At 55.5% G+C, this 57901-nt stretch overlaps 2 protein-coding genes across 6 annotated transcripts; one reads left to right on the top strand and one right to left on the bottom strand.

Annotated features, from left to right (window-relative positions):
• Positions 1–4098: 4098 nt before the first annotated feature.
• NCOA5 (nuclear receptor coactivator 5) lies at positions 4099–22909 on the bottom strand. 4 transcript variants are annotated; one of them, XM_051632913.1, is made up of 10 exons: positions 22841–22909; positions 19620–19806; positions 19015–19122; positions 15083–15149; positions 11506–11865; positions 11123–11238; positions 10850–10976; positions 8757–8956; positions 6486–6809; positions 4099–6087 (listed from the first exon to the last, which is right to left on the bottom strand). In XM_051632913.1, the coding sequence occupies exons 2-10, from the start codon at positions 19780–19782 to the stop codon at positions 5438–5440; spliced, it is 2115 nt and encodes a 704-aa protein (XP_051488873.1). In that variant the 5' UTR covers positions 19783–19806; positions 22841–22909; the 3' UTR covers positions 4099–5437. The 4 variants fall into 4 exon arrangements, with proteins under 4 accessions (XP_051488873.1, XP_051488870.1, XP_051488871.1 ...); XM_051632910.1 differs by lacking the exon at positions 22841–22909 and adding an exon at positions 21319–22307 and having other exon boundaries at positions 19620–20543; XM_051632911.1 differs by lacking the exons at positions 19015–19122; positions 19620–19806 and having other exon boundaries at positions 22841–22875.
• Positions 22910–23223: 314 nt separating this feature from the next.
• CD40 (CD40 molecule) lies at positions 23224–28897 on the top strand. 2 transcript variants are annotated; one of them, XM_051633356.1, is made up of 10 exons: positions 23224–23312; positions 23688–23856; positions 25257–25338; positions 25718–25843; positions 25937–26080; positions 26266–26365; positions 27296–27357; positions 27579–27677; positions 27944–27969; positions 28220–28897. In XM_051633356.1, exons 2-10 carry the CDS (start codon positions 23806–23808, stop codon positions 28361–28363), a joined length of 834 nt encoding a protein of 277 aa, XP_051489316.1. In that variant the 5' UTR covers positions 23224–23312; positions 23688–23805; the 3' UTR covers positions 28364–28897. The 2 variants fall into 2 exon arrangements, with proteins under 2 accessions (XP_051489316.1, XP_051489317.1); XM_051633357.1 differs by lacking the exons at positions 23224–23312; positions 23688–23856 and adding an exon at positions 23881–24285.
• The last annotated feature ends 29004 nt before the right edge of the window (positions 28898–57901 follow it).

Below are 57901 nucleotides of genomic sequence, written 5' to 3' on the forward strand. Positions count from 1 at the left end.
CTGGGTCCTCCCCACCTGCTGTGCTTCCTGCTGCTCCCCAGGACTTCACCAATAACCTGGACCCAGCCCTGTGCACATACGCTGCTGAGGGACTGTGGGAAGGGCTGGAACTGGGTGTAGTTTTAACATATGCAAGGTCTGTTTGCCTGGCCTGACAGGGCCAGACCCCTCAGTGAGGGTTCACTGTGGGGGTCTTGCCAGCATCATGGAACTCCCTCACCCAGGGGTCCCAGGCACTGTCCCCGAGCAGGCAGCCCCTGCACGGGCAGCAGGGCCCACCCAGGCAGCTCAAACACCTCTTACCTTTGGTTGCAGCTGCAGGTTTGCACCCCCCACCTGCCCCCAGTCCCCTCCCCACCCCAAGCATCTCTCATGCCAGAGAAATTGAGGAGCTTTTAACAAATGTGAATGGTTCCAGGAACCACACAGGAAGTGGTGCCGAGGGCAGCCAGGGCACCCAGCGGCGCCCGCCCCGGCCCCATGTACATAGTGTACATAATACAGTACGTGTATTTTTAAAGTGATCATATTTATGTTAATAGAACCAGATGAAGTCTATATATAGAGATCTATATCTATTCTGAGAGATGCAGGGCTCTGCTAGCACCAGGCTGCAGGGACGGAGAGCCGAGACAGGCTGCTCCTGCCCAAAAGGGGCCCACCCGTCGCACTGAATGCTCGGAACGGTGGTGAGGGTGACAGCCTTCCCGGCCACCGGCAGCCCCTGGGAAAGGGCCAGGTCGCAGGTTCATTCTCTTCTCAATTTAGCTTCTTAAGAGTTTTCAGGGAAAAGAAGTCACAGACTTTTCTGAACTTGTTTCACAGCAGATCTGAGCTTCCACTTGAAGTGCAGCCTGCCAAGAGTCACCCTCTCCCAGCAGCGCTGCTGGCTCTGAACCAGCCTGGCCCCAAGTGGCCATGCGTTGTCCCCTGGCCCGAGCTGAACCCCCTGTGCTGGAGCACTGGCCTCCTCACCCCTCCCCCCCCAACTGCTCCTCACACTGCCCCACACCCCGGCAGTCCCCAGCCAGTGCAGGAGGAGCAGCTGGCCCAGCAGCGGCTGCCTCCTGCCCCTCATGGCTAGTCCCAGTGTCCTGCTCCTGCCTTGCTGGCAGCAGGAAGCTCCCTCTGCACAGGACAACTCCAGTCCCTGCTCCCTCTGCAGAGCTCCTCTGCTTCTCCAGGTCCAGGCCAAAGCTATTTGGGGCTGCTTGCATAAAAAGCAGTGAGTTTTTTGATGTTGTAGGGTTTTTTTTCTTTGGTTTTTTTTGCGCTTTATTTTTCCTTTAAGGTACTACTTAGACAAACTCCCAGACCAAAAGCCAAGCCCCAGGTGCACATCTGTGCCTGCTCATACCTTGCTCCCACATTTCCATCACTCCCAAAGTGCCTCCCTTCTCTCCAGCAGCTGCCCCAGCCACAGCCAGAATCTTCCACAGCAGCTCAGCTATCTGCACAGCAGCAGTGGTCTGTGTTGGAGGCTCTGGTGTGGAAGCAAGTCCCAAGGGCATGGGGAGCTCCGTGTTTACAGGAGGTGACCGTCAGGGGAAGCTGAGACCCGTTTTCAGTGCAGGAGCTCCAGGCTGAGAAACTGTGCAGCACGCTCTGTTCCTGCTGCTGCCTCAGCTGCTCGGGAGCTGTTGAAAGAGCAGGCAGGCATCTGCAAGGGAAAAGTTCCCTTAGATTTGAGAAGGGCAGCCCACAGGAACTTTTGCTGGTGTCTAGCTGCTCTGCCCTTTGGAGCTGGCCCTGCACCACCACACACATACTCGTGCTGTTTCTACCCTCCCAGAATCACCTGAGACACCTCTGCAGCAATGGAGGAGGAATGCATAGCCACCTGCCCACTCCTCCTGAGTGCTAGCACCATGTTTGTTGGGCCTAGAGTGCTTTCCAGCTACTCTGCCTCAGCAGATGCCACCCCCTCCCTGCTGTCACCCTCCAATTGCAGTGTGGCTGTCCCCCTGCCAGGCCGCAGCAGCCAGCCTGGTGCCCCGGGGCAGGGCAGCACAGCAGCTGCTGCCCGTGGCAGCGTCAGGGCAAAGGGCTCCTCTGCGGCCGCAGGGCGGCTGGGAATGACACCCATTCCCTGCGGAGCAGTGGGCCAGAGCACACATCTCCATGGAGGGGTTTGCTCCATCACCTCCCCAGCTTCTCCAGTGGATCACCACCCCCCCTCCCCAGCACCGCTTCACTCCCCATGGCAGAGCTGCAGTCCCAGCTTCCATGGGGAGCAGGAAGGCGAGCTCATCTCATCGCCATCACTGAAATCAGGCATTCCCCCTTCCTCATCCTCCAGCAAGAGCAGGGGCACAACTCCAGACAGAGCCAGGGCTGGCCCAAAACCAGGCAAAATTTGGCTCTAGCAAGAAAGGTGCTGGTTTCGGCAGCAAGTTCTCACTGGCCATTGGCTGGAGGGGGCCAGTTTTGGCAGACAGCACTGCATGTTAGTTTACACACCCAGCCCTGCACGTTTGGCCTCTGTGAGTGTTCAGTTTCCCCATGGAGCACCCTTCTGCTGTTCCATCTTGGTGAAGACAAGTGTCCTCCTCTGGTAGACATGCAAGTTCCTCCTTGGCACATGTGCAGACACGTTTTGGTTTTTGTTCCAGACAGGAAGGTCTTGACCCCCCAGTTTGGTCCCCAGGCAGGCTGCCGTGGGAGCAGCAGGACAGCGGCAGCCGCGGGACAGTGGTGGCGGGTGCTGGTCCTGCCACCGGCGCCGCCGTGTCCCTGCAGGCCCCACAGCAAGAGCCAGCAGCTCGCATGGCCACAGCCATCCCAGGGACAGGCAAGAGGCCACCAGGTGGCACTTGTAGGGGGCAGGGGCAGCGCCCAGCCTGGGCTGGCATTGGCCGTGGCTGGACGAGAGAAGGACTAGGTACTGCACAAGGGTAAGAGTTGTACTAGAAGAGTCAAGACCCTCCTCTGTGTAGCAGGACTAAAAACTATCAGAACGACCACCAGGTCTGAGATTTGCTGGTTACAACACTTTCTGTGCTACATGTGCAATATATTTGTTCTGAATGTTACCACGAAGTCAGTTCATTCAATAATCTTTTACTCACTGTAGCTAGATGTTCTACGTCCATTCAAGTGACTTTTATTCGAGTGCAATATTTCAATAGACATGTAGTGACCTAGTATGCTTTGTGTTCTAAACAATCTGTGTGCAGAGCAATGCAATTAAGTTTAAAACCTTGTAAATAAAACAGGTTGCAAACCAAAAAAAAGGAAAAAAAAAAAAAGAAAAAAAAGTGCTAGGCTTGCATTTAATTTGTGTTTCAGTATCGTGCATTAGGCCGCCTCAGTACAGACCCAGTGTTCTCTGTGCAGGTACTAATGGAGGAGTGGCTCCTCAGCTGTTGAATGCTCCGTTAATGCTTTACTGCTTTACCTGTATTCATTTTTCTAGACTCCTGTCTGCACAAAATGCAATAAACGATTTTATTACACCCTTCACTGCTTGCACGGAGAGTTTTCACTTGCTTCCATCAGATCATCAGATACTTTACACTTGACTGCTGCCACTTCTGTAACTCTGAACAAGCCCCAACAGGGAGCAGCAAGACATCAGGAGAGGAACAGGCCCTCCCCAGTGCACAGCTCCCCTGTTGGAGTTCTGCAAATTTCTGATCACCCCAGCAGAGATGCTTTACCTGCTTGTGGGGCTGTAGAGATGTAGAATAGGGTATCACAAAGGGAGGCTGGAGGAGGAAGGATGGAAAGCAGACATGCTTCCATCCCATTTCAGGTCACACAGTACCAGCAGCACATGCAGCCCCAGCTCCCCACAGCAGTTGCCACAAGACCCTCAACTAGGGAGCTGCTCCCTGCTGGCCGGGTGCACCCTCCCTTCTCAGCCCCCCCACACTGGCCCTGCCACATGCTGCTTCAGCACGTGGGCTGCTCTGCCCCAGATCCACATCCACTGCATGAGAATCAGTGTCTGTGAAGTCCTTCCAAGAGTTCTACACAGAGACTACTCACAGCATCCTCCCAGCTGACAGAAAGGTTCAACCCAGCACTGGGCAAGACACAGCTCACCTGGAAGGAGAAAGGAATGGCACAGTGTATTCCAGTAACAGTCCAGCTGCCAAGTGTCAAAAAATGCAACAAAACATTTTTTCTGCCTTTTTATTAAAAAGTAATGTCCTCTTGTTAACAGCACAGAAAGAAAAAAAATGCTACAACACAAATCACCTGGGACAAAGACAATCCTCTGCTCCAAGAACACTGCTTTCTCAGCTGCTTTCGGCTCTCTGCAGGAAGCCTACAGACTCCAAGGCCATGATGGGGAGGACCACACAGTTAGGAAAGGTTCTGTGTTCTGGTATCAAAGTATGTTACTGGTTAAAAACATGGTGAAGAATCACTGCCTGATTTTCCACTCAACAGTTCACTGTAGTCAAAGTGTGGAAAAATTGTATAAAATTATGGTATTGCATTTTGGCACTGTCTCTCCACCTTAGATGGACAGAACACCATCAACAACAATATGAAGCTTCAGAGCACATTCATGTTCACCACCTGGTACCTGGCTGCAGGTGTTCCCAAAGGAGGGCCAGCAGCTCACCAGCACAGCAACCAACCCTCCCAATGCAAGATTGTAAGAGAAGGAAATTTATACATCCAATTTAACAGATTGATCTTAACACTGACTGCTTGGTGTAGGAAAACTGACAGACTGAAATCTGTGCCTTAGCTGGAAGCTCTTGTGTTTCAGACCTGCCACACTATCTGCACCAAAGCTGCTGGTTTCCACAGCTGGGCGAGGTGAGGAGTGTTCCTGTGCCTCCCTCTGCCAGGACACCACATTCGAGCTGCAGAAGGACCCATCAGCACGGTCCTGGGTTGCAGAGCAGCGGTCAGGAATGTGCTTTAAGTTTGGCTGCTAGTGCTACCACTGCACTTTCCAACTGGCTTATAAACCATTAAAAAAAACCCAAACCAACCAACCAAAGAAAAAACAAAACAAAGAAGAACAGCTCCCGTTCCACAAAGGTGGGTCTCGAGGGCCCCGTCAGGGTCCTGCTTTGCCTCAGTTCATTTCCTCACCACTGACACAAACCGTACTAAGAGCATTCAGTGAGACCAGACTGTGCCACAGTGAGAAGATGCACCAGGCACCAGGGTGAGGAGAAGGCCTGGGGACTGTCACTGCAGCAGCTTCTGGGACTAGACAAAACAACCGATGACCCAAAGCGGCTCCTGGCACGTCCTGCCGCGGAGCGCGCGTCTCCAAACACCACGGACCAGAGCGGGGCCAGGAAGGGCAGCGCGAGCAGCAGCCGGCAGCGAGGCCACTGGGGGACGCTCCTGCCAAAGTGGAGAGGACATGCAGGTCCAGGGACCCTTCTCCTGTGAGGACAGGAGACTTTCAACAGCTGTAAGTACGGAATGGCAATGGGAGGGGAAAGGGCCTGACAGCTCCGTTCTAATAGTGTCGCTGGTAGGAACCCATGGGTTGCTGGGCTGAGGACCCTGGTCTCCCCTGGGCCACTGTTTGGCTCACTAGGTGGGACAGTGCAGGACCACTCTGGATAAGGGTGTCCAAGGCTTTCTGTACACTAGGGTTGTCAAAGTTGATACCAGAAGATACTGGCCTTTGAGCAGGTACACTGCCAGGTGCAGGGAGGCGATTTTGATGCTGACCATAGAGTGACTGAGCTTGTGGAGGAGCTCCAGGTCTTGGACCTGCATTTCTTGAAGGGCCTTGGAGAGCAGGAAGCTGTGTGCTTGGAGCCTGCAATCTCTGCGGAGCCTGGTTTAAATTTCCAGCACCCATCTGTGCTGCTCGGGCCTGACCACCAGCCATGTTAGCAAAGTTCTGGGTGGGAGTGCTGCCTGAAGTGCCTGCAGAGGGTGCAGAGCTGCTGTTTGCTGCAGCAGCTGCTGCTGCCCCACTGTTGAAGAGACTGAGGATTTTTGCTTGAAGCTCCTGCTGAGGATTAGAAGAGGACACTGGAACAGAAGGTGCAGAGACCAGAGGCTGTGAACCCTGATGAGCCTGAGAGTTTGGAAGGCTGGCCTGACTACCAAGAGATGATCCTGAAGGTGCCCCCAAAGACTGCCTTGACATGGGTGCTGGGAAAGAAAGGAAAGAGGATTAAAGCTTTGCAAATGCCCTTAAAGGGGTACCTAAAGAAAACTAGTGAAACAGCTACCAAAGACACAACCCTCTGAATAGGAGGGCTGCCAAGCTCTGGAGAACCCAAGGCAGTCAGGAGAACTGCTGCCCTCCCTGTAGTTACCAAACGAGTGGAGGCAGTCCTGTCCTTCCCTGGCAGAGTCCAGTATAAAAGTCCTGTCACATGAAATATCTGAATTGTGTCAGGACACCCAAGGACACATCCATCTCAGTGAATGGAGGTGCTGTGTGAGGAGGTGACAGCCCGAGGACTCCCCTGCAATTCCAGGACTGTTTTTGGGTCCCAGCCCACAAACCCTGTGATTAACAGCATTGCTGGGGCCAAGAAACTCACCCTGCAGAGCATCAGCGCTGCCCCTCAGCAACCGCTCCTTCCGGTCCCTCAGGTAATTAATTACTTTATCGATCTCCTCTGCACTTAGATAGCGATTGTCTGCCAGCAGGTTCAAGAGAGTCTGGATGCCTGGAGGGTGCCCTCCCCTGACACTCTCCTCCACAGGGGGTGGGCGCTCCCGCTCCTGCAGAACGGCTTCATCTGCCATCTTGGCAGCCTGCCGGGCGATCTCCTCCCGCTCCTTCTCCCGTGACTCCGTTTTGTAGCGCTCATAATTCCTTGCCACCAGCACCATGGCATCATCTTGGGGCATGTTGCGGTGCTCTGCACAAGGAAAAGAAACGCTTTAAGTGCCATTAAGAGGGCGTGCCCTGCCTCACACACACCAGCAGATCTCATTCAGCAGGCAGGCACTGCTGAGGGGCTGCAAGCGTAGGCTTGGGATGCTCCCGAGGCACACAGTGACAGTCCCCTTTCCCGAGCCAGCAGAAGGCTCCAGGCTATCATGCAGCAAGGCTTTTCATCCACAGGTGAGGGCTTGGAGAAGAGTGTGTATCAGCCCAAGAAATGTTCGTCTTGCCTCTCAACCATTCAAAGAGAAAGCAGCTCCCTCTATCTCTCACAGAAATCCTCCGAGGCTGTTCCAGCAGTTCTACTGCTAAAGCCTTGAACATTCCCAAACCCTGCTCTCTGACAGCTGCTAAAGCTCCCCAGAGTAGGGCAGCCATGGAATACATTTGGTTCTGCACTGTCAATGCCTTAACACCCTGAGTGCACATGAAGGAGATGGGGAGGACATCAGCACTGGCTCAATGTCACATTACTGCTTATGTTTACTGCTTTAGGCAAGTAAGTTCTCTATAATACAAGGACTGATGGTCAATTGCAACCTTTTGGGGGTTTTTTTTGCAGTTGCCTTTTAAAGTTTCTGAGGTGGTTACTTCCACCTCCCAAAGCAAACACAAAATAGCTCCCTTGAACACAGGTTTAAGCAGGGAGATCAACGAGATCTCTACCTTCCTGAAGTGCCCTAAGCCCTGGGCACTTTGCACACCTGCATCCATCCAACCCTGCCACCCCTTCCAAGTGACAGGAAACCGGGGCTCATTTTAACATTACCCTTTGCACGAGTTGTGGGAGTTCCCTGAAACCAAGGTGAAGAGAAAGGTGACTGCGTGTGGTTCACGTGAGAGCACTTAACCTCCAGGCAGAGCCATGGATGAGCTCACAACTGCGGTTCCTGTGGGATCTGATACACCATTAGATCCCATAAAGAACAGAAGCTCTGGCAGGAGGATGGGTGTTAAAGCAAAGGAGTGAATAGTTAAAACCCAGGGCAGAGGAAAGCCCAGTGAATGTGTGTGTGAGCTACATTTCTGCAGGCAATGAGAACTCTCCTCTCACAGCTGCACTGAAAAAAAAACCTGGGCTTCTGCAGCCAGTACGTACAGGAAAACCAGGGACTGGGTATCCAGAAGTTTGCTCCCCTAGATGAACCTTACAAAACATTACTTGAGGACACAATATGGGAGAAATGAGCTTTGAGAGCTCAACCACGATTAAACAAGCCAGCTGTGCAAACAGAGTGTGGGAAGAGGCCTATGATCAGAGCAAAGACTGAGAGACCACGTTCTGACAAGACCTTTGTTTAATATGTGCACCCACCCTCATGCTCACAACCAACTCACATCCTGAGATGGAAAGTGATGTGACAAGTGTAAATACTGCTAAAAAGGTGGAGCACATCTATTCAGTCACTTTGCAGTCCTATCTTGTTATAATTCTTCCCAGTTCCATGAACAGATCTTTGCCTTGACACTACCCTTGCTCCATTCCCCTTAAAACACATTTGGGTTTACAATCTGTCTTGTAATTTGTCACATTCCAAACATTTTCTCTTTGAGTGCAATAAGTGATAAACTGAGGCTGGACTGGTGCTCCTCAGAAATCTGCCAAGGCAAGGCAGTCATTTCTAGAGCTGGGGTTCATGACTTGCCCTACAGAAGGCTGGTTGTATCAGGTGCTAAAAACACAGCTGAGATTCCCTCTTGGCAGAAATTAGACAGTCCTTTTGACAAGGGGCTAATAAAGTACTACAGAAGCCTGAAAATAATTATATTCACATTTATGACATGATGTTAAGTCATTAATAACTACTTATGGCAAAGCAAGAATGAACTCTGTCCTGATTGGTGGTTCTGCTTGAAAGAGCATTCTAAAGGAGTGCTTGGAGCAGGTCAGTGGCCGCCCAGCCTGCCAAGACCTCAGTACCTTGTGGGGTGCCAAACATGATGTTAACAGTGCAAGAGCGGTGAACTTGATGCTGCTGGGTGATGACAATGGCAAAAGGAGACCCTCCTCTGCTCACATCGTCCAGGGCTTGTGTCAGGGACATCTCAGTGTTGAGGAAGATCAGGTCCACTACCATGCCCAGATCCCGCACCTTCCGCCCCACCGACTCGGCATACTCCCTACCACAAAGCAGAGACAGCAGAGTTGGACAAGTCAGTCACGTACAGAAACCGAAACCCAGGACATTCACCCTTCCCGTTGCTCAGACTCGCCGTTCTGACAGCTTGCCCAACTTCCTCATGTTTAACAGGACAGTAGTATCTCATTACAATCACATAAAAGCCCTTATTTTTATCTGAATCAGACATTTCAGTTTAACTGAAATAAACTACAAAGGAAGCCTTAGCTTAGCTGAGGAACAGTGTTTACAAGGAGATTTACACAACTATATATTTACAGACAAATGTGTTTAAACTGAAGTAATTAAGTGAAGTAATTTATGCATGCAGGGATCTAAGTGTTACCCAGCAGAGCAGCCAACCTACAGAAGTCAGCTCCTTGTACTATGTTCAGTACCTGAACTGCCCAAATGTGCCTCATTTCTCACTGTCTGGCTCTTTCCTTCCAGCAGCTGCTTTCTGCCCTGACCCAGTGTCAGCACAGCACCTGTGTCTCTGCTGTCCTGCAGCCTTCCCGCCAGAAGCACAAGCCATGGCTCACATGGCTGTGCTGGAATTCCCAAGGCTCTCTGCAAGCTCCATGCCAGAGCCACAGCCATGACTGCTGCACCTTCCCAGAGGGATCCTGTTCGTCATTGCCAGGTGTTAACGTTGCAGTGGTGACTGGACCTTGTCCCCCTGCCAACTGCCTTTCCAGGGATTTCTAACTTTCTCCGACGGTGTATCTAAGTCATCCAGGAGTCATCTTTCAACAGGTCTACACTAGGTGACACCAGCACTTCAACACCCAGGATTGATTAACATGCTCCAGCTCTTAAGGCTTGTAGCTGCTACAGACCCAAACAATCCTTAGGATATTAAATGGATCCTCTTGCACAAAAATATGCTCCCTGTATCAAGTACAATAATTCATGGTCTATAAGACTGTCTTCCAAAGACTTTGAGTCACCAAGGGATAAAGACTCTAAAATTTCCTTTCAAGATTTGTTCCAACAGGGAACCAACTCCATTAAAAGCAAACCACAGAAGCTCATTTCTCGTTTCACTACTTTCCCTTGATCAAACTTCCTGTCCTGTACCCCAGACCAGGCAAGCACCAGTTCTCTCTCTCTGCCTCACAGACAGAGAAACATTAAATAAAAGAAACTCCTGACCTTTTTTCCAATGGGCTAAGGAGACAGCTTCAAATTTCTCCTCGACATTTTCTTCAACCTCCAAGCCAGATCTTTAGATAGCTTTTTTTAGATACTTACTGTTCCTCAAGATGTTTATTTATGAAGATCTAGACAACAGCCTGGAGCCATCACTACAGCCCTTCTCCCACTGTCCCAGGCAGAGGTGTGCCCCTTGCCTCGGTCAGTGTCGAGGCTGCCGCAGGAGATCACCCTGGCTCCTCCTCACACTGGCTTCTAGTATCACTCATGATTCCCTTCAGCAGCAATTCGCACTCCTCGGACATCAGATTAAGGGCAATGGCTGCGCCTGGCCCAATGACTGATCTGACAAGAGCTCTGAAACCCCTGCTCCTCCTTGACCATGGCTCTGGCACATACTAGTTAAGTTCTGCATTATTCAACCCACGAATAAAAAGTACCAGCCACTATAACCTGTCGTGATAGAAGGCTTATAAGAAGACTAGGTATAAAAGCATCAGGAGAAGGTATAGTTGTAGGTGACAGAAAGGAAAAAAAACAGTAAAGCACAAGATACAACATTTCCCCATCTTGTCAAGATATATTCCCAAAACAGCAACAAAAGCTTTAGATTTCTGAGGGTCTAAAGCCAAGCTGCTCAAAAGCAACCTGTGAGGCAAACAGCCTCAAGGCAGGACTAAGTTTAATTCCATTTTCTTCTACTGTGCAATAATAAAATTTGTCATAACTATTTTCTTACTTGGTCTGTTTATTCACCACTATCACAGAACAATCCACAGGTCTTTCTGCATCAAAACGCCTCTTGATTTCCTCATAGTACTGCCGGTACAACTCCTCCCGGCGCCGCTCCTCGCGCTTCAGACGGTCTGAAAGCAGTGACAGAACCAATAACGGACCCTTTGGACCTGCCTGGGCTGGCACAGGATGCAATGCACTTCGCACTACAGGCATCTCACACACCCCTCCAGATGGAGAATGTGACTTGGCCCATTAAAACATTCCAGGTACCCACCTTCTGAACTCCCTGGTGCTCTATCAAAATGCTCTTTGTAACGGTCATAGTAGGAGTCGTCCTTCCGCCGGTAGTAGTCGTCAAAGCGGAGGTAACGGTCATACGCGTCATCTCGTCTGCAACATGAACAAAAGAAGCAAGCATTTCCAGGCTCCTGCACAATCTCAGGCAGAAACGTTGCTCAACGCATCAAACACAGACCTTCCTCATGCTAAATTTCTGAAGTACACACCCACACCCCAGGAGACACAAATCAGGTACCCAAGTGTCTCAGCCAGAGCAAATTCCTTATCTCCAATGCTTGACACTGCTCCAACAAGTGCAGGCATTGAAGCAGGAATGCCAGAAAAACATGTTGGCAAATACGACCCCAGGGAGATTACCTGTACAAAGGGTCCCGAGGGTCTCTCATATCCCGTGGATCCCTCACATCTCTTTGATTTCTCATATCCCGTGGATCCCTGTATCGATCATACAGCGGCTCCCGTGGGTCACGAAGATCTCTAACATCACGAAGGTCTCGCAGGTCTCTTGGATCCCTGATATCCCGTGGGTCTCGCAGGTCCCGTGGGTCCCTGTGGTCTCTGGTGTCACGCATGTCTCTGGCTCGAATGTCTCGAGCGTCTCTGGAATCTCGCCCGTTTCTCCCATCCCTGCCATCTCTGGGGTCTCTCCGTGGGCTCCCCCGAAGAGGGGAGCGGTCGCGCCTGGTGTCTCGGCCATCCCCGTAGGTGTACGGCTCCCTGGGGAAAGTATCAGGGCAATGCTGTTAGACTGCTAAGGACATGGGTGCTGTCACCCTGAGGTCTCTTACCTGAGGCATCAAAGTGACCCTTCTCTCAGCAGCTGAATCCTCCCTCCTATCCCACCACAGAAAGAACTACCCAAAAAGCACATTTGTTGAAGCAGCCTAGGGAAGCTTCTGAATTCTAACGCTTATCATAGCCCAGGAAGACCCAGAAAACTCCTTAATGGAGCATGACTGAAGGTGTAGGGCACCTGTGGAAGGAGTGAACAGGCACCTCAGAAACCACCTTTCCAAGGCCCCCAACCTCCAACATCAGCCATAAATCATCCATCAAATATGGTTCTGCAAATACTTTGAGAGAATTCAAGGTGCTGTAGCCTAATACCCACAAATAAGCAAAGGCCAGGAGCATTCAAGGATGTATTATATTCACCAGTCAATGACAGCAGAATACCTGGAACAATTTGTTATTGGCTTATGATTAGAAAAAGGAGCTTGTTGTGACCAAAGAGACTGTAGGTTCCACGTTGTGGTTGGGTTTGTGCTGCTGGCAGAAAGCAACAATAGCTCCCACCGTGTCCCAGATGTGAAAGGATGGTTTCCATGGAAAGCCAGTCTGTTTGCGACGCCCCACATTGAGAGGGTACTAAACCCAACCAGCACAGCCTCCTGGGCAGCAACAGGCTTCTGTCACCTCTGAATGATCCATCTCATTCAGACCTTGTACTGCACTGGCTTTGGAAGCAAGGAAGAATAACATTCCAGTCTTCATCTTTTCCCAAAACCGGAGATTCTTTTCCAGGTCATATTCCGCTTTCCAGTTAAAAAAAACAACATAATTTCATTATACTCTAAGGCAAACACAAAAAATCTTGCAGATAAATTACTGAGCTTCATGTGTTTGGAATGTTCCTTCCCCAGGATACTGACAACCACTGGAAAAGAAACAGCTTTTTTGAATCTTTTTATTTCCAAAACTTGACAGGCTTTCAGAGTCCTCTGCCAGCCTAATCTAGTTAGAGAGATAAGCAGAACCTCAGTCTGTTTCCAGGACAGGGCATTCCCAGAGCAGTCACCCAGAGAGCAAGTGAAAGCAACAGGTCAGACATGCCCAAGTTCAGGGAAAGGCAGAAGGGACAGTAACAAGAGGATGCGTCAAGCCTGCCTGGGATGCTGGTGGTCGGACACCAACCGGCCACACTAGGGGACGCAGGGGGGGCACTGCCATTCCCTGCTTTTATGTCAAATACAAAGCAGATCTTGGGGCAAACTACTGAGTTGTTACCAAGAGCACACAGAGCCTCCTCCTGTAAAAGAAACACTGAATTTGCACACAAATAAGTGTAAACTCCCTCATCCTCTTAGGTGTACAAATCCCTGTTTGTGATCTGCATTGAAACCACCTCCCACGGACACACCTCATCATCCCTGTCCCCTAGGCCTACAACAGATGACGGCAGAGGCTCAGGGGACACTTCTGAGTTGCCCCAGTGGATATCAAGTAACTGCTCTGTCTGTAGCTGTAAGACTACATAGCAAAACAGCCAGATGCAGTGGAATTGTTTGGAACAGGACATTTATTCCATCTCGAGTGGGGATGTCCAGAACAGGCTACACTCATCTGCAGGGACAAAAGGATCTGGAATGAGCAATGCACAACTACAGTAGCAGTGGCGTGGGTCCTTCTGTCCTGCTCTTCCCAGTGTGGAACCACAAGGCAGTGCCCGCATCACGCTCTGGCTCCCACAGCGCCAGGACCGCTGCCCATCCTGCAGTGCACTCTGCAGCCCATCACATGTTGTGGGTTGCCCCCAGCCATGCCCAGGACTCAGTGTCCACTGTGCTGCTTGGGATCTGGTGCCAGGGACACGGGATGGCCACAGTTTCTGTCCCAGAGGTCCTGAAGCCTTCAGCAGCCATGGCAGTCGTCAGTCTGCAGCCCCGTGCTCACAGCTCGCACCTCAGTATTCCTCAGGGCCTGTGACAGGGGCACCTGCTCTTGCACACGTGCAGGATAACGCAGGTCCCAGTACCGGTGGCATCAGCACCTGCTGCATGTCCCTCCAGTGTGGCCATGGCATGGGCACCTGCCCACAGTGCCGCCCGAAGCCCTCAGCGCTGCGCACCTGCTATGCCACTGCAACTACAGACATGGCACCAGTACCTGCTTCTCACGTCCTTGTGGTGTTCTGGGGTCCTCATGGCAGCACTGGACACAGTCGACACTGCCCAGGACCACCACATCTGCAACAGGACCCCCCCAGCTGTGTGCCCAAAGCAGCTCTTGGGCGATGCCCATGCACTCGGCTCTGCAAGGGCATTTGCCCCTCACAGGGTAAGTGCAGCACCTACCAAAGACCTAGATGATGTCAAGAGTTGCAGCTACTCACTATCTGGATTTTTGGTGGTACATGTCTTGCTAGTTGCACTTTTTCCTCATTTTTGGTAATTTAACAGGTCAAGTTAGTAAAGCACACCAGACACAAGAGCTTGATTACCTTCAAGTCCAACAAGCAACACTCCTCCATGCAGGGAGCTTTTCCAGCACAGGCAGAGGAGTTGCACACCTTACACCCAACCATAACCACAGCATGTCTCTGTGCACATGCCAATGATGCCACGGAAAGGAAACCAAAGCCACATTCCTGTGACAGGACAATCTGTGTCTTCTCCACCTGCCTGTGACTTCACACAGAGAGGTTGTGCAGGAGGATGCAGGCACTGACACGCACTTGGGCAGATGTGACAGTGCATTAGAGATGTTTGCTCATCCTTTTCCAGTTTCGTTTCAGCACTGGAAGCTTCCACATCAGAAGAGACAAGACGCTCAAGTCCTCCACAGCATGGTGCTGGGAATGCCCCAGCCCTTCAGCACTCTCCAGACATGCCTTGGCTTCTCTGACGCTTGAGGCTGAAGCAAACATTAAGTGCTTTCTTTCTCACAAGTCTCCTACACCCTGTGCTGCAAAACACAACACGTGGCTGCAGTGGCAGCAGCAGACGCGAGGTTTCCCCTGCACCTCCCGAGGTGTCAGCGCCAGAAGAGCTCTTGGAGGCGGAGCAGCCACGTCCTGACTGTCTCCCTTGAGCATCTCCATTTGTCTGGGGAGGTGGCAGCAGGGAAGAGACAAAGACATTTAGCCCAGGCCACTGGGCTCACGGCCCAAAAGCCTGACCTTCCTAGTACAACTCACTGCTTCCAGGTACTTTACCTTCGTGCCGGACTGGACCTTGATGAAGCCTTATTCATATTTCTTCTTTCCACTGCTTTATTAATATCTGTAAAGAATAATCAACCCATCTGTTCAATACTATGGAACAAAAAGAAAGATCATCAGCACAATTCAAATGAAAGCAACTTAACAACAACATCCAGGGGGTGCAAGAAAACCCATTCAGCAGAGAGACATTGTCACTTTGACAATTTTTTATTAAGTTTAGATAGTACAATGTAATGCAATTTTCATGGATTTCTCTGACTTCAAAATCAGGTCAACAGATTGGGTAAGGTTTTAACTCTTTACATTTAGGCCTACACCCAAACTCTTCCTTCCATAAGAGAACCTCTTTCTTCTGCAGTCTATGAGCAAGCAGAAAGCAACTCATGGACTCTAGGAGAAAAAGCAGTCTGAAAACCTCCAAGAAAGGAAGCTGGTGGCCAGCACAGCCAGTCCTGTCCAGTGGAGCATGCCACCACCCTGGCTGGAAACAATCCAAGGGTTCAAGGGCACACACAACTGCTTCCCAAGGGACTGCTGCAGCAGTACAGCCTCCACCATGGAGGACACAGGATCCAAGGAGCCTGGAGCACAAGCTCCTTACTGAAGTCAACGTGGTGCATCCAAAACACCACAGTTAACATGATGTAAACTGATGCAAAAAAATCAGAAATTTGAGAATTGGCTGGCTTCTGAGCATCTCCATGAAAAACATCATGAAGTGAGATACAAAGAAGAGAGCTGAAGAAACAGAGTCTTGCCCTCCACCAGAAAAAGTGAAGCTGCCCAGAGCTGGCAAGAACCCCCACTGCTCTGCTGTGAGGAGGCAGAGCCTTCCACACCAGCCAAGGGAGATGAATCAATGACTGAGAGAGGCAAGGACAGAAGTGCCTTCAGAAATGTTACTCTGAGAGTCTTTTAAGGATAAGACCAAAACTAACTATCTGCTTCCTGCAAATCTATTGACAATTAAAATTTATTATTAGTTATTTATATCAACTACTTTCAAAGCTCTTGCAAAAGAACAAACCTGCCAGAGTGTCTTTAGGGTGCACCTTAGGGTGCATTATTGTCACCGTTTAACTCAAGATCAACAACTAAACCAATGACACAGTCTTAACATTTTCCATAACCTCCCCAGCTACTCTTCTTTGCTTTCAAGATTTAAATTACATTTCAGGGATTAGTTCTATTTTGTTTGCTGTCATTGTCAATCAAGAAGCAGTGTGTTCTCTTCTGGGGGGAGAGGCAAGTGCAGCAGAACGTTGCCTGCCAACACAGCAAGGCAGTGCTCACAGGACCCCCAAGCAGCCTCTGCCTTGTCTCCTGCCACAAACTACACGTGAAGGACATTTACTCCCTGGATAGTTTCACTCATTAAAGATATGAAAACGTATCTGTGCATTTGTGGAAGTATTACTATCATGCAACACTGGAGTTAAACCCTCCCAAAGCTTTTTATTACCTTATTGTGTTACTAGCAATAATAGTTGACAGTCAGACTGCATAACTGAAGCAACTGGTTTTTATTGGAAATTTTTTTCCCCCTTGAAGTCAAGTGTTATCTTTAAGCAAGACATTATCTACTTTCTTTAGTTTAAGATTAGTTTTATTTTCTTTTTTAAGATGCCATTGCAGAATCCTATTATGATTTTTACACTGAATACCATACATTTCTTTCAAATAGAAGTATTTAAATCTGAACAAAAATATTTTACTAGAACAAAAAACACCTTTGACAGGAATCCTTCTCTTGTGCAGAATTAAGATTTAATAACATTTTATTTAATGCCAGCAGCATTTACAGGTTAATTATTCAAATGTTGACAAAACTTCTGAGAGAAAAAAAAAAAGTCTTCTGTGCTGCAGGATTTTGAGGTGACAGGACCACCGTAACCACACAGAGCAGCCTTTTGAGCAAACAAGTGACAATGAATCACACACCTATTTCAAGTGCAGCAGTGACACTGAACTAGAGCTTATCTTTTAGCAAAACATCCAATTCCAATCTAAAAGTCTTCAGAGCACAGAAACCACAAAAGCTCCAATAAGTTTTTCTGTAAGTAAATTACTTTGTTGTTAAAGAAAACTATTTATTCCCACTTAAGGACTTCTCAGACCTCTGCCTGCTAGATTAAATCCCACTGATCCCCAGGTCTGTCTGTAACACACTAATCACACCACCCCTTTATCTCAAAGCTCCTGGTACCACTTGTTCTTCAACTCTTTAAGCTTTCTTCAGGTTTTCCTGAGACTTCTCCAGTTTAGCATTACCATTCTTGAAGCAAGCATACCAGAACTGAACACAAAGCCACACAGGTACAAAAACCTCCCTACTCTGAGTCTGGGCTTTGTACAGCCAGGGATGACAAAAGCCCCTCGCTGAGCACAGATCTTCCTGGATGGCTGTCCCGAAAGCTCAGCTCTGCCTGCGCAGTAAGAACTCCAGGCCATCAGTGACTCAATCGTCACTGCTTCATTCTCTTTTTAAACCCTGACTGCCTGTTCTCTTTCCAAGTCACTTATGAAAGCACTGTGTGGCCAGGAATCTATTTGTCCAGAACACCACTCAAAGCACTGAGGAACACTATCTATGTTACACAGAGATTAATCTGAAAGCCATTTAACCCTGTATTGGTTTTACCTGTTCTAGCTTCTTAATCAAATCAAGCATCTCACAGAAGTCTTTTGCAGCAACGCTGCTACTTTCAGCCACAAAACCTGCAGTATCATAAGTTAGTCTGACAAGATTTTTTTAAATTGGCATCAGTTTCCTTCCCACTCAGTGTCAGGTGGAAGAATTCCTTTGTTACCACGTGCCAGTGCCAGGCTCACCCCACTACACTGCCTACTGGCACATCCACAGTGCTCTGCTGGATCCCTGCACACTCCTTAGTTTTCCAAAGCTAGTGGAAAAACAACATGAATAGTGTAGACAAGTCTTAATTTCCCTGAGCCTCACAGACATTAGATTTAACTTTTTGGAGAGGTCTACTTTTGGTAGCTGCTGCTTTACATTGTTTTCCTACTGAAATGGAATTGGTATTAAAACACCTTCTGTCTCTTCCAAACCAGACAGTGGAAACATTAACTGAAGACTAGGTGACCCTTTCCAATTAGGAATGTTACCACTTCCAGACAGTTCCACCTTAGCTTTTGAAACAGCTGCAGTTGGTTTTGTTCAAGCTTCTACTCAGACAATGCTGGCCATAATTTCTTCTGCCCTGCTTGTCTATTTGCCTCCATTTTCATCTCCAGTCTTGTATCTGCTACTGTACACACATCTTCCCACAGGGTATTACGTATTGCTCCTCTCCTTCCTAAGCCAAACTGTTTCTTTGAAAGTCGTGATTTTGCTTGCATTTACTAGATTACTCTTAGATTTCTAACCATTCATTTCTGTTTAAGTTTGCTCTTAGCATGTTCAGCAGAATCACTTTTGTCTTTATGAAAACAGCCTTTTTAAAGCCCCTGGTGTGTACAGCACTTCTTACAGACTGATTTCACTTGTGAAAAAATAAAAAAAAAATCCAAGTTAGGATGACTTATCTAGGAAGCTGCTGAGTGCTGTGACCATTTCCTCTGAACCTGCCCAAATGAAGCCCAGTGCTGGTTTACAGATGTTTGTAAAACTATACACCATGAGGTTTCAATGAGCACTTTGCAGGGCTTACACGCTGGACAGCTTCTCACGCAGGCAAACAGCTTTGGAAACACATAACCAGGTTCAGAGCCAGACCTTGGCAGCAAGAGGAAACACCAAGACGAACCAGGCAGCACTGACAGCAGATATCCCAGGAGGCAAGCCTGCACCCAGGACAAGGGATTTCAGACCGACACCGGTGGTGTCCCCGCTCGCACTCTTACACAGGCACCTCTGCCAGGACGCATGCTGGGGGCAGGAGACACGGCGCAGGTTTCCTTACCTAATCTATACCCTTTATAAAGGCGCCCATTCTCACCGTCCAGAGCGGCCTGGACGTCTTCTAGACGGTCATACTGCACGAACCCATAGCCATGGTACATGCTGAGGGCTGCAAAAGTTAACAGCAGGGCAAGACCGTTAAACTGCAGGGCAGAATGAACCCGCACCCAGGCAGCGCTTCACCCGCAAGGAGCAGCACGGGGCTCTGCCCAGAAACCACCCTGCCAGCGCCCGGGGACAAACATCCACCAGGAACAAAACACAGAGCTTGGAGGCTCTGAAATATACTGTGTAGATCAACTTCCTTCTGATAAGGCAGTGACCAAAATACAGCTGGGGAAGTGACCAAGGTTTGATCACGAGACTCTGAAGTCAGGTGACAGGGTGCTGTGACACCCAACTGCAACCCCACACACAGCTGACACACACGTTACGTTTCAGCTGTAGGGGAATCACTGTTGCAAAGAAAACTACCATTAAAAGGTCACTTTTTAGGAACAACATTAGTCACTCCTCTCATCATCATCAAACAGCATTTGACAAGCATGAAAGTTATATTTCTCACTGAATCCCCAGCCACAAAAAGGCATAAGAGAATATACTAACCCCTGATCTTGCCATATTTTGAAAATATCTCTTCCATTTCTTCACGAGTCATGTGGTCTGTGGGCAAATTGCCGACAAAAAGTCTTCTCTCTAAATCCTGAGGATGGGTGCTGTTAGTGAAGTCGCTCTCTTTGATGCTATTGCTCTTGCGTCCTCGAGCCATTTTGCTCTCGTTCCAAATCCAACTCTTCGCAAAAAAGAAAAATGGCCATGCATATAATTTCAATTCATGACATTAAAATTAAACTGGAACAAGATTAAACTTAACAGCTTTGTGAACTAGAAGCCAACTGGGTCTGCTTGACGCAAGCTTCACTCCAGAGAAATCTTAACACAGGGACACCAAGGTCTGGCAAAAACGTACAGCGCAGCGTTTTGGTGGAACTCCCCTGTCACACGGAAAGATGGCAGACCTAATTGTTTTGCAAGTAAGTTTTAATGATTTAACTCCAAACTGAAACACAAATAAAACTCATTTTCCACTAAGACATCTTAAAGCTTTTCAATACATCCGTTGCTGTCATAGCTACTGCTGCAGGGCAGGGGTAGAAGTGTTGAAATGTATGCAAGGTCTTGATGAGCGGGACGGCAACGCCCCTCACCATGTGCACCACAGAGCCCCGCTGTGTGGGGCAGTTTTGGGCCACCTGGAACTGCTGCTCTGCAGGGACCCCACCTGGAACACGTCACTCAGTGTGAGATCTCCACTTTTCCGAACCAAAACCCGCCGTTTCTCACTCGTTCCCCCACAGCTAACATGTCCTTGTCCCCACCAAGGCGCCCGCTCCCACCAAAGGCGGGTCCACAGCCCCCTGTGCCCACGCTGTCCCCACCGGGGTGGGGGGAGCGCCCTTCCTCAGCCCACCCTGCTGCAGACAAAGCTGAAGAGGCAGCAACCTTCTCTGCACAGAAGTACCCACAGAACTACAGCAAAAAAACAACAAACAAAACACCAACTAACAAACCTGAGCAGGCAACAGTCCCCACTCCCCCAGATCCACACCTCTGGGTTTAGGAGTCACAATTACATAAAGCTTAAAAAAAAGAAGACCAATGCAGCTTTCAAGATGAACTTGACAGTTTGAAAACTATTTAATTAAGTTGTCATACATCCTAAACATTCATCTACAAGAATGTAGGATGGGATATTTTGTTTATAACATGCAAGAAACCTGGAAGAAGAAAGCTTATGACACTGAGTATTCAAACAAAAGCTGCTGCTGTTAACCATGAGAGGTCCACAGCCAACACACACCCTAGCAGCAACCTGCAGCCCTTACAATTTAAAAGTAGTCTCTAGATAGACAACTCAAGTGTCCAAAAATATAAAGTAGTTTTGCACAAATGCATTTACAACACTTAACTGGCATGAAAAATACATCTACTTTAGATCTGAGGTGTAAAATTCTGGGGGTTTTCTCTTGTTTGGTTTTTTGTTGTTGGTTGGTTTGATTTTTTTAAGATCAATCCCCTTTATGTTTGTCTCACTTTCCTCCTTCGTTGAGGAAGCCCTGCAGGGGTAGGAGGAAGAGAACCCCTCCCAGTTTTAAAATGAACTGCTGGAACAGGGAGGGAGAACAAAACCCCAACACTAAAACCAAACAAAAAAAGTAATTTCTTCTACCATATTGGCCTCAATTCTCCTGTAAATTTGCCCCCCCAGACACACAGTTTCACTTTCCCCATCGGAAGTACGCACCAAACCTTGCCCCATTTTTCCACATGGAAGCACTAGATCTCTGTTCTCCTGTTGCATCCCAAGCTCTCATCAGCTGAGGGGAAAGAATTCTCCAAACTTCTCCCAAAATTATGAAGTGGCTATAAAACCACTCTGAGCAGGGTGAGGTCCAAGTTGGATCCAGCAGTTACAGCTCTCTCCAGCTGGGATGGGGACGTGAAGCCCCAGCGAGTGAGGTCTGGGGAGGTCACACACCCATGGGCACCTTGCAGGGCCCACTGCTGGCAGGACACTTCAGTACAAAAAGCAGCAAGAAATTCCTATTTCTTATGGGTGGGGATAGCAGTGGGTGGCTGGGGAAGAGGGTCCAAGAGCTTTTCATAGGGAGAAAAACAGGGAGCTATGTTGCCCCTTACATATCACTTCCAAAACAGAGCAATAAATCCCAGACACTCAAGACAGGTTGAATCACTGGAGAACTGTCACAGAAGAGCATTTAGTGCCTCTTACCATTTTCCACTTCGCAGATGAGATAGTTTAGGGCAAATCAATAGTGGTAAGACCCGAATAAACGCATGCTGTCCCAGTTTTAGGCACACGACAGCAACTGAATGACTTACTTCCACGTTAAACCCTTTTTCTAGGAATGCAGCCGGAGGGAGCAGCCAAACACCTGAGTGGCTTAAAAGTGTCAAACCTCCCTCCCCAAACTGAGCGGCTGGCTGAGCAGGTTACTACAGCAGGAAAGCCCATGCCAGCTCACGTGACATCAGATCTTCTGGAAGTTTAATTAGAGACACATTCCCCTAAAAGTCTTCGCTTTAAAACCAAAGGTATTTATGAATAGTGCTTCAGAAATGAGACACGGCTGCAGCGGGACACGGCAACTGAGCGGACACAAACGAAGCACTCACAGAAAGCTGAAAGACGTGGGCCAGGCGGAAGCAGCACAGCGAGGCACCGCAGCGGGAACGGCGCCGAGGAGCAGCGACCTTTCCACCCAGCTCCCAGCCCCCCAGGACCGAGCCATGCGGGCAGCCCCCCGGCCGCAGCCCCACACACCGGGCCCGGGGAGGGGGGGGCCGCTCCCGGGCACCCCTCACCCCGGCCCCAGCGCCCAGGAGAGCGGGCGCGGAGCTGCGAACACGGGGAACACCCTCACCTCCCTCCCGGGGCCCCTGCTGCTGCCACAAGCGATCCAGGTTTCTCAGGCAGCCGCTGCCCGGGCCCCCCGCGCCGGCCCAGCACCACGCAGGGCGGGGGCAGCCCCGGCCTCAGGGGCTCCCGGGGCCGCGCTCGCCCCGCACCCCCCGAGCTGTCCCGCGGGAGGCCCCGCGCTGCGCGTCGTCTCAGGAAAAGGCGCTTTTCAGCGGCAAGAATCCGCGCTCCGACCGGCCGCGGGGAGCAGCGCCCGGGAGCTCCAGCGAGCCCGGCCTGCCCGCCCGGCCCGGCGGGGAAGGGCCCGGCGCCCCGCGGGGCTCTCCGCCGCCCGCCCGTGACGCGATCGCCGCCCGCGCCGCGCCCGGCCCCGCCGCAGACTCACCGGGCCCCGCCGCGGACTCACCGGGCCCCGCCGCGCCCCCCGGGCCCGCCGCGCCGCAGGACAAAGGCGCCAACCGCCGCTGCCGCACGGCGCGCCGCAAAGCGGGGCAGGCACGGCCAGCCCGGCGGCGCCCGCGCTTTACGGCACGGCGCGTCACGTGCCCGCCGCCATGTCTGCCGAGGCAACGGCCGGGCGCGAGGCTGCGCGCCTTGCCTGGCTCCCAACATGCCCTGCGCCCCGCCGCAAGGCGGGCTGGGATTTATAGTCCTGCGGCGGAGCGCGGGGAGCGGCCGCCAGGGGGCGGCAGCGGGGGCGGGCCCGGGCCCTGCCTCCGCCGCTGCCGTCTCGCCCCAGCCCCGGGGCCGCGCCGGCCGTGCCCGCGGCGCGGGACCCCGAGCAGCAGCGGCGGTGCGGGCACCGGGACAGGCCGGGGCTCCCCGGGCGGGAGCAGCGGGCGCTGCTGCCCCGCTCGGTGCGTCTGCGAGCAGGGACCCGTGAACAGCTGCGGGGACTTTCCAGGACGGGCCTGCGGGAACCGAGTCCAGAAATCCCCGCCCGTGCCCTCGAGACCCCCTGGGACCCGCTGCACTGGGTTTCGGGAAGTGACGGGAGGGCCGGGGAATCCAGGGCAGGCGGCCCGTGCCGGCCCGGGCAGCAGGCGCCGCGGGCCCGGGGATGTCCCGCCGTGCCCCCCGGGCCGGGCCGCGCTGCCGTGGCCGGCCTGGGGAGAGGCTGGAGCAGGCGTGGGAGGCTGGAACTTCCCTGAGGACCGCTCGGAGACTCCGCCGAGGGAACTGAGACAGGGGCTCAGCCGCGCCTCAGCTGCTTCTGCCCTTTTCTGTTCCAGGCTGACGCAGTTGCGGGCACTGCACGCAGGGACCAGGGCGACGGGCTGCGACAAGGGGCTCTCCGGCTCTGAGTTACTGCTGGAAAAATGAAGTGAAACCTCGAACTTCTGCTCAGGAATGAGCAGGCAGGGCCAGCACCAGCACGACCCTCGCCATGGCCCATGGCTGGTTCGTGCCACCGCCTCCTTTGCCGGGGGAGGTGCGGGCAGGGCAGCGGCCCGGTGGGGCTGGCAGGGCCGGCTGCCCACGTCCCGCGGCACCGGGTCACCGCGCAGGGACGAGCTGCCCGCCCTGCCCGGCCCGCCGGGCGCTGGGCCCGAGTGTCCCGCAGGGACGGCTGATGCCCCGCCGGGGCGGGCCAGGCGGGGGACTCGAGGTCCGCGCTGCGGGGGACGGGTGGAGAGCAGCCCACCACCCGGTCCGCCCTCCCGCTCTCGCCCGCCGGCCGGGTTGCGGGTGGGGAAGCCCCGGGTCGCCCGAACGCCTCTTCCTGGGCGGGAACGGGCCGAGGCGTTATAGGGCGGGCGGCGGCGGAGGGGACGCGGCGACATGAAGTGGATCGGGCTGTTGGGGCTGCTGGGCGCGGTGCTGCTGGGGGTGAGTGGGGGTGATGGGGACCGGGAGCGGGGCCGGGGGCTGCGGACAGCTCCCTCCCGCCCTCGGGGCAGGGTCCGGTCCGCATCTGCCGAGCGTTGCGGGAAGGGGCACGGTCCGGCCGCTGTGGCCCGTCCCCTCGGCGCGGCCCGCCCCCGCGGGAGGTAAACAGCCCCGGGGCGGCGGCGGAGGGAGCCCCGGGAGCCCCGGCAGCGCTGCCGAGGCGGCCTCCCTGGGATCCCCCGGGAGCGCAGGCGGGTCCCTGCCCCGGGGCCCCTCAGCCCGACGTCGCTTTCGCTTTCGCCCGAGGGAGCGGGGCCGAGCCCAGCCCGGCGCCAGGTCCACGCGGGCAGGAACGGGCAGCGCCGAGCCACGGGTCCGCTCTCCCCGGTACCGCGATGGGTCGCCCCACCGCCCCCACTCCCGCTACGGCCGCGCCGGTTCCCCTCGGCTGGGACGGGCAGCGAGGGGCCCGCTCCATGCGAGCGTGTGTTGCTGTGGGTGCTTCTGCACCCAGACCGGTCCCGATCTGATTCCCTGCCTCCTCTTCCCCCATTCCCCGTTTCCGCAGCCCCGGCCAGGAGAAGGAAAGCCTCTGGCTAACGCTATGGATGATGTACTTGCCCGGGACTTTCCTGCCCCTCGGGGCCGGCACAGAAGCCTTGGGAAGGGGCTGGCAGTGCTGTGGGCACAGGAGGCTCCGCTAAAGCAGCACTGTTGGCAGGGGCAGGCGTACGGGGCGATACGAGATCAGCATCTGTGGGGAAACGTGGGGCCGCCCTGCCGGAATCACTGCTACCCCACTTCAAAGAGAGCCCCGGTGGCACCAGGAGCGCAGGCGGCTCTGCTGCGGTCTGTGGTTACTGCGGGCATGGGAAGAGCCGAGCGGGGGAGCCTCACCTCGGGACGGGCGGCAGACGGGTGCTTCGGGGCGCTGGGGAGACGCATCAGCGCGTGGGTCTTGTTTCTTCCAGTGCTGGGAGCCTGGCGACGCTGTAAGCTGCTCTGATAAGCAGTATGAACACAAAGGCAGGTGCTGCAACCGGTGCCAGCCAGGTATGGAGACCCCTTCCCCTCCCTGGGGCACCAGGGCCCACTGCCCAGTCACAGCAGAACAAGCCCAGCTCAGGGTGACCAAGCCCCCTCCATTGCCAGCACTGACAACATCTTCACCTCCCTGTGTCACCTCAGTGCTAGATCATTTGGGGACCTCATGGGTGCCCTAGGAGACCCCCCTGGACCTCACCAAATCTGCCACAGCTCTCTTGAGGCTGTCTGTGCTCCTGCAGCCACAGGACCCCATGTGGACTCCAGTTTGCACAGGGGCAGCGTCAAGCTGCTGAGCAATGTCCTGCAGCAGCCCTGGTGTCCACAGCTGTCCTGTCCTGCTGGAAGGAAAGGTGCCTTGCCCCCTCCTCATCAGCCTCTATTGCAGGGCAAAGACTGATTTCTGAATGCAATGGCACAGAGCACTCTGCCTGTGCTCCCTGTGAGAGTGGACACTATCAGCAGAGCTGGACCAAGGAGAGGCACTGTGCCCCCCACGACATCTGTGAAGACAGTAAGTGCTCCCTGTGCCCACCTGCCCCAGCATGCAGGGGCTGCAGGGGCTGCTCTCCCAGTGCCTCATCTGGCCCATGCTCCCTGTGCCCAGACACTGGCCTCGTCGTGAAGACGCAGGGAAATGCAACGCACAACACAGTGTGCCAGTGCCGGGCCAGCATGCACTGCTCTGACAGCAGCTGCCAGACCTGCGTGGAGGACCAGCCCTGCCCGCTCGGCTTCGGATTCGTGGCAGGTGAGTCCGGCCAGCTCCTCTCTCTCAGCATGCCAGATTCCTTGGCAGCCCTGTGCTTCGGGAGTGCTGTGCCTGCTACTGGGTCTGGCAGCATTGCTGCAGCGGGGGGCTGCTTGCCTGACCCCCACAGCCCCTCACCTCCCACAGCCCCTGCCCGTCATCCTGCAACCTCTGCTCCTCTCCAGCCAAGGCCATGGCCCAGATGTCATCCCCCTGCGAGCCCTGTGCAGAAGGCACCTTCTCCAATGTCTCATCTAAAACTGAGCCATGCCACCCTTGGACAAGGTATTGTCTCAGTGCTGACCACATCTTTTGCCTATCCCCAGCTGTGCCCAGTACCCTTGACCATGTCCTCTGCTGCCAGCCTCATTAGGGACCTTGTGGACCAGGTGGTGGGATGGTGTCTGAGTGACACAGCATCAGGCTGCTGTAGGGTAAGCACGAGAGGAGCAGAGCTATGAGGGCAGTGAGGTCCAGGCAGAGAGGCAGACATCCAGGCCCTTGGGCACAGAATGCTGGACCTTCCAGGGACACCCACACTGTCATCTGCACTGGGGAGCAAGGGATGAGGGGCTGCAGGGACCCTTTCTGTGCTGCCTAGGCTCTCCCAGCCAGTGGGCTCCTTGGTTGTGGTCATCAGCCCCGCACTAGCCCTCTCTGTGGGGAGTCTGGCTCTGAGGATGCCACAGGCTGGCAGGTCATCCCTGTCTTTAAAAAGCTGCTTGAGGGTTAATTGTACTCTACAGTGGTAGAAATGTGAGCCTTATTTCCAGGCAGAATTAGTCTCACTTCAGCTACCAACCATTAGATTTTATCTGTGCCCAGAAATTACCTCCCCATGGAGCCACTTGTAGCCTGTCATCAAGTCATCTCTGAGCTGTTACACAGTAGCTGCAGTGTCTGAGCCCCGAGGTCTCCCGGACCAGGCAGGTCTCAAATATCCACTGCTTCCTGTGCCGTGTCCCCAAACTTGCCCCATCTTCAGCAGTTTCAGCAGCTCCAGACCAGGACCCTGAGGTGGGGCCCTGCTGTGTAGCTGTGTCCCTGTCACGCAGCGTGGCCCCAGCCGCTCTAACTTCCAGAGCCTGGCAGGCTCAGGGCAGGTCACTCTCTTGCATAGCTCCGGTGGCTGACCAGTCCCCACCCTTCCTCCTCAGGGGTTTTCCACCTGCTCAGGCAACTGCTGTAGTTACATGATCTTGTTCTTCCCTGCAGCTGTGAGGAAAAGGGTCTGGTGGTGAAGGCAAAAGGGACAAACACCTCGGATGTGATCTGCGGTAAGTGCCCGTGCTGCAGGCTGGGCCAGTGCCACGCAGAGATCTCCTGGTGCTCCAGTGCCTGTGGCACTCGCAGGAGCTGGCCAGGCCTGTGCGTGTTTTTGGGAGGGGGAGGGTCTGACCTTTCTGCTGGCATGATGCCTTCCTGCTCCTCTGTCCCGAGGGGTCCCCGCGGGACGCGCAGTGCCAGGCGGTGCCTCGCTGACCCGTCTCCCTCGCAGAGTCGGGCGGTCGCTCCTCGCTGTCGGTGCTGATCCCCATCTCGGCCGCGGTCGTCACGTGCCTCCTGGGCGTCTGCATCTACTGCCTGGTCCACGCCAGTAAGGGTCTTTGACACGGGAGAGACACAGGAGGGGATACGTGGGCCAGAGGGGAGCAGGGAGGATCTGTTCTGTCTTGGCTCTGCCGAGAGCGGAGCAGCCCGTTTGGGGACACCCCTGGGCATGGCCCCCTGCCTGGCAGCCGCGGCTGGCACGACAGGAGCAGTGGTGCAGGGCACTAGCCCTGGCTCTGACCCCTGAGAGCTCGCGGCAGAGCTGGAGCACATCCCTGACTGTTGCCTTCTCTTGTCCCTCTTTGCATCCAGCTCCCAGGCGACGGGTGCAGACGCAGGTGAGTCCGCCCAGAGCCCTCCTCCAGCATGGCCTGGGGTCCCTCCTGGGCACAGCCAGGGACGCGCCAGAAGCAGAGCGCAGTGGTGCAGGGTGGGGGCTGTCCTGGGGCTGCCCGGCTGGGGCAAACCTGGGATGCTGCTGCCAATTGCTGGGATAGGAGGGACCCGCACGGGGTGAGGCCCTGCCCTGCAGAGGGAGCAGGAGCTTGCAGAAAGCCATGGGGGACATAGCTGCCTGCCCCTCTGCAGATAGAGGCTGGGAAGCCCAGCCCAGAGGTCCAGCAGCCCCAGGAGGTGGAAGACTTCCCCGTGCAGCAGACCCTGCTCGGGAGGCAGCCAGTGGCCCAGGAGGACGGCAAGGAGAGCCGCATGGCGGAGGAGGAGCGCCTGTGAGGGCACCGCCCGCGTCCCCGCTCCAGCCGGGGAGGAGAGGCGGAGGCTGGGCTGGCTGCAACTCACTGGACGCTGCAGGGACCACGGCACGACCTCCCCCCGGGCGGTACCACGGCAGTGCCCGCTCTGCGCCAGCCCGGGGGGGCAGAAGCAGGGCCCGGTCGCACCGCGCACGGCTGCCGGCGCACAGCCCAGCCAAAGAGCCCGGCCAAACAGCGCGGCCGCCGGCGAAGCCAGGGCGAGGGCGCGGCCGCTGGTGCGGGACCGCCCCGGGGCGCGGCCGGGCCAGCCCCCTCCCGGGCGGGGCGGGACCCGCGGGCACCGCCGCGCGGCGGGCGGCAGGGGGCGCTGCGGAGCCGGGCTCGGGGCGCCCGGCGGCACGTGCGCGGGCGGGGGCGCGCGCTGCTCGCCACGTGCCGCACGGGACCGGCCCCCGCACCGCGACCCCCCCGCGGTCCCGGGCAGCCCCGTGGGGGCGGCTCGCCCGGCTGTCCTCCCGGCAACCAGCTGTCATTAAACTTCTTTATTCTCCCACTGTCTGTGAGCGGCCCCGCCTGCAGCCCCCGCATTCCTGCCCGCCACCCCCCGGCAGCGATGCCCCACGGCGAGACGCTCCGGGAATGGGCGCTCCCGGGCATGCTCCCCCCCGAGGGGCGGGCAGAGACCCCATTGGCTGTGTTTGATCCCTGCCGTGGCCCCAAACCGTTCCTACACCGCCCCCAGCACACCCTGGGCCCGCCCGGCCGTGCTCCCCCCGCAGCCACCGTCCCCCGAGGGTGGCAGGCGATGCGGCAGCCCCCCCACGCCACACGGGCTGCCGCCCTGCCCGCAGCCCGGCACCGCTGCGAAGGAGCGGACAGGCAAGGCTGCCTGCAGAGGCCCATTGCACAGGCACGGTGCGGGGGGCACGGCGGGCAGACCGCGGGGCCGGACCGCAGCAGGTCCGAGCCCAGCGCAGCCTCCTGGTACCGGGAGCACCTGCAGCCCGTGACCCACCGTCCCCAAGCACAGGCAGCATAGGAAAGGCCATAAATTCCAGAGGCAGGAGCAGCTGGAACTTGGAGAGACTTTTACTGTCAAGACAGTGGCACACAATTTAAGGGTCCTCTTAAAACCTAATGTTAAGTTTAATAAGGGAGATTAAAGCATGTCAGTAGCTCTCCGAGGGCTCGGTGCTCCCAGCCATGCTGGTGGAACGGTCTCAGGACTGGGCTGTGTCCCCTCAGCACCAGCCCAGAGAACACCCTGCCTGGGGATGGACATGACCCCAATTCCTGCTGGTCCTGCCAGCGGAGAGGACTGGCATCACCTGGGCCACAGGCACAGAGCCTTTGGCCCCGAACAGTCCCAGAGGACTGGGTCCCCAGGGCTGGCCACAGCAGGAGGCTGGCACCCTGCCTCCCACTGCTGACCTCTCCCTGCTGGCACACAGAGTGTTCCTGGCCTGCTCCCACATGTCAGACATGTGCCACCTCATTAGTGCGTCTGTCCCCCAAAGTGGGAAGGGAGAGCGCGTGAGACCTAATTGAATGTAACTAATTATCCACTCTGCAAATGCTCTGTTTAAATGGGACTGCGAGGGACAGAATTACTCATTCTGAAAAGGGGAGAGAAAAAGACAGAGAGAAAACAAATAGAGGCGGGTGCTGGAGCTGCAGCTCCCTCTCTCCCCAGAATACCAATTACTGGATGAAGTGATTGTATAAATCTTTACCGAGTGAACAAACTGTACTAGTCACTTACTCCTGTCCTCTTATTATGAGGAAGAAATGAAAAATCATGCCACTCTCCAGCCCAGTTAAGGGCTCCCAGTTGCTGCTTCAGATGCTGTCCACAGCCAGAGGGCTCATCCTGACACTTTTCCTTGTGGACATCCTGCAGGGACAACAGCTCACCCAGGGAACCTGGTGCCCAGTGCAGATGCACCCCACACATTGTGCCTGCAACTTTCCTGCCCCCCATTTCAGCAGGTCGAGCCCTGCCAGGCCCCTGGCCCCTCTCTGCAGGCTCCCACAGAGCTCAGAGACCCTCCAAGTGCTCACCGAGCAGGGGGAACACAGCACTTCCCAATATCTTCCAGTGCCAGAGTCAGCATTTCTCACCCCTGGCATCTCTGCTCCACAGGCTGCAGAAACACACTCATGAGCAGTGATCTCCATTGCTCTTCCTTGCCACGTTGTTTAATCTCAGATCCTCACATGGTTTCCTCCAAACACACCCATTTCTGTCCTTGGCAGCAGCGTGGGTTGGGAGAGGAGCAGGGAAAGCCAAGAGGTTCATTCCCACGCCCTTCCCGGCCGCGGTGAGCACTGAGGTCCTGTTGCTCAAGCTGGTGAGGACCCAGCCAGTCCTGCTGGAGAGGTTGTGCCATCGGTCCCTGCAGGGCAAAACTGTCAGGCAGCAAGTCAGGAAGGGAAGGACAAACCTCGAGTCTGTCCTGCCTCTTACAGGACAGGGATGTGATTGTTGCCAGCAGCGAGTCTTCGTGCCCTGGAGATGTGCGTGGGTGAGTGTGAGGGAGAGAATCTCATCATCACAACAAACGCAGCAGTGCAGCTCCAATCTGTGCTTATTGGCTTTCTTCTGCTTATCTATAAATAATTGTGGGTACACAATAGACTTTTAAGATTGCCAAAGAGTTTGGCTCCCTCCAGCAACTGTATTGCCACAGTGCTGCTGCCTTATCTGCTTGTAGGAAGATGGGGGGGGGAATGTTTATTGTCAGGGATCTCATCTGCAAATTACCTTTGCCTATAATCCGCAGCAGGGACAGGACTGACAGTGCTGATCTGTGCTGCAGGCACGTGAGCCTGGGTTCTCCACGCTGCCCCAGACTCACCTGAGCTCCCTCCCAGTGAGCTGGCAGGGCAGGCAGCACCGTGCTGGGAACACACATTGTGGGCAAACCCACACTGTGGGCTGTGATGGCAGCCCAGGGGCACGAGGGAAGTGGCAGATGATGCTCAACCAGGTACCCCTGCAGGTGGCTTGTCACAGAGGAGCACCAGGACAGGACTCCTGGGGCACTGAGGAGCTCAGGGGTTTGCAGTGTTGGCAGCACTGCCCCAGGCACACCCCTCACCACACTGCCAGGGCAGCAGTCCCACACTGACCACCTCCAGCACCCCAGGCCACCCCACTCTCCTGCAAAAGACAAATGCACCACATACCCTTCCTGCTCCTTGGCACAAAATATCCCCACCAGCCTCGCTTGCCACTGGGATTCCTCATATCCTGCAGTCCAGAGGCTTTTTGCACACTACTTATCACCACAGTATCCAAGAACCCATCTAATTGATGTGACACCAATTACTCAAGTATCACTAAATGCAGAACTAATGCATCTCTGCGTACAAACCTCCTAGACCCTGACAACTCTGACATGAAAGGGGCCAGAGCAAGAGCACCAGCTCTTAGCCAAGCCCTGCTAGAACACTGCCCCGAGAGCCACAGCATCGCAGCAAGATCTGCCTCGTGCTCCCTGCAGGAGGGGCTGCAGCCCCGGTGGGTCCTGCACAGCCGAACAGCAGCAGCCCTGTCAGCGCTGCCACCGCTGGGGACCTGCATGGTCTGCAGGCCAGGACAAGAGCCATTTTCTGGACTGCCCAGCACAGCCCACGCAGCAAGCAAAGCTCTTGGATCAGACAGGGACTGGTGCTATTCACTGTATTGGAAATTTTACTGTGAAATTAAGCTATGCCTGGCCACACAGAGCTTGGCTTGGGCAGCAGTTGGTATTTTGTAAATTGCTTTCTACAACAAAGATAAGAGATGGCCAGTGTCCTTAGGGGTGGGGCAGGCACACCAAGCACCTCCTGCTTGGGCTGGCCATAGAGCCTGGCTGTGCAGCCCAGAGAAGGGGTCCTGGCCCCCAAGGAAGCAGCCTCAGCACAGGGAGATCACGGGGCTGGGGAGAGGCTGCACCCGGCCAAAATGCTGTGCCATGGGGGGGATGGGGCCATCACAGGCTGCTCTGCTGCCCCGTGCTCACATTCACCCAGCTGAAGGGCTCTTGTCCTCCCACTGCTGATGCCTGCACTCCTCTGCACTGCATTTGTCACTGTGGTCCCTGCTGTATGCTGCCTCCCGGGATGAAGTGGCAGCCAACAGAGCCACATCTCACCACTGCTGCATGCACCCTCTGGTGCTGCTAGCATTGACCGGGCACAGCCCCACGGTGGCCACCACACAGCCACTGGGCAGGGCCCCACTGGGGTCCTGTACCCCTTCTGCTCCTGGACAAGGTGCAGGCACCAAGGCTGGCCCCAGGCATTGGAACTGCACCAGCCTTCAGCAGCTTAAGCTGGAGCCCTCCTCATGACCAACTTCTGCCTCTTCCCAGCTTCACCCTGGCTCTGGCAGCTGCAAACCCTGCAGGGATCAGGGACAACAGAGCTGGCATCACAGCACAGTCCCAGCATCACTCCAGCCAGTGAAGCAGAGTGATCCCATGTGAGCCAGGGGACACAGTGAGGCACAGCCAACATGGCAAAGCTCTGGCAACATCTCCCATCACATCTGGGCACAAGCAGAGTGAGCACTGCTCTGCTTGGATGCCAAGGGCTCCCCCTAGTTCTGGTTTGCTCAACATTTTCATTATGGACCTGGATGATGGAACAGAAAAAGCACTTATTAAATTTGCAGATGACACGAAGCTGGGAGGGGCTACAAGTATCTTGGAGGACTGGATTAGAATTCCAAATGATCTTGACAAATTGGAGAAATGGACTGGAAAAAATAGGATGAAATTCAGCAGGGACAAGCGCAAGGCAGTATGTGGAGCCAGGAATGATCAGCTGTGCAAACACAGGCTGGGGATGGCAAGGCCAGCAGCACCAAGCCCAGCCGGGCGTGAGGCTGCGCTGGGGCAGGAGACACATCGCCAGCTCAGCCGGGGGGCCTTCGGGAACCAGAGCAGGGCCCAAGCAGGCAGGAGGAATGGATGAGGGGTTGGGAGGTAGAGAGGAGCCTCCTCTGGCCTCAGGCACAGAGTGTCCCTTAGAGCTATGCCACAGGTCTTCTGCTGTCCTGCACATCTCTCCCATCCTGGCCAGGAGCCACAGTGAGGGGCTGGCTGGACTCCTGCCACCCACCCAGGGAAGCAGGGCTGAGCAACGGCCCCCCCAGGCAGGAATGGTGGCCATGCCCTGCTCAGTGCCACATCTGTGGGGGACAGTGACCACAGGAAGCTCCTTCCATGGCTCCAGCCGTGTCAGGGGTGGACCTGGGGGCCAGGCTGAGCCCTCAGAGCCTTCCTGCTGCCACCTCTTTGCTCCAGCATCTACAGCTCCAGCCAGTGCCTCCCAGCCTGTGCAAAGACTGAGACTCATTTGAATAAATTAAAAAGACATCATAAATCAAAGGGAAATGAAGGGCTGTGCCTGGGGGCAGGGGAGTCACTCGAGTTTAATTACATTGGCAAGCCTCTTGCAAGGGAAGCACGGCGAGTCCCACACACAGCGAGCACAGATGTGCAGGAGTGGATGCAACTCTGTAGCAGGGCTGGCTGCACCGTCCCAAAACCTATGCCTGGCACCAGCTCTGCTGAGTTGGGACAGCAGAGTGTGGGTCTGGGGAGAGGGTCCCAAGCGCTGCCCACTCCAGGTGCCCCACAGAGCCCTGGTTGCCCCACATCCCCTGCCCAGGTCCTGCCAGCGCCCACAGCCACTGAACCAGGCTGAGGCTCAGGGAGAAGCTCTGGTGCCAGCAGCATCTCTCCATCCCTCCATCACAGCATGAGATTTACAGCCCGTCCCCCGTTGTTTAAAGACTCTCACTGGCAGCTGCGGTTGGGACTCCAGGAAGAGCTCTGTGTAGAGGCAGCAAATTTATGAGGCTCGCTCCAAATCCCCAGTCACATCAGGGGCCAATTCATCTTCCCAGGGCTGAGAATGAAATTAAATTATTGTAAAATAAATCTGTAAAAATGATGAAAAGACCATCACCCGGCGGCAAGGGCGGGGCCCCGGGAACACACGCGCAGCCGTGACGGATGGGGCTCACCTGGTGATGAAGCGCCCAGATCCAGTAGATCAGGGATTTCTGCTGTAATCTCACTAAAGAGATGTTGTTTACAGGAAAAAGGGTATTTTTGCGGAGGAAATTGTATTTCAAGGTTAAAGTAAAAAAAATGACCAAGTCTCCCTGGGAGCTGCTTACGCGCAAGACGTTGGCAGCCCAAGATGAGCGTGCGGTGCCAGAGCTGGCACAGGGGCTAGAGCAGCACCTGGCACAGGTCAAGAGGACAGTCCAAGGAGGCTGGGGTCCCCATGGAGACTGGGGTCCTCGTGGGTGCCACCGCCCACCCTGCTGGACTGATGCTGCTCCCCAGCCCTAGCTCTGCCCACCCAGCTGTGCCAGCCCAGTGCTGGCAGACATCTCCCAAGACCAGCCCTGCCAGGAGTGCCCCGAGCAACCAGCACCCCCTGTGTCTTGACGCCCAGGGGGCACAGCTGAGCAGGATCGCTGCACAGGGATTTGCAGCTTCCCAATTTCAGTCTCACCCAACAAGAAAGATGCTGGAAATTTATGTGTTTTTTTTTCTGGGATGATTGGAAAAAGTAATAACACTGTGTTGGCTGGCCATTTAACAATGGGCCATTAGCACGGCTCAGCACGGGGAAAGGATTTATTTAGGACACATGGTTGCATAGACAACCCAGCACCAGGTGCTTAATAGTGTTTCAGAGTATCAGTGTGTTGCAGTGCTCAGAAAATGCAGCTGTAGGGAGTTCAGAGACCATATTCTTCACTTCTGTGAAATCCCACGATACCAGTCGAGATTTCTCAGCTGCCCTAAGCACAACATCAGCGTGGAGAAAGCAGCAGGTTTGCAGGGCTGAGGTCCCAGCCAGCTTCCAGCCACAGTACCTCCCGGCCACCCTGGCGCTGGGGTACCGGACCACGCCGAGACCCGTCCTCACCCACCGACTCCCCGTTGCCCCCAGCAACCACACTCCGAGCATGGCACGGGGCGAACGTCTCCGCGGCCTCAGGGAAGCCCTGTCTCCTCAGGCAGGACTGGGCGCTGGCAAGAGCCCCCGTCGCTCATCCCCAGCCAGCCACGCCATAGCCCCGGGCAGCCCCGGGGCACGGGCAGGCTCTCCCCAAGCCTTCCCCCAGCTTCGATGGTCCGGACAGACGCCGTCACCGCCAAGAGCCTCCTCGCTCCTGCAGACACACCGCGGCACAGTCCTAGCTCCAGCCCCGGCACCGGGGCAGCCCAGCGAGCACCTACACGTCCCTGCCCAGCGATGGGCACAGAGCTCCTTGGAACGGTGCGGGATGCTGGGCACCCCCCCTGTGCCCACCCGAGCTGCCCAGCCAGGGCTCACCGCAAAGACCGTGTCCCGGCCCCGAGCAAGTCTCCCAGCACCTCGGGTCTCCGCGGCTCACAGAGATGCTGCGTTTGCAGCAGCCGCAACAGCCCCCTCCCCAGCCCGGGGAAAGGCAGGACGGAGGAGAAGCGCCAGGCCCCGGGGATCCCGCCCTGCGGCCCCCGAACGGGCAGCGCTGACCCCAGGCGGGCAGACTCACCCTCGCGGTCCGGCAGCTGCAGCACCGGGGCGGCAAACACAGGCAGCGGCGGGAGCCGGGGGCCCGGGCCCCTCACAGTCCGGGCCTGCACACTCCCCTCCCGCAGAGCCCCTGGGCCTCTCCGGTGGAGAGCTGAGCCACCACACCATCCCAGGCATTGTCCCCCCACCCATCTCTTATCATGCGTTGAGCACTGCCCTAAATCACCCCCATGTGCACCTAATGGCTGGGTCGCACCCAATCAGGGCACAAACGAGCTCCAGCCTGCTGCCCTGCTGCTTATGCAGCCCCCCGGTATGACTCAGTGCACCCCACGTCTCGCCCGGGCTGAGCGGCTCCTGGTCTTCCCCAGCCCCCGTGCCCAGGGGAGCAGAGCTGAGGAAAGACATTTTGCTGGGCCCAGAGCCTGCGCAGCCCCTCGCCCGCAGCTGCTATGCTGCAGAGGGATGAGGGGTCCCATGGCAGTGCCCTGAGGGGTCCCAGTGCAGTGAGGGGTCCCGTGGAAGTGCAGTGAGGCTGGGGACAGGAGTTGGAGGCCGTCCGGTGGGGGCTGTGAGGCAGCAGTGTGCCGAGGTGGAAGTAAGGAGTTACTGAGCGAGCAGACGCTCAATAATTCATGGTCACTGAACTGCAACAGGAATGACGACAAATAATAATACAGGAAAATGGGGAAAAACCTGAAATCATTAGGCCAATGGTTCAAGCATGAAGGGAGTGTGCAGAGGGAACAGGGTGACAGTCGTACCATGCATGGACAGAGGGGTTGAGGCCAGCTACCCCTGGTCTGGCACCACCAGCCCCAGGGCCCCCAGTAAGGCTGTGTCTCCTCGGGGGCTGCTCTGGAGCACGTGCCCGGCCCAGGGAACGCCGAGCAGCCAGCCCTCAGTGCCCTCCGAGCCCGGTCGGTATGCAGGAAGCTTGTTCACATCTCCAAGAGGCAGGGAAGGCAGATCTGCTCTCCCTAATTATAATTAGTGATGCTTACCATGGGAGTTTACAAACATGGTTTAATTAGAGCAGACGGGCTCCCTCCACTCACTGCACCCTCCCCCAGGTCAAGGACAGAGCAGAGCAAGGTGAGCAGGATCTGGAGGATGTTCAGCAGAGTTTGGATTTACCCCTTCTCTTCGCCCACAGCCATGACCCCAAGGGCTGGTGAGGATTGCCCCATGTCACCGTGCAGACCCTCTCCCCAGGACCTGGCACTGCCAGGACCGTGCTCTGCTCCTAGGGCAAGGGGGACCCCTGCACACGCCGACTCAGCCAGAGGCACTGTGCTGGGAAATTTAATCTACAGCTGCAAGAAAAGGCTGTGGAGTCTCTAGATGCATGAGCCTGCTTCTTCTGTCAAGAAGAAAAATAGGAAAGGGGCATAGGGAATTAGACAAAAGCTACTAAGCAGAGAGGGAGAGTGGTGGGGGGGATCAGGGAGAGCAGGCGGTGGCACACAGCAGCCCTGGTGTGGGCACGGCTGGTGCTGCAGCCAGGGCAGGGCAGGGCCCTGTGCAGGAAGGGCTCAGCTGTGTCTCCTCCCCAGCAGCCTTGGCCGTCCCTGAGCCAGTATTGTGCTAGGCTGGGGATCCTTGGCTGTTCCCCCCTGCTGCCCTGGCCCTGGGCTGCCTCCATATGGGAGACATCAGTGAGTGCCCCGAGGAGCTGGGGCTGAGCCAAGCAGCCCCCAGCAGGCTGCAGATCAGGGTGCTGCCAAGCCCACCACTGAGTGGGTTGTCCCATGGCTGACCAGGTTATCTGGAGGGATGAATTTCAGCAACAGGAGTGAGACCCTCCTGAGCTCAAGGACAGCTGGCCACAGGGGCCAGGCAGAGCTGAGGGCTGGAGTCACCACACGGAGAGCAGTGACTTGGTCAGAGCTCTCTGAAGGTCCCAGGCACCATGCTGAGAACCTAGATGAGTAATTGCCATTGTTGGCAAACCTAATTAGGAGGCTGGCCACAACCAACTGGAAACTGTAGGTGTTAATTTTTCCTGGTGGGAGCAGTGCCCTGTCCAGAGGGGCTCCACACCCCAGCCCACCCAGCGCAGCTCCCCTGTCCCGCTGAGGCTCTGCCCACGGGCACTGTGCCCTGTCCTCAGCGCTCTGGCCCCGCAGGCACAGCTGTTCCCACCCGCGGGCACAGGCTGCTGCCCCGCGCTGCGCAGCCACGCTCTGGGCCCTGTGTGCTGGGAGCAGGGAGAGCCTGGTTGGGTGCTTGGGGCGGCTGTGGGTGCCCTTGCACGATGCTGCGGCTTCTGCCCCTGTGAGGCTGCGTGGGGCGAGAGGCAGCAGGGCTCAGTGTCTTGGTGACAGGTGTACAAATCACCATTGCTGTGTGAAGAGGAAGCTTGGCTGCCTCGGCATTCATCCCTGCGCTAATTACTGCCTCCCCGAGGAACCCGATCCATCTCGCTGTAATTGACAAAAGGCAATTAAAAAGCAGTTGTGAATAAAGGGGGACATCTCTGGAGGGCCTGGCAGGAGAGATTTAGGTGCTTTGCTCCCTGACACCTTGGACACATTCCAGTGGCATGGCTCAGGAGTGATGCTGGGAGTGGCTGTGCCCCCTGGCTCCCTACAACCCAGACCTGGGGCCCAGGTGCTCTGCCCCACTGCAGCCCAGCCCTCTGCTCTCCTGTGGCTCCTCCTGCCCTGCCTGCTGCAGGACCGGCTGCTCACCTCGTGACTGGTCTCCACACCAGACCCAGAGGCCCGGCCAGCCAGGAAAAGTGGCTTAATCCTGACTCAAACCAGGACAGCCACAAGCTCTCTGGCCACTTCCCACAGGCAGGGATGGGGCAGGAGAGGTAGAGCCCTGAACCCACCTGGAGCCAAAGCTGGCACCTAGGAGAGTGCCTATGCCAGGGGTGCCCATCCAGCCTTTGCAGGGATAAGCCTCTGGAGCTGGGAGAGCCCCAGCATCTTCCATGGTGGGGAACACAGGGAACACGGGGAAGGGAGGGCAGGGGCTGGACCCATGCCATGCCTGCCGCAGGAGCACCGTGGCCCTGCTGCCAGCACTGCTGCAGAGTGTGGCCTCACAGGAGACAAAGGGCAATCAGCAGTGAGTGGCACGGAGCTGGGCCTGAAGAGCAGCTGATTGAGGAAGAGATGCGTCAGATGCCTCTTGTGCAGCACGGGCTCCTGATTGTGGAGAGTTGCAGGTGCAGGCGCTGCCAGCTCACCTGCTGAGAGGCAGTGGTGGGGGGGGCAGGGCGTGATGGACTGAGGGAGAGGGGAGAATTCATGGGGCCAGGGCTGCAGCAAGCACAGTGGTGCCCTGTGTCCCAGCCTTGCAGGGACAGAACACCTGGGGACCGTGTGACAGCAGTCCCACAGAGAGGAGGGGGCAGGGGCACCAGGCCATGGTGTCCAGAGGGAGCGGTGCCTGGTGGCCCAGCAAGCTGAGCCTGCCCAAGCTGTGACAGCTGCTGGTGCTGCAGGGAGCCAGCCTGGCTGGGCACAGAGCTGCCCTTTCCATCTGCCCCTCGCTCAGGGCTGGGCTGGCCAGAGCTGCCCTGGGAGAGGCAAAACTGCCTCGGGCAGAGCTGCAGCCCCGAAAGCCCCAGCACGTGGCTGCAGCAGCCCAGGCCCCTCTGCTCAGCCTCTGCAGCACTGGCTGCACCAGGCTCCTGGTGCAGGGAAACTGTGAGGAGGTGAGGGTCCACAGCCCCTGTGGAGCTGGGGGTCCCAGCGAGGGGCTGCCATGGGGCGTGTGGGTCTGTCAGGGCAGCCCTGAGCACCAGCGGTGGCAGATGGTACGATGTGCTGATGCTGGGATGTTCTTCACCATCTGTTGGATCTAATTGACTTCCTGCAGAAGTTCTTATAAAAATTAAACCAGTTGCAAGAAGAAAATTGTTAATTAAAAGGCCTTTTGATTAGATAGACAAATATTTACCAATTATGACTGACCCCAGCCACTCTATTTTTCATCTGCAAACTCCACAATCAGCAGTTATCTCAGCAATTACGTCTGCATGGTGATCCCCCTGTGCTCCCTCCCTGGGGTGTCCATGCAGTGGGGGGCAGGTCAGTGAGGCTGGGACCACCTGCACCCCCAGCACAGCAGCCACGGTCTGTGTCACACTGTCCCTGCTCTGCAGAGGGGACTGGAGTGGCTGCACTGCCTGGGGGCTGAGCTGGCAGGGACCCACAGCCTGTGCAGCACCAGCCGTGAGCTCCCAGGGTGGGACATCGGTTCTAATGTGGTAAGAAGTTGATGGATGATTCTGAGCAAGTGAATGTTCAGTGTAAATTACCCATGTTAGGCTCCAATCCGTGGCTAATTCATTAGACACACATTTCTACACAAAAATAAAAAGCCTTCTACATGCATTGTTCTCCAAATGCTCTGAAGATGTAGGGAGGCAAGGCCAGCTCTTGACCCACCTTCTGGTTAAATCCTCATTCACAGCCTCTCTGCTCTTGCTGTGATGAGCAAGACCGGCTACAGTCCGGCCTCGCAGCCTGCAGGGAAGCACTGCCAGCACTTTCCCATTCCCCGAGCCCAGCTGGCCACGGGGCTCAGCACCTCTCAGGGACCAGGGCAGCACCTGCCACCAGCTCTGGCAGGAGAACAAACCCCAGGAGTCAGACCCAGAAAAGCATTGGGGTGGCTGTGGAGGCCCCTTCCCATGATCTAGCACCATTTAGAGTCTTATTCATGGAGTGGGAAAGCTAATTGTGATTAAAGTAACGATGGTGCTAACCAGATAATTCTGCACTGTAGGGCAAGATAGATTTAAAAAATTGAATAAAAAAGATGGAGTAACCGGTCTTTAAAAATACAGATATCAGTAAGTGAGGATTCATTTCTTTATTAGCATGGGGATCTCAGGGGAGGCATCCACCTCCACCCCCAGTGCCTGAGACTGCACAGCTCTTAATAAACGGCACGTCAGCGATGCCGGGCCTGCCCGCTTCATTACCATGACTACTGCACTCTGCTGTTACAGAAAACTAAATATTGAGCAGAGAGCAGGTGCACGGAGCATCCCAGCCTTCCCAAGCCATCATCTCTGCAGGCACCTGCATCCCCTGGGAGGGCGCGTTTTGCCACAGGCCCAGTGAGGCGGTGAGTGTCCCCGTGCCAGTGCCCGGCCACGGGCACCTTCGCACCCAAGCCAGGAGGCAGGGACCAGGCCAAGCTCTGGGGTGGGATCCACAGGAGGTCCTTCTCCAGGGAGCTCCTCTCCCTGCCTGCAGTGGCAGGAGAGCCCAGCCGCACACTGACCTGCCCACCAAAGGCTGCACGAGCGGGACCCTTCCCAGGACCAGGATCCTCCTCCCCTGTGCCAGCTGTTGGCCGTGCCTCCTCTCAGGGAAGAAAAAGGGGACCCAGCACACTGGCCCCAGGGACAGAGGACATGCCATGGAGACATCCTGCGTCCAGCCTCCTCACAGGGCTTGATTGCTGATTGCCAGCAAGCCCCCCAAACCTAAAAACTCAGCAGACATCCCATGGCTCCTTCTTCCCACAACTAGCACAGGAGGCGGAGGGGAAGGAGTTTGCGTATCAGGACTGCTGGAGGTTATTGCTTTCCTAAATAGATGGCCTGTGAGCACTTGAAGTAAGCAAGGCAGGAGCAGAGCCCAGGTCTCAGCACGGCTCCTGCCTGCAAACAGCCTTTGCCAAGTCCCACGTTTCAAGGGCTCCCCAGGGCCCATCTCTGCCCAGCAGCTCCCTGACTGCTGCTCCCTAGGAGCCCTGGGGCCCTCTGCTCCCCAGTGCTCTCCCACCCTTGCTGTGCATTTCTATTCACCCCTCTAAAAGTTCTAATACTGTAAAAGATCCATCAGAAACCTTCCACTCCAGAGGGATATATATTATCTAAATTTGATACGACAACTTAATTTCTCTCCGTGTCTGTTACTGGTGATAAAACTGGGAGACTTTTATGACCCGGAGTCCTCTGTAAGATTGTCAGGAACTTATTATACAAGGTATAACTGGATTTCTCTCCACAGATGGCTCGCAGCCATGAGCTGTAACGCAATTCTGCAGCACATTTGGTAGAATAAATGCAAAGAGCTTGTTACAGTGAGTTAGATAAGAGAGACGGGAACACATCTCTTGCAGGCTAATTCAGCATCTGATCTGCCTTTTCCGTCACTGTGAAGGACGACTTGGAAAAGTGTTTTTCACACTGAGGAAGGAGCCAAGCCCTTCCCAGAGCCACCCAGGACTAGCACAGTGCCCTGAGAGGGACGGGACCGGTTGTGTGGGGGCAGAGCTGCCTGCCCCAGCCCTTTGTGCTTGCCACGGCCGGTTCCCCGGCAAGCGGGCACCAGCAGGTGCCTTCCCGCGCCGCGGTGAGGGACGGCGGGTCCCTCTCTGAAGCCCTCACAGCAGGCATCATCCGTTACAGTTATCACACAGCCTATTCAGGCTCTGACCAGATAAAGAGTGGTGATTTTTTATTTACTGATTTTTTATTTCGGCATCCTGTGGGCAGGATGCCACGCAGCACACTCATTTATCTCAATTTGCTCCCTCCCACCTCCCATCCCTAATTTTTCAGCAGAGCCTTGGAGGTGAAAGCTTATCTATGGTTCTCGTGCACAGGGAAAGAAATCATGGCCCCTCCTTGTAGGGGACCTGACAGGGCTATTTACTGTTGGAGCAGAGACTGCACAGACTGGAGATTCCATTGGTCCCCCTGTGGCCCCAGGCCAGGTCAGATCCTGCACTGCTGTGCCCAGGGCTGTTGCAGGGCTCCTGTATGGGGATGTAAAGGCTCCCAGTCATGCAGCAGACACCATCTCCAAACAACAAATACAGCCCCAAACTCAGACCATCTTAGAGCAAACGGGGGACCACTAGGAACAATCAGCCAGTGAAAGCATCTTCCTCTGGTGGCAGTTCTGGCCACATGCCCTCATGCAGCCCTGCTGGGCTGCAGTCTCCACTGTCGCTGGCAGCACCTTTGAGCACACAGTGTCCCCCAGACCAGCTCTTGCCTGTACCCCTGCCAGCCAAACCCCACCACTATTTTTGGGAGCAGGGCTGGTCCTCAGCCCTCAGAGGCACAAGGGGCCAGGAGCCTGGCTCAGCACGAAGGCTGCAGCCACTTTAATGCTGGGCAAAATATGTTGTTATGTGCATCAGGTTTTGTAATGGGACATGTTTAAAATTCAATAGGAAGAAAGATTAAAAAATAAGTTTCTTATCTAAAGGAGCCATAGAGTCAGTGAGGAAATTATGAATGTCTCGTTGTCCAAGGTTAAAGAGTGAGAGCCGAGGCATGAAAAGGCAGGAGATAAGATGAAATGTTTTCTGTTCAAATGAATGGGCTCCACTCTGTTCCGTAATAAACGATCAGTGTCAATATGACAAATTAATTCTGCATTGAGCTCTACTCAGTGTGCACAGGGTGTGGAGGGGCTGGTGGAGCAGCAGAGTCTGAGCCACAGCGAGACCCACGCTGGGGTGAAGCTGGGACCTCACAACCTGCTGCTCTAGGAGCATCTCCTGGAGGGCAGCATGGGAGAGGTCCCGTGTCTCTTGGGGGACACCCCCAACTGGGGCTGCAGCTCTGCAACAGCCCCATGGCCCGAGTCACCTGCCACACAGACTGGAGCCCAGCCCCAGCCAGGGGCTGCAGCCACCCCAGGAATCCCCAGACCCAGCTCCCAGCATTCCTGTGCCCGAAGGGAGAGGGGACCACAGCAGGACCCCAAGGATGAGGGAACAGGGATGACATGTCCCAGGCTGGCAGCTGCGGTGGCTGCAGCAGAGCTGTGCCAGCATGAGAAGCTGCTGGCAGAGCAGCCAGGTGACCCTGCGGAAGAGATTGGACCTTTTAAAAGAGACAGTGACAAATGAATCTCCATTCCAGCTCAAGGCGCTGGGAAAGGGGGCAGGGAGCTTCCAGGAGCTGCCAGATGAAGGTCACCCAGGAGTTGGTCAATGCTGCCACGGGGTAAGGAGGGCTCAGGAGGGGACAGTGCAGGATGAGAAGGTATGAGTAGGTTGGGAGAGGGGCTGCAGGACTAGGAAGGGGCAGTCCCAGAAGTGCAGGGAACAGTGGGAGGAGATGGGGAGCAGGAGTTATCCCAGCCTGGGAGAGGACAGAGAGGGAGCAGGGCACCTGGGGATGGTGCTCCTGAGCACCCTGGTAAGTGCCCAGTGCTGGGGCCTGGCCTGTGCCAGTCTTGCCCAGGGTGGCCCTGCCAGACCTGCTGGGGTCCTGCATGAGCACCCACACTGGAATGTAATGACACTGGGGATTTGTTTCCCACCGACGAGCAGCTGACCCAGGAATGGGAGCACATTTTCTTGGGACAGGAAGCAGGCAGAGTGCAGTGAGCTGGTCACCAGCCCTGCCGCTTTCCTGGCACATTCCCTGCCTCCAGCCGAGCCCAGTGCTGCAGCTGCCCAGTGGAACTGGAGCAGAGGGCTGTGCTGCACTGGGCAGGGAGAAGATGGCCATGCCAAACCAGTGGATCCCATTGGATCCCCGCAGAGGAATAACCGTAGCATCAGCTGTTACTATTCACCAGAGATCCTTAGTACAAGACGCACTCTCAGAGAAGACAAATCACAGCCAACATACAGAACTGTTGCTCCAGGTTTATCTCCAGCTGCCTGAGGGCAAGAGCAGGTGAAGTTACAGGAGATGTGAGACAGCTGGAGCTGAGAGCTGCCACAACCTCGAGCAGACCCACAGCCCCCTTTTGCCCCATCACTGGGCTCACTCCCCACCAGCCTGAGGGGACAGCGGGGACAGCACGGAGCTTCGCCCTTGCACTGAGCAGCACCACCCGCATCACTGCCATGGGGCAGGGCTGGCTGCTGCTAACAAACCAGGGGGCTGCCCCTCTGGACCCCCAGGGATGCAGCCACACATGGGGGACAGTGTTGCAGGGCCGGGCTTGCTTGGCAGGACACCCAGCCACTGTGCAGTCCCACACAGCCGTGCCACTGCCCCAGCTGTGCCTTCCAGTGCTGTGGCAGTCGGCAGAGCCGGGTGGCAAAGCTCCCTCCGGAGGGGCAGCGAGTGCTCCCGCGTCGGCACCAGCTGCCCTGGGGGGATGGGCAGGGCTGTCTGCAGGGAGCTGCGGCAGCCGGGCTGCAGGGTCTGCTCCTGGAAGAGTTAACAGCCTTCCCTGGCTTGTGCTCAAAACACTGGAGCTGAAATGGCAACAGCATCTCAACAGCCAAGATTAAAACAAGAAAATGAGTATAGAAATGATGTTTGTTAAAGTGAAATAGCTAATATAATCCTCAAAGGATTTTTCCTTTTGATTAAAAAAAAAAATCTAATATCTTCATTTCCATACCTTTTTTAAGCTAATTTGTGGAAAATTAAAATGGTGAGCCCACAAAGGCTGCAGTTTAATTGAATCTTGCATCAGCCCTTGGTGAACAGTCTCTCTTGGATTCCTTGATTAGTTCCCTCCATTAAATCATTTTTGCATCGTTTAGCTGAGATACTGTCTTCTGGAGAGTCTGGGGCTTAGGGACCTGGATAACTCAGTCTCCATCTGAGCAGATGTAAAAAGACAAGCCATGCTCTGGAGAACTGCCTGATCTGGCCTCTGTGTCCAGGGGACGGTGTCCTGTGCCTCACTGGCCACCAGCGCTGGGGGCTGGCACACCCCGGGCACCGGGCACAGGCACCGTGGGATGTGCAGCAGAGGCAGCTGGAGTGAGCCCAGAGGGGCAGGACAGAGGGCAGTGGGAGCAGGGAGAGCAGCAGGAGCACCAGACATCTTAAAGAGGTGGCACTGGCCCATCCATGGGGGACACAGGGTGCAGGCAGGACTGGAAGGTGACATCCTGGCAGGAGAAGCTTTCTGCTATCCCTGTCTGGCAGTGCCCTGGCACAGTGCTGCTCCAGGCCCTGGCACAGCACCCAGGCAGGATGCAGCTGCAGCACTGGGCGCTGGGTGAACTTCACCTTCTGTCTCTCTCTGCTGAACATCTCCTCTCTAAGCACAGCAATTTCACCTACCAGGGACAGCGCATAAGTTAGTGGAAGAGCATTCACAGCTTCCCTGGCCCACAGCAACAGCATCCCAACAGGGTCAGAGCCACTAAACTGCTCTGAAGCCACCAGCAGCAGCTGTACAGCAGGACAGCCAGCACAGCTCCAGCCCAGCAAGCCCCATCCCAGCCCCACTGACTGCTGGCTCTGCCATACAGAGATGCAGGTGCTTGGCAAGCCAACCTGCCCTCACACTTACCCAGGCAGCCCTGGCACCTCTCCCTGCCCCGGCACGCAAGTTTTCTGATGGCCTTGTCAGGCTATCATGTCCTGTAGATTAAACCAGATTTATATAAAGTCCTTTTCACCCCATTAGATTACTCTGGATTAACCTTGATCTCAGTAATAGATGCTATAAATGTAAGTCCCGCTCAGGGGGATTTTATCCATATGTTCTTGGAAGGCAGAAAGTAGATAAATTCTTAGAGAAGGTCTTACTGAGCGATTAGAAAGATTTAACTTCTTCAGGACCAGCCAGAGCCTCATGCTGATCTGCGGGCAACTGCTCAGCCCCACTGCTTCAGGCAGTGCCCTCCCCACAGCCCCCATAAAGGGAGTGACTGGGGTGTCTGTGAGCATGTGGGATCCTGGGGGTCCCTGGCTGCTGCAGAGCACTCTCAGGGTTGGGGCTGTTGGGAAGGGCTGGTACTACTGGCTTCAGCTTTACTTTAGCATTAATCATTGACTGTCCATCACTGTCCTGGCAGGGAGGAGGCAGCAGCCAGGAAGGGGCAGCAGAGCTGGGTCTGGTAGGCTTGGCAGCACTGCCTGTCCCACCTGCTCCAGCTGCAAGCATGGTCCTGCCTGCCTGGGATCATTCATTGCACCAGACATCAGCTGCAGCCCTGGCTGTAAACTTTGGGGCTGCCGGAGCCCCATGCACCATGGAACCCCTGCAGCAGGGGAGGGACAGGGGAAGCGTGCTGTCCCCCCAACTCACTGCCCCCAGCCAGGCTATGCCACACTGGCACCTCTGTGCACATGGCAAACACGAGCACTGGAGCAGGACTCGCACCATTAGCAAGGCTGAATGGAAACATGCCCGGTCGGCCGTGCCCAGCAGCCAGGGCTGCATCCAGGAGCTGTGGCATGAGGAGAGCTGAGCCAGGTGAGCTGGCGTGGGCTGGCAGAGAGCTCTCTGCTTGGCAGCAGGCACACAGGAAGCAGAGTGAATAATACATTGCCTGCCCTCAAAGCCCAGCATGTTCGTTAGCTCAGTGACCTCACCACCCCCCTCCCTACCAGCATCTCCAGCACAGCCACACATCTCCTCAGGGAGGAGCAGCCCCACATCCCTCACACCACCCAGGGCCCAGGCTCAGCCCTGGCTCTTCTCCTGCCGCAACAGCAGTCATTTCCCATGTTGGCTCTGGTGTCCTTCTGCAGGGCTATGTCCTTCCACACACCCTGCAAGGACCCCAGCCAGGCAGAAGGCAGAATTTGCACAACAATATGTGCTGTTGGGCTCTGCGAAGCTAGCGGGAAAAGCCCTGGTGACTGCTCCCCCCGAGACCGTCAGGTGGGTGAGGGCTGCTGCCGGCAGCTCTGGAAGGAGAATCTCCCCCGGCAGCCTGCCCTCCGCCGGCCCCGAGCAGCCCTGCTCAGCACCACTGGCTCTGGCACTAATGCTGCTGCTGCCAGCATGAACCTGCAGAGCACTTGTGGGTGCTCTGGCAGCACCAGGTTTCCCAACCCAAAGGACATCTCCCCGAGGGTGGCTCTGCAGGCTGCACAGCACCCACCTCCCTTCCTTGCCATGCCAGGAGCAGCCAGGGGACAACCAGGCACAGCACCAGCCCGGAGCCTGCACAGCCCCCACGGGGCTCACCAGCAGCAGTGGGGAGCACAGCGAGCTCCAGCCAAGCGTGGCTGCACCGTCCCCAGTCACTGCCTCAGGGTGCCAGAGTTTGTCCTGCCATGCTCCCCCTCCCATGGGGCCAGGAGGTCTTACTGAGACGTACAGAGATTCTGCCTGCTGCCATGAGCTGTCACCTCTAATTCTGCTGAATATTTAAAAATTGCCTGAATCTGAAGTGACAAATCCATCATTGACCATCTGCCACTCTGCACGGTCACCCTGCAGCAGTCCCTGACATTTCCAGCTCTGCCCTGACACGAGCCAGTAACTCGAAGATGAAAGGCATCAGCCTCAGCAGGCTGACAGGCGCTGCCCCCAGCAGCCCCAGCCCCCCACATCCCACACAGAAGGGACAGCTGGGATACGGGGATCCCTCCTGTCCCTCCCCGGCACAGACTTAGTGACCATCTGCTGACTCCTGCGGAGCTTGCAGTTCCACTTACACCGGCCCTACCGCCAGCACGACCCGCGGGACACCGGGGTGAGGGCACGGCCGTCCCTAGAGCTGGTTGACTCGCAGAGACAGAGCACACCTGAGCTGCCTCCCGTCCCCTTGACAGCAGAATGCGCTGGCTCCTCTGCTCGGCTGCGGCAGTTCCTGCAAGGCGAGCCGGCGTTCAGCCCTGTCTTACCCCTGCTGGCAGCCCAGCGAGGCTGCGCTGGGGCTCGGTGACAGGCACTTGGTGGCACCGCTCACGTCGGGCCCCGAGCCAGCAGCAGTCCTGGTGCCTTGGGCCAAACCCCAGACTCCAGGAGGGAGCGAGGGCTGCCCAGGAGCTCTGCCCGGGGCCCATGGGAGGGCAGCGGAGCCCCGGGAAGGGCCAATACCGCCTGGCACGGCGGCTGCGCCGGGCGCCTGCGGAGCCTCCGGCAGAGGAGCCGCGCTGCAGCCAGCCCGCCGGGCTCCTCACCGCCCCGCCGGCGTCCACAGCGGCCTGGCGGGCCGGGGAAGCGGGGTCGGGCGCCAGGAGACCCCACGGGAGTGCTGGAGGCTGTGACCCATCACCCACAGCTTGGCTGGGGCCGCCAGCTGGCAAGCTCCCGCCTGCTGCTTGGGGCTGGCACAGAGCCGCAATTTACAATCAGCCTGCTGTTTGAGCTAATTGTGCTGTAATTGCTGCGTTGTGCTCCCTCCTGCGTCAGCACAGAGCGGCGATTCCCACACTTCCCTTGGCAAGCCGGCACACCCCGCGGACGGCTCAGCCCACTTGCTCCCAGCCGGCCGGGCCCCGCGCAGGGGCAGTTTCTCCCTCGCTCCCTCTGCCGGCAAACATCGCTCTGCTGGGCTCCCGCGGGACGCAGCTGCCACAGGGCACAGGGTGCCCAGGCACTGCCACCCCACAGGGTGCTCAGATGGGCAGGCACAGGGCACGTCTCCAAGGGACACTGCCGCCTCCTCGGCATCTTGCCAGCATTTCGAGTAGTTAAAATTTGTGCAAAGGCAGGCACACAGTAGGCTGAGCCTGAGTCTGGGGAGCAGCAGCACAAGGCCTGGAGTGCCCACTCTTGATCATGCGAGGTGATCAGATAGCAAGCAGTAACGAGGGAAATGCCAGGTTATAAACTGTAATTAAATGACACCGCCACTGGAGGGGTTGGGCTGATTCCCAGCAGCTCCCTGTCATTCCTATGTGCTGACACCGCAAAACTTGCACATCCTCCCTGCTATTTAAAAATCCTATCTTTAATAACCCAGAGACATCAGGAACCGACAGGACAGACATAGGGGACATCAGGCACGACGGGGACAAGCACAGGGGGAAGCTGGTACCTGGAGAGCAGGGGGGTTCGCTGGCCCGCAGCACGCGGGCAGCAGCCACCAAGCGCGATGGTCCTTGGGTGCGGTGGTCCCCGGGCTTGATGCCCATGAGGCTCGGTGGTCCCGTTGTGCCCTGGAGCCGCCCCGGGGCCGCCCCGGTCGCGGCAGGACAGGCCCACACTCCTGCGAGTGCGCAATCAGCACTAATCAGGCAGCTCGCTAATTGCCGGGCCTCCCGCGGGGCAGCTCCGGCTACGCCCGGCTCCCTCCCCCTCAGACCTCATCCAGGGCAGGTGTCACCACTTTTGTCTAAAAGCGTTTATAAAAATCGAGAATTATAAACTCACAAAGACACTACGACTCCTTCAAGCGAAAACGGTTTCAAAAGACGTTTTTTTCTGAGGAAACTTCCTCCTCTTCCATGTCCCAAGAGTTTTTCTTCAAGTGCCATGTGTCCCACCAAGCGTGGCTACGTGGTTCCAGTGGTCACTGCACGTGGGGCCACGTCCCTGGTGGGATGTTCTCAGGCTTCTTCCTTCATGTATATCTCTGCCTGACAGGCTGGGCCCTATGTAAATTCCCGCCATAATCACACTGAGAGCTATCAAACTATCTAATTTAATTTCTTTGTGAAAATAAATAGCTAAAGTGGCCCTAGGTACATGCATAAATACTTCAGCTTTATGTTGGGCCTGTTAATATTTCTCCCAGCTTGTGTAGCTGTAATGCACACTTAATAAGTACATATTTATCGCACGTCTTGTCCTGGTGGAATAGTGAGGAGTTTTTGCTGAATAAGCAGGAAAACAGCTTAGTCTGTAACAAAAAAAGGAGGGAGTTAAAAGAAAATATTCTGGGTAATTAATGATTGGGCTTTGAACAGTGATAATTTTTTTTATTAAGCAAGTATGCAAATATGGAGTAAGTGGTTGTGTTAGCATTTGATGGCTTTTTTTAAACATTGATGGCTGATCTCCAGTAAGACTTCTTTATACACAGAGACATGATGGTGAGCAAACATGAGCATTTCTGTGTGTCTGTGCAGGTGTTTGGGTGCGTGCACACGGGCACACTGCTCACCTGCAGCCCTGGCCTGCACCTGTGGCTTTGTACCACTGCCCAGCGCTGCACGAGACACTGCTGCCTTATCTCCCTCCTCGCCTGCTGTCATCTGTCTGCTGCGTGCTTTGCTTTGCCTATGCATTTGTTGCATGCTTCATTAATCCTGATAAATATGTGGATTAGTGCTACACAGGGCTGGGGACATCGGGCTGGGAGAAGAAGCTCCAGGGATGCTGCCACCAGTGAGCTCCCGGTGCTCGGATGGCACCCATGGGCTCTGGGGGCTGCTGGTGCTGAGAGACCATAGGGGCTTCACCCCCCAAATGAGTCCTGCTGCTCCATGGTCGAAGGTGGTTCAGTGGAGCAGTTTTTGAAACACCAAGCTGGAGCTCACTTCCTGGGGAGCAGACCCCAAGTTCCCCTCCCCACTGGAGCAGGGAAGGCACCAGCTAGTGAGGACACCCAGGTTGCAGGAGTGACAGGATCATGGCAAAGCACAGAGTGATGCTGGCAAACAGCAAGCTGAGCTCCTCATTAGCACTCATTAGCACGTGGCTGAAAGACAACAAGAGTTTAAATTAAGAAGACATCACAATGGTCCCAACTGTGTTACCGCTGTGCTCAGAAAGAGCCCGACAGCTGCTATTTAATATACCTCATGATCTGTCAGGGCATATGCATGCTGCACAGCGTAGTGGCTGTTCCTCAGCACACACATGCTTCTGCATGGCTGCACACCTCCACACGCAGACAACAGCACCTGCCTCCCCACGTGCCCATGGCTGTGCTGCCATGACCCCCGAGCAGGCATGTGTGTGAGAGGATGGAGGGGCAGGACAGCCATACTCAGCACTGCTCCCTGGTGCTGCCAGCCTGGCCCAGCACCACGGGTGGCTCTGACACAGCCCCAGGGAGCTGTCAGACCCCAGCAGAGATGAGGGCTGCAGGACACAGGCTTGGGGGAGGATGGCATCACGCCGGGACCACAGCTGCCAGCACCCTGAAGCCCTAACACTGGCACTCTGTATTTGTACTGCATGTTCCCAAAGTGATGCTCGCTGATGACTCCCACTGACACGTGGGAGCTGTCATGAGAAAGGAGAGAAGAAGCAACTTGCTTGTGGGCATGAGTGAGCCAGCACCTGCGTGAGGAGGCGAGGAGGGGGGGTGGTGATGCTGAAGGCACGAGCTCGCCCCTCTCACCAGAGACAGGCCCCAACGGGCAGGCACTGAGCAGCCTGATGGTGTTCCACACTGGTGTTCCACACTGCTGCCTTGTTTGCAAGCTCATCTGCCAGTCCACAGTCTGTGGCATATGGACTGCAGGAGCCCACATCAAGAACAGGACTTGCCCTTCATGTCAGGACATGCAGGAGGGTGGGGACAGTCTGTCCTGCCACAGCACTGTCCCACAGTGCCAGCAGCTGGTGGCTTTCACAGAGAGGTGGGATGCTCCCACCAGCCCTGGCCAGGCAAGGAAAGCTGTGGTCATGGACTGATGGCTTCACATCAGACACCGCAAAGGCCACAGCAGTGACAAACGCTCTCAGCCAGGGTTTTCCCTGCCAGGGTTGTGAATTTCCCACATATTCAGTGGCAGTTTTGGAAATGCATCCAAGTGCATTCAGCTATTTCAGATGGTATTTACTATGCACCAACACCTGTGCAGGTCACATGTTGGTGCAGTGAGACCGGCAGGTGTTGCCCTGGGCAGCTCTGGGCACACTGTGCAGATGGGGGGTGGGCTGCACATCGGGCTGCAGGTGTCTCTGTGGGTGCCCACCCCCCATCCGTGCAGGGTGCTCAGAGCTGCCAACCACAGGCAGCCCGGGGCGCTGAGACCACTGGACCACCTGCAGAGAAAGGAGTGTGGGGATGCAGTGCCAGGCACCCCCTCACTTCCAAGATGGTAAAAGGGAGAAGAAAAGGTCATTTTCCTGAGCCTCCTCACTGGCAGAGCAGGAAGCTGCAGCACAGAGCTTAGTGCAGACCTGCTGCCTCAATTATTTATAGGTACCATGGGTAGAACATGTTTTAATGACATTTGTGCTGGAGCTCAGCAGTGCGGATCTGCACCCAGCCAAAAGGAATATGTCAGAGGCTTTATGGATGGTAAAAGCAGCATGTCAGTTACGGTGGCACGAGTCCCTGCGTGGTGCTCCCCCTGCCTTGTGCAGAGCCTGCCTGCAGCCCCCATGATGGATTGATGGGCAAACCTACAGACACACAGTCATAAGTCACTAGGCTTTTCTATGGCTAAATCAAAAGTAATAAGCTTTCCCATTAGAATTAGAATGACATCCTGGAAAATTATGCTCTGATTTTACAGCAGATGACAGAAAAGCAACAGACTCCTTGGAAGGGGGTGCTTGTCCTCCCATCAGGCAGCCACAGCTGGAGGCTGGGCAGGACTCAGCATCCATGTTGGGCAGCCTTGGGGATGCTCTGCTGGGAACATCTGCCCATTCACCTCCCTCTGTCCCACACCAGCCCTCCTCAGCTTGGGGAGCTGCAGAACAGGAGCCAGGTGTGTGGGCATGTACCAGCAGGCTGGGCAAGGATCGGTCAAACACAAACCTCAGCAGGAAAAGAAGCCCTGCAGTTGGGCTACATTGGCTCTGCACTCAGAGCCCACCCCAGACCACAGCAGCCCTGGGCAATGGGAGAGCATTGCTGTGCAGAGGCAGTGCTGGGCCTGTGCAGCCGGGTGGGACAGGGAGCACAGCTGCCTGCTCCTCTGGTAACGTCTGCTGCTGTGGGGACAAGAAAGGGATGTGTCACTGCCTTGTGGTCCTGCAGTCACCTCTCTGCAGCTGGTGGGCTGGGGGTCCACAGGCCATGGTCCCAGCAGCCAGACCTGGAAGCAGCAGAGGCTCCCAGGCAAGCCAGCTGGACATAACATGCTCCAGCACCTCCAGCAGCTTCTTGGAGAGGAACCTGGGACACAGAGCTGTGATGCTGCAGCATCTCCAGCTTGCCCATGCATCCAACAGCGTGTCTGCTTCTAATTGGTCCTAGTGTCTCTTTGCATTTCTGCTTGCAGAATGTCATTTTCTTCAGAAAATACTCTTTTGCAATTACAGTGAATTACACATGAAAAGCAAGTGACCACATATTGATTGGACCCCAGGAAAAGCACCAGAGCCATTTAGAGTAGATTAACTTTTTCTGGAAAATGGTTTCACAGTTATTTAAAGAGATTAATCAGTTCATTTCAATTCATTTACTATTGTTTCTATGGCCCAGCCTCCCCTCAGCCCATGGCCTGGAATATCCCTCCCTCTACTGCAGGAAGACCTAAGGCCTTCCTGGGAGAAGGTGTGCCAGGAGAAGGGCAGGAGCTTCATCCCACAGTGTGTGCCAGGGTGCTGCTCTCTGGGCTCCCAGGCAGGTGCTGAACCTCAGCATGCACAGGGAGAGGACGAGTGTGCTGGGAGGACGGGGCGGGCAGCCCCTGAGCAGGCAGGGCTGGCAGCAGCTGCAGGAGCTGAACCGCCAACACGAGCCGTGCCCGGGTGCGACGCACAGGCTGAGGGTCCTTGCAGAGCTGCAGGAGGGGGTTCTGCAGAAAGCTGGACACAGAGGGTGCAGCTCTCTGCCACACAGCTAGGGCCGGCCCTTGGCACGTGGGGTCCTCCCTGCCTGAGCCCATCCCACCCTCCTCCTGCCCGCGGTGATGCCGGTGTCACGGCCACCCAGCACCCGGCAGTCAGCACCAGCTGCAACAGTTCAAAGCAGTTTTTTTCTTTGGGAGGAAAGTACAGAAGTCAAATGGCTCCTGTGGTGGAATACTTTCCAAATGTCAACACAATCTGTGCTACATTACAGCTAAATGTGATAATCTTAACGCCTGGCTTCTTAATGTCAGTGGCACTGAAGTCTGATGGATTGACAGACAGCCAGAATGACACGCAGTCATAGCTGATAAGGGCTCTCTCCAGGGAAATCACAGCTTTTTAAAGATGTTGGCAGCTACTAGCAAGTACCTTTTTATTTAAAAGGATTACAAGCATTGATTGCACTTCCTGTTTTGTTTTTTTTATCACATTGCTGAACCAAGTGACACTTGTGCTGTGAGCTGAGCCTTTCAGACAATTATTCTGGAATAATGAAGGCGTGTCATGTCGGCTGTAATGAGTATTTTCAATGCCTAATTTATGTACAATGTGAAGGAATTTCAACAGCTGCCTGGTTCCTGGCTAAAGGTGAATGACTCCTGACCATGGAGGAAGCTGCTGCAGGCTGACTCAGCTGCGGATGAGTTGGGGTGGATGGTTCCTGTTAGCAACACGTGCTTCCCTCAGCAGAAGACAGATTAAAACATTTCCAATTACTGTGGTTAAAACACCAGGGAAGGGGACATATTTGGCTTAGCAATGGCTGGTGCCCACTCCCCCAGCAAACAGCTGGACCAGTCCATGCTCACCTGAGCAGCTCCTCAGCAGCAGCAATGGAGACAGACGAAAAACCTGTGTCCATGAAAGTTCAGTGTAGCTGGAGAGGGCAGTTAACAACCCATGAGCCACAGTCCACCTGTGCTGGACCCAGCCTTACAAAGCCCAAGGTCTTTCTTTAAGAATTTGAAGAACAGTCATTACATCCACTCTCCTCTGGACAATGCTCATGAGGCCAGCAGAAAGCCCAGGCTGAGGTGTGTGAGCCAACCCAGCTGCTTGCACTGCAGCAGTGTCCGTGGGAGCAGTCCTGGCAGGCAGCAGGAGTGCTTACACTCCACCCCACTGCTCTGCCATGCTCAGCAAGGTGAGGGAGAGGTCCCAGCCCCACTGTCTGACTGCCCAGGAGGAAGATTCCAGGGCCAACTAAAATTAAATTATTTTGTTTCTCTCCAGCTTCTCTGACTGTGGCAACACATAACTGCTACAGCTGCCTGGGAACTCAGCTCCCATCCCTGCCAGTGAGTGGGGAGGAACCTGTTGCTGCAGGGCACAAGCCTGGGTCACCTCCAGAATGCTGGAAACACTCCTGGGATGGGATGGGAGGTAGCAGAGCACAGCAAGGAGAGAGCACAGACTAGAGCATCACAGCACAGCAAGAAACCCCAACAAGATAAAGCAGCCTTTGCCGTGAGCACAAAGAGCAGAGATGCAAAATTGAGATTAAGCTAAGCAGTGAGAGACTGATACCAACCCTAAAGAAAGCTCAAGGGCTTGGTAAACAAATGGATACAGGGAGCTGTGATATTAGCTGTGGCAATGATGGTTAAAGGAGTCAGCTTTCTGGTGAGAGGGCAGCTTCCTCAAAGGATATGGGGGTAAACGGATCACCTTTGTGAGCAGCATAATAAAAATGCAAGTGGGAGGCAGAGGCTTACCAGGCCTTGCTTGCACTAAGTTACTAGAGATGTATTTTTCTCCTGGGGGTGCAGATATCACTGCCCTTTTATAACTTCCCGTTAATGATCCCAGCAGATCACATCCATCTTTTGTAAATAACTCTCTTGGACACCTTGCCTTCTGGAGCTCACTGTGGCTCAGAGCGAAGGCGCTAGAGGTGACTGATGCCGGGAGCAGAGCTGCATCATCCAGCTGCTGGGGCACCAGCCTTGCAGGACTCCTTCAGGATGTGACAGTGGCAAATGCCACTGTCCTCCACCAGCAGATGGCCACAGGCTGCATCCTGTGCAATGAGGGTGGTGAAGGAGCAGCTTGTGCCCAGGTGCCAGGAGCCCAGCGCAAGGACGTGGAGCACGGCAGGAGGGACTGACCGGGAGCAGCTGCTCTTGGGCAGCAACACCAACAACGTGGCACCAGTGGAGCTGTCACGCTCAGCTCCTGCAAAGCAGCTGCCTGCAGCAGCCTTCCCACAGGCAAAGACCCACCCGAGGCCACAGGCACAGCCCAGGCAGGGTCCCGCTGTCCCCAGCCCCTCCCACGCTCACAGCACCCACCTCCTCACCGTCCTGCTCGGCTCTGCCCAGCGATGGCCCGTCCTCTGCACCTGCTGCCCTGCAGACCCATGAGGGTGCCCTGACGGTTGGGAGCCCTTGGCCCCTGGTGCTGCTGGCTCCACAGACCCGGGGGCTGCCTCTGATGCAAAAGAACTGACCTGGAAGAAGCGTCTTCATCCCCCAGATACCAGGAGAGGAGTCCCTGGGTTTGCCCAGCTGGCCAGCTCAGCCCCCGGGTCCAAGACAGTCCTGGCACTGGACACCAGCCTGCAGAGCAGAACTGGCTTCCTCTTCTGCAGGAGTAAAGTGGAGACCAGCCTGTCCTTGCCCTGCAAGGAGCCAGAGGCTGCTCTGCAACTGCTGAAGACAGAGGAGCTGCTATAGAAAAATTGCCTCAAAGGGGGCTGTGTTGAGGGGACATGGAGCTCTTAAAACATCTTCACAGATGCTTCTACAATCAGAGTTCTCAATAATCCTCCTTAAGGGTCTGGTTCTGGATAGCAATTTGTTGCTTTGAGCTCTCTCCATTCCCCCACAGTATCAAGCACATCTTTCTGCACAGCCCAGGCTCATCACACTTGATACCAGGCACTTGTAACCTCCTTCGTTAGCAGCACACAAACTGCAGGTGCTCCCTCTGGCCATGGGCAGTTCCCAGGACAATGCAGCCCACCTGGTCCCCAGTCCCAAGTTAACCATGATACTTGCTTGGCTGCCTGAAGTGGGAGAGTAGGATTCAAAGGGAGCACATCTCTATACTGGCTGCAGCTGGGACACAACAGCTCTTGTTGCTAAGGTCCTGAGTGAAAAACTTGGGGTGCAAACACACAGCAGCCACCAGCAGCTCTCTGCCAACAGCAGCTGGCAGAGCCGTGGGGACACTGCTGACACACTGGCTGCGTGTGGGCACTTAGCCATGATGCTTGCAAAAAGGCCTCAAGGCTGGCAGCCAGAGCGGCGCTTGCTGCAAGGGTGAAAAGCAAAGCAGTGTGTACACAGAGGCCTGGCAGCACAGCTTTCACATCTGAAAAACCCTCCAGCCTCAAGACTCCTCCCTTCTTTTACAGCATCCCACTAGCTGCTGTCATCAAAGGTCACCAGATGCTTCTTCCATAACATTTAGTGAATAATCAAGGGAGCAGGATGGGAGGCACAGGGATGGTGAAGGATACGGAAATGCTAAAGACCTCAGGGATCAGTAAGCCTATTTCAGAGCAAGGACTGCAAGATGCTATTTAAATGACTGTCACTTTATGGAGGGGTTTAAATTCTGCCTGTGGTACCTGCTGACCTAAACTGATGCTACCACAGATTTAGTGCCCATCCCTGTGCCACATCCAGCCTGTGCAGCATGCCACCAGCATGGCTTTGATGACGCTTCCTGGGCCCAGGGAGGTTCATGCCTGTTTGCCATCATCAAGTTGATTG

This window comes from Apus apus, chromosome 15 (assembly GCF_020740795.1).
Source record: "Apus apus isolate bApuApu2 chromosome 15, bApuApu2.pri.cur, whole genome shotgun sequence".
Classification (NCBI taxonomy): Eukaryota; Metazoa; Chordata; class Aves; order Apodiformes; family Apodidae; genus Apus; species Apus apus.

Excerpts from the sequence above, each read along its gene's own strand:
- CD40 (XM_051633356.1), top strand. The coding sequence starts at position 23,806 with ATGAGCAGGCAGGGCCAGCACCAGCACGACCCTCGCCATGGCCCATGG. Across the intron at positions 26,081-26,265 it reads CGGCTTCGGATTCGTGGCAG|CCAAGGCCATGGCCCAGATG; the intron begins GTGAGTCCGGCC and ends GCTCCTCTCCAG. Across the intron at positions 27,678-27,943 it reads CTACTGCCTGGTCCACGCCA|CTCCCAGGCGACGGGTGCAG; the intron begins GTAAGGGTCTTT and ends CTTTGCATCCAG.
- NCOA5 (XM_051632913.1), bottom strand. The coding sequence starts at position 19,782 with ATGGCTCGAGGACGCAAGAGCAATAGCATCAAAGAGAGCGACTTCACT. Across the intron at positions 11,239-11,505 it reads CCTCGGGACCCTTTGTACAG|ACGAGATGACGCGTATGACC; the intron begins GTAATCTCCCTG and ends TTCATGTTGCAG. Across the intron at positions 10,977-11,122 it reads AGCACCAGGGAGTTCAGAAG|ACCGTCTGAAGCGCGAGGAG; the intron begins GTGGGTACCTGG and ends CACTGCTTTCAG.